Below are 72089 nucleotides of genomic sequence, written 5' to 3' on the forward strand. Positions count from 1 at the left end.
ATGTATCAAATTATACACTTATATATTGTATTCCACTGCCAGTGGAAGACAATGTGCTCAGAAATTTGAAGTCTGATCTTCACTGTATCATTGAATCAGAATGTAGTGTCAGGTAAATCAGATTCACCCAAATTACTCCATGCATAAAATGGAAGTCACTTTCATGTCAGAGAGGATAAATTAGTAAATAATTGATAACCAGTTTGATAATTAGTTGATAATCAAATGTGCTTCGAATCAAAAAATGCAAAATATTATTATCAGCATTAAACTCTCCAGTAGGATATGACTCAGCCTAATGTCTAACAGTTCATGTCACCATATTTGATTTCAATATTTTAATATAATTTTCATTCTGATTTTATTAGACAAATTCTAAAAGCCCTTTAGCAGCCATAATTTGGTCTAACAACAAAAATGTGTAAGTGACTTTGCACCAAACTTTAGAAATTAAAAAAAAAAATTCCCATTACAGTTTTAACATAAAGGCACTATAAATGCTTGAACACAGTATTAGAAATCCTAGCTGACTTTGCCTATTTCCATGCTAAGCATGCCATTCTAGGAATTAAGATATATTCTGGAAGTTTAACATATGTTGGTTTGCTTTTTAATCTTTTTTTTTCAGTCCACTATTCCTTCATTTATGCTTCCCCACTATGTTTTTAAGTGCATACCAGAATCTCCACATAAAATTACAAACTTTTTTTTTTTTTGCAAACTGGACACTGATTTTGTGACAGTTTCTCAAGCACATTTTAGCCAGACTGCTCTATCTTTCCCCCTGCATCACTTTGGATATCTTTATATATGGGTGACAGGATAGGAAAGTATGAACATTTTAAATGGTACTACAAATGATGCTACAGTATAGCTGCCAACATGGCCTTTCACTCTATATTTATGAAATTTACTGCATTTCATAAAAATGGTTCCTGTAATTCTGTCCTGCAAAAAGAATGAACACATGGTACTATTAAATAAGTTATAAAGATAAGTTATTAGAAAGAGACACACATAAAAAAGTACATTTATTTATTTTTTAATATCACAATTTGTAGCCTCACCTCAAGGTTTGATTCAGATTTTGCAAAATGTTGGGATTGGTAGGGCTAAATTAAGAAACATGATACCAACTTCTGCTTAAACAGCATTTACCATAAAAGCCTCACAGTAGCTATTGCTGATACATGTTTGTGCAGAAACCACACTGATGAGAAAACTCTCACTGATTAACTGAATGCACATATGGAAGGATTCTTACAACTATTTTTGATGGGAATAAAACTGCACAGGAACTGATGATACGTCAGAGAGACCTGCTGAATGTCCAGGGACACAGGGAACTTTTAAGAAGAATGAAATACAATATCATGTGCTGTTTTTAGAGCAAGGTATGACACAGACTAGGTACAAGGTCATGCACAGTGTATCTAACATCAAGGAATAAAAACAGCCTCAACATTTTTATTACTTAGATTCTTATGATTTGGGGAGAAACTATCTTATTATTTTTGGACGCCTGAGTTCTGCAATTGCATGAAATAAATTGCACAGTAAACCAGCTCCTGATAAAATTTTAATTGGTATAATCTGTTTTTCTGACTGCTTTTACAGATCTCAAAGTAGCTTAGCTGGGAAGGGAGCTGGTGTGCTATAAAAGCAGTTATTACTTTAAATAAAACATTCTAGTCAAACAAACTGACTAAATTCCTTAGGATGTATGATCTTGGCAAAAGATGATTCTCCTTTTTTTGATGTTTATCTTTGTTACTCTATAATAATGTTTCTGGAAAAGAATGGCTAGGGAACCCCTTTCTGACTGAAATTCAGAATGAAAGAGTTAATTAAGCAAAATCATGTATTGAGCACAAATGCAACCATGATTAAAAAGGCAATTATATCTATTTACCTTGCTCACATATATGGAAATTATACCAACAGCCCTATCTATGTACAAATCTATCCCATACCTCCATAAGCAAAGGACATTGCACAATCCAAAATGTAGAGGGTTTTTTGGGGTTTTTCTCAGCCCTAGCTCACGAAGCACCAGACAAACACATCCTCAGTCATGAGAAAGCCATGGGGCAGCATGTGCATTTTGCACAGAAGGCTGCATTCCATTCATGCACTGAAATTAAAGCTAAATAGAAACCGGAGTTCCTCCAGGCAAGAACCATAACTTCTAATTACCAAAGGTAAAAGATAAACTGAAAAAAACAAACATTCTTTCAGATACTGCTAAAATTATGATGTGAGTCTTGGAAATATTTATCTTTCCATCCATGAGTGAACATTCTTCTGGTAACATGGAGTTTTTCTTGGAATCTTGTTACTGTTTCACAATCATCTAAGGCTTTATTTGTAGTCTTAGTGGTGCTTATATAATTACATAAATCTAAAAAAAATAGAATGGCTGATTATTCTAAATTCCAGTTAAAATAAGTCAATTGAAAAAGGAACTATACCTCAGTGTTTCAGCTACATTTCAGAGGGTCATATATTCATGTGCTCAGCAGGCCACAGAATGAACGATCTTGTCACAGGAGATCACCAGGATTTCTGGGAGATCTCAAATATAACTAAACGTCTAATGTGGATTCACAATAAGCCACAAAAGGCAACAGTGTCTACATCTCTGGTAGTGCTGAAAAAATCTTAGAGCTTAGCTGCATCAAGTGAGAAATGAGACTATCTCCAGTGAAAGCTTGTCTTTGAGAAAGCACTCAAGAAATCAAGTCTAAGTAACTGGAAGTACAGTATCAAAGTTGATTAACTGTGCAGCTGAGGATAGGACCAGGTGAACTCTGCCACAGATGCTTTATCTCTATGTGGCACCAACATACATAGCTTTGGGGTTTCCCAGACCTACTGCCTCCCCACAAAGCCCAGTAATTAAAGTAATTCTTCCTGTAAGTGTCAAACTGATTGCACAGTTTGTGGGGTATATCCCATGCTTGCCAAACCAGCAGGCATTGGGTGAGTGAGGTATAGATCCACACTGTGTGTCCACACACAGTACAGAAGTCTTTGATCTCTGTACAGAAGCCAGGTCCAAAAGTATCAGCTCACATGTCAGTTCAGGGCATATGCAAAACACCATCTGACCTTTCACCATGAATCTCTAGGAAGGCTGAAAATCAAATATAGAAAGTAATATGAAGAGAAATATAGAAAGTAATAAAAATTTGCCCAGGCAAGGTTTCCAGGTAGAAAGAAAGAGGGCACATGTTTGGAAACAGGAAGCAAACAACAAAAAAGGGAATGTGCTAAGAGTGGCAGTTTTGCTGGATCATTCACAACTGTTAATGCATGCTATTGCTGTTGGAAATTAATAAAATTTTCAAAAGTCCTCCTGCAGAAGCATGTCCTGCTAATGGCTACTTGTCACAAATGAGTGTTTTAGGTCATGTAAGGAATCATGTTAACAAATCATGTAATCAAAAGTCTGTGTTGTATATGAATGGACAGAGCAGGATTAAACTCAATTTAGATTCATTGCATATTTTCACATGATGACAGTCACCTTCTTCTGTTGATCAGGTCAGAAAGGTCTTAAAGGCATTAAACTGTATTAAAGGCATACCACTGTAATTTCTTTTGTTTGGGATTAAAGAAAACCTGAGGAGGAATGGCATAAAATATGCTGAGAAATTCTCTAAGTAGTTGTTCATAATGAAAGCCAAACTCTTACAATATATATCATAAAAAGTACAAATGATTGTAAAAATGTATTGTGTTTAAAAGTAGAAATCATATTCAATCTTTTTGGAGTAGTGGTGGTACCAGTAGGGCAAACTGAATTTTGTAGGCAGAATCCTTTACAGAGCACAACAGATCTGACTCCACTTTTTCAGATTACAAACTGAGTAACAATAGCTCACATCTTTTGCACATGCTTTCTGCTGTGCTCCACAACCAACTCTTGTAGGTGAGAAGTCCCTGGTCTTTTGGCTGGCTTCCAGTCCCAGGATGTTCACTTTCCCTTTCAGTGTAGACTTGAGGCAAAAATGGCAAAAAAAAAAAAAATGTGTAGGAAAACATTCAAGGAATCTCTTGGTACTGGGTCCTGCTCACTAGTGTGTTATTGTGTTTGGACTGCTAAAAAAAGAAACCAAGGCACAAAGTCAAAGCGGGTCAGAAATCACTGTATTTCCATGCCATAATATGCACTATATGCTGCCATGGCTAGTTTAGCTACCATGCCCTTCTCCTTTAGAGAAAACATTCTCCATTTAGTAAGAATTTGCTGCATGTTGAGTGCCTCCCCACTACTTTTGAATATCTGGGCCAAGAAATGTGCACCTGCAGATCCCAATACACAGCTGGAGCAACATTCCAGCAGGCTCCTGCAATGACTCCTCAGCTCTGATCCTGCTCACCGCTCCAATTAATGAAAAAAAAATAATAGCTGCGAAGTCCAGTTTTAAGCCTTTTATCCAGAACCACTTGGCCACAGCTAAACAATTAGTTATTTCCTCTGATATACATGGAGATTCAAATGTTTTAAAGAGAACACTTTAAAAGTAGATTAATCTTCACTTAAAAGTTGATTTTCATGTCAGTGCCTTAGTTTAGTGTGCTACAATAAGGACTTGCTTTTAAAGTACAATGTTATCTACTTAGTGCAGACTCTTTCATTTCCTTTTTTATTCATTACTTTGTGCAATTGTCCAAATATAAGGTAGATTAATATAAGGAAGGAAAAAAAATATATATGTAAAAGAAAACAGGAATTAAGTGATCACCATCAGTCTGAGATTTCGGTCTGCACCTTCTTCTTCAAACTAAACTGAAATAGGGCAGACACAAACACTGTTTCTTATAAATATCTACAATCCTGATATTATCACTGATGTTTTTTATTTCAGCTCCCTTGAAGCCTGTGGAGTTTTCTTCTAATTTGCACTATGCTTAATGAAAGCAGAATCAGCCCTTTAAAAGATCATAATTAAATCAGAATTTGGCCTGTCCCTACACTTACTCCTTTTCTCCTTAACCTAATAGTAACAAAGAAGAGCTCTGGGTAGAGGCTTAAAGCACAAGATTTTTAATTTGAAGGATGGGAAATGGTAAATTATCTCAGCTTTTCCCTTCTATCAATTAAACAATACAAAATGCTGCATTATTTGATTATGCCATTTTCTTTATGAGACCTGTGTTGTGGAAATGAATTCTGATAGTCACATTTGATTGCTGACAAAAAGCATATTAGTGAAAGATACAGTTACTGTTGAAGTCTTGTCCCAGGAAATCACAGGAAATTATCTTTTCACTCTTCAAAACTTGGAAAAACAAACAGAGAAAACATAAGACATAGATGACCTGATAAAAGTTACACAATTATTGTGTAACTGCAGAGACATTTAAGAGGGAACACATAAATCTCTGCAGTCAGCCACAGATTTAATCCAGTCCCCGCTTCCCCTCTGAGGTGCCCACAGCAGAGCCCTGGTGGGGCCGATGCCAAACCTCCCCCTGATCACTGCAGCAGATCCCTCACTTCACTCCTGGCAGACCCTTAGCACATGGCATAGGGATGCCAGCACGTGAGGGGGACTCCTGTTCTGCTCCAAACCCCCAGGGTTGCACACCATCACTGCAAGGAGTCCTTGTGCAGCAATCAGGCAGTGCCCTGTTCCTACCCACCCAGAGTCCCAGTCTACCCCCAGTCACAGGCACAAGCTGCAGAGAGAGAGAAAGGCTGGTACTAGAGGGTCATTTCTGCTGGAAGCTCAAGAAACACCATAAGGATGCTGGAAAGAGCTTGGATGTCTTGAGAGAGATGCAAACAAGGGTGAGGTGTGGCTTGTGTTTTGAACCTACAGAGGGGTGACTCTCACTGTCAAACAGTTGTCATAGAACCAGCCTCAGGCCTGTCTGAACTGGTGGATCCAGAAACACTTCCAATCCCCTGGGTCAGGGCAGCCCAGGCATTTCCCAGCTGTGTATGGGAGATAAACTCGGTGTCTCCTCCCTGCCCTGGTTTCTGCTGGAAGCAACATGGAAAATGAGCAGAGAGCTGCCATGAGCTCAGGGCAAGATGACAGCACTGTGGGGAGAATCAGGATCCTCACTGGACACCAAAGCAGGCATCTGCTCTCAGCCTGGACACAGCCTAGATGTGTCAGATCATTTACCATGGATATTGTGTTCCACAGGGAATGGGAAAGATCCTTGAAAATCGGTGGGGTGAGGTTGGTTTATAGCAGCTTAGAGCCCAGGGTGACCTAATGGCGCTGCAATTTCACGTACTCACATTCCTCAATTCAAACACACCATGAGCTAATCGATGATCCATTTGTCTCCCCATTGGATAGCAAATAATAGGGGTTTAGATGCCAAATAGGAATGTGGCCCAACAGGGGAAATTTAAAGCTTCTATTTATTTGGGACTTCCCATATTGATATCAGCAGTGATAGGAGGACCAACTGAACAGGAAGGATATTATGGGCTGTTGCCTGCTTTTTGCAACCAATTCCTTTCAAATCTGTGCAGGATGTAGCCTTGTCATCCTGTTTGAAAACATTCTTCGCATGTTGGAGTTTTCAATGCTAAGAGAAAAGGTGGCCAAAGGGTTTCTTATAGCCACAGGGATCAGGATCACATATATTTGTGAGGATGAGCGTCACAGAGTAACACTTTATGTCATCCTGCTGGCTCACTGCACCTGTGCAGGCATTGTGTTTTTTAGGAAGTGTTTCAGTTTACAACATCCTGTCCTATGCTGCTGAAGCCACAGCTATTTACAGCACATGGAAATACTACAAGGGCTGGAATGTAGAAGTTCAGTGTTTCTCGATTCTTCCCTAGTGTAGATTGTCATGTCCGCACCCACAGAAATTACTCCTTAGCTGGAAGGTGATTCAGTTCAGATCAGTATTTATCTCTCTGGTCAATAATTTCCTTTCAGGTAATTCTTGCTGAGGAGCATAAAACTCTTATACCTTGCAGAAAAGGAATTCCCACAACAGCAATGCATGTATAATAATGCCATTGCTACTATGTTTTGGTAAGAGAATTTGATGCCCAGTCAGAACTTTCTGTTTAGAGCCCATTTTGCCAAATCTCAGCAGCAAAGTATCAGCACATTACACAGAAGTTAATAATGAACTATTAAGCCACTGCTTGCATGCTGCATCATTTTAGCAGCTTGGTTTTAATGACATTTTCCTTTCTACATTTTTATTTCTAGTTTACTTTGAAGAGACTGCATATTTCAAAATTTATTTCCCTAATTGTTAATACTGTTAATTTGTTGATATGATGGGTGTTTATTTATTGTAAATAACAGTGTAATTTAAAATTAGTTATAAAAAGCTTGCTAGACAATGTGCTTCAAATTTGTAAATCTTCTTAGATATATTGCCAGGCAGAGGGCTACATTAAATCATCAATTTTCCTTTGAGCTCAAGTGGGGCGTTAGATTGCCTCTCCCAGGCAAAATCTCTGGGACTGTTCCACAGAAGGGAGTGCTAGACCTGGTGACTGACTTTACAGACAAAAACTTTAATTTCAAAGTTTGCATTTTAAATATCCAACAGTTTTTCAGATAAAAATGACCCCTTATTTCTTGTTGGTCAGTGTGTGTGGAGGGATGGGCGCTGTGAGGCCTGAGAGCACCCACAAACATTCTGGAAGCCTTGTGGGGGGTAGACCCACACTCTGACAGGCTGCACATCACAACACAGGTCTTTGACAGAATTACATTAGAAGGATTTGTCAGCACTCGTTCTGTTTCACAGCTTGGAAGTGCAGTTCCACGCAGAGAGGGCATTACTACTCAGCACGCAATTTCTGCAGGATGTCATGAATCACAGGTTGCAGGACATCCTCCTGAAAGGCTCCATAAATTCTGACTCATTTTTAAAATAAACACAAGACAATAGCAAGCAAACCAAACAAAGGTAAATATGAAAGCACTGAAATGCAGAAATAGGATCCCACCATGTCTCCTCCCAGCTGATACCTTCCTCCCTTCTCCCAGCCACTGAGCTGCTGAGAGCTCCACACCCGTTCAGGAAGGATTGTCTCTGCACCTCCATGTGCACATCCAAGCAAAGTGGAGCCTGAGTAAATCTTTGCTCAGGACTTCAGGAACTGGTTGCCTGTGAGCAAACGCTGAGTAAGACCACTTCCTTTCTTGATGGAATTCACTAAGGAATTTATTGTAATCAGCTCTGGCATTTTTCTTCGATGATGCATTTTTTAAGCAGGACGTGTCATGAGAGAGTCATCACATGACATTTTTCCATGGTTCCAAGGTCTTGTTTTCCAAAACAGCATAAAATATACAACTGAGATTTGCACATCAGTTAGTAGTCCAGATAAAAATGGAATAGACTGAGTAGAAAAGTCATCTCTTCAAGGACAGAAATACAAGACAACCACGCATGGCTGGAAATCCAAAGCTGAGCACTAAAACCCTAGCTTTAAGTTGATGTATCTCAACCATTATCTGAAGATTAATGAATCTACTTGAAATATTTGTAAGAAACTCAAAATAATGGGAAATAAAGGCACTCCCACTTCTTAAAAATCAGATCAAACTTGAAGAGAATTAGGTACTGGAGGCAATTTCATTTTTTTTTCTGATTTGTAGCCTTAAACAGACACACAGAAGTCAAATACAATGATTCATGCAATAAATTTTATAAGTATTCAGAGAGACTGAATAAACAAATGGTTGCAGAGCAGTGTGGTTTTCTGTTCTCTATGGAGTGCTAGCTCAGATCTGGGAAGGTTCATTATATTTCATATTGGCTGCATTGTAGGGCTTGTAACAAACTTCTGCACTTTTAAAAAATTCATCAGACATTATCAATTCAAACCTATAACCTAGTTTGGGTTAATGCATACCTCTGTGTAGTAATCTGAGGGCTGTTTTTGGAGGTTTCAGAGCACTGGCAACTGCAAGTAATGAAAATTTTGTAACAAAAACACTCTGTGTGTTTCTAGTAAACTGGTAGATGTTACTAACTGATTATTTGTTCCATTCCCTAAGTTCTGACAGACAGAATTAAGTTTAATACACCTACAGTAAATGACATAGAGAGAAAAAAAAAAGGTCAACATTTAACATACCAGGTCCCAAATAAAAACCTCTAAGTGTTGTGGTTACTTAAGAAAAAAAACCTACATCATTCAGCAGAAAGATGTAGATTAAGGTTTGGTACACATCTTCTTCAATCAAATATGTATTCCAGTCATATCAGTTTTCTTCAGAGGTTACTCTTAAGAACCCAATAATTTAGCTAAAACAGAATGGGATTTAAAATATTAGCTAAGTGACAAAATTCCATTGAAACATAAGCAACTGATTCTGGACTAAGCTAGTGCAGACAAAATTCCTACCTGAATTAAGTGGGTGTTTTCTTATTACACTAACAATGCACCATTGGCATGTAGTTAATGGCCAGTTTGTAGGCTGTTTACACATTTAAAAAGATTAGTCCCTTTGCTTCCCAAATGATATTCCAGGATGGCAACATATTTATGTACGTGTGGGATGGCAAGGAAAGGAGAGAAAGAGTTAATGACAGTTAAATTCTTCAGATGAAAGGATTTTTGTCTGAGGATCAAAACCCAACACTATTTATCACCATCAAATGAATTTTTCCAGCACTGTCATATTTTTATCTGATTCCATTTGATCAGTGTTTTAATCACATATGGTAGGCACACTGTTTGTTTAGCCAGACGTCAGGGCATCTAATTATATAACAGAAGCATTGCAAAAAATATTACCATAACTGATGTGAAGATTATGAAAATTAAAACACACATACCAGTTATATTTATTATTAGGTTTCCAGACATTTTTCTGCAAATGTACTAGGTATCTTATGAAGTGAGGTACCTTTAGAAAAGATATTTCAGATTTTGCCATGCTAACAATTTTAAAGCTTTTTTTGTATTTTGATTCTACTCACACTTTTCAATCTAAAATAAATAATAAATCTTTGTGTGTAAGAAAAAAGTGTGTTCTGGCTTAGCTACTTCCATCTTTCTCAAATTGCAAACTCCTAAAAATTTTCCTGTGCAGATCCACACCTACTGACAATAAGCATTCTTTTCTTAATTATAATCATAAGACCCTCAGAATTGGACACCAGGGGCCTACATATAACAGTTTCAAAGGAAGTGCTTCAAAAGCAAGGTAGCAACTCACTTCTCTTCACCACTTTGGGGACACTGGAGAACAGGAAAAAAGTCAGATCTTTACAACCTTGCGGGTCTTGGTGGTTTCAGGCTTGGTTTGTGGATTGTGTAAATTGTGAATTAGAGAATATTTGTGGGACTGTGGAATAGGTAATTTTATCTTGCATTTTAAATGCAGATTTTTATATATACCTAATCCCATTTGTGAGGAGAAATAAGTAGAGGCATACTTGGTTCCAGTCTACAATGCAGGGGACAGGAGCTACACACCTATGGTAACATCAGGACATGCAGAAGTGCACACTGGAGTAAATACATAGAAAAGTCAACCTTATGAAATGCATTTCTTTAAGTGATAACTGCATATAATTTCACACCAGCATCGTGTCACTGATATTAACAGTTATTCTCAATTTACTGTAAAATCAACAGAGAATCAATTTCATAGTCCTTAAACAATGTGCAAAAGGCAACACAAGAAAACATGAATCATTCCTTGTTTCTGGTAGGAACAGGATCTCAAAAATATATTAATGGCAAACAAGATGGATAATTGTTGATTTTTAGTCAGTTCTAAGCACATGAACAGCAGAGCTCTGCCCAAGTGTATCCACTCTGGTACTGTATTCAGTTATGGGCAGACCATGATGTCTGAGGTTGTATTTACTGGTTTTAACTGCGTGCTCAATTGCACCATTCTGTAGTGTGCTGTGGGAAAACTGCTCTGGCCTTTGTGAGTACCTGTACAGATGAGACTTTGTCCCATAAACACAGTAAACTACTTTCAGCTTGGCATGCTGCAGTTTTCTCTCTGCAACCTCTGTTCCAATCAGTGGTAAGGCAGGAATCCAACTTGGAGCACTGATCTGTTCCAGCTGTTGGCATTAATGCAACCTTCATTTTGGAACCAAGAGGTAAATGCAAGACATGAGACATGTTTGAAGGCATTTTCTCAGTGACTTGTTGTTAGCCAGCAGCATGCCTGGCTAACAACATGCAGACACAGGGGCAGCTGATGCAGATTTTCATAGCTGTGAAACCCCATCCTGCTGATCAATGATGCTGTGGTAAGGCAGCAAGCAGAAAGCAATGAAACAACCCTGTGCTGCAGGCTAGAAAGGGTGTCAGAAGAATCAGCTTTACAAGAAGAGGAAGGTTCCATGAAGCTGTTGGAAGAGCTTTCCTCTTTACTTATCTAGTTAAGACGAAACTCCCTACCTCTCTCTGCAACCTCTTCCTTCCAGCACTATAAACCAGAGTAAAGCTCTACTTCTAATCCACGTGAAAATAAGGAATATAACCCAATTTGGGTTGTCCTGCTGGATTTGCAAAGTGTTTATAACAGAGTTTCATGGAAGTAAAACTTGGGGAGCAATTATTTAGCTTAGTAGGAAGGGTATGAGGAGTATGGGATGTGCACGTGATATCTGGATTTGAGACTGAAATCTACTGTTACCTTTGCTTTATCCTCTGTGAACTCTCATTTTCAGTAAGCGAAGGTCATGTAAAATGACTCTTTCCTAGCCCACATCCACACCCAGCCGACTTCAGCATTTCCTAATTAGGTTATATTCATTCTTTATAATGTGCTTGTAATAGATGTAGTACTGTAGTGTAATCTCAACTGATATTATTCACTTCCCAGGAATGTACAGCTGAAGCTGCTCTGCAGGCTCTGACTGAAAACAATGGGTGTGCAGCTGACAAATAGAAGTAGCTATTTTACATGCCCTGGTCTATTTGGATGCCATTGTTTAAGTGGTGTCTGCTGAACAGGTATTCACATTAGAAAAACAAGCACCATTACAATTTTCTGATGTGGCAGCTATTTTTGAAACTCATTAAAGCTTGCTAGAGCTTTTCCCATGCAATGACAAACTGGAATTGCCTGTTGTAATATTGGCTGGCAGTTATGAATGGCTTCAGCTCACATTTTATAATGAAGAAGTGAGCTCATGCTATATAATTGTGGGCTATCCCCAAGAATATTTTTATTCAGCGTTATTGTCAGACTAAATTAAAACCGCCAAAGAGCCCAATTTCTCAAGATGCCAGGTGCTCTCAACTCCCACAGCAGTTAATGGAAGACTACTCAGCAGTTTCAGAATTAGTTCCTAAATGCTGATAGTGATGCTCAGATTTTCATATTAAGCAAGATGATTTGCAGAGCTGATGTTCTTCTACTCTTCTTTTTCTTTGTGAGTATTCATTGCTAAAAGTATTGTTTATTCTATTTATTCTATACACTTATTACATTTATGTGAGCTACTGCCATATCCTTTCAAATGACTTGTGGTTTACTTTTCCCCTTGTAAGTTTAAAACAAGCATTAATGTCCTTTTATTGAAGGACTTAGTGAGGTATTTGAAGCTGCTGTTGATCAGAGGCAGTGGCACACGTCTGGCAGTAGACACTTGTTTGCATGCCCTCCTGCCAAACACAGCGGAATTTTTGTCCTCATCTCTCTGAGGTGTTCTGCAAGGAAAAGTGCTCTGAGCTTAGGGCTCCAAGAGAGCAGATGAAAAGAGAAAGGAAAAGCTCTTTGAGGCAATCAGTGAACTACCACCTTCTTTCACTGGCTGAATCACTCCATGCACTCCTCCAGGCATTACTGGGCAGCCTGGGAAGACTGGGGAGGTGGGGGAAGATTGCTACCTGCACACATCAATCCTTCCACTTGGCATTTTACAATGCAGTAGGAAAATGCAGACTAGGGAAGCCAAATCTTGTGCAGGGTTTGAATATCAAAAAGAGTTGAAAGTTAAACATCCATCACTAATGTTAGTGCAAGGTTAGGCAAAGCCCTTGCTCAAACTGTGGGTCAATTAGTCCTTCTTTTCTCCCCTGTGTTATCACCACAGAGGACAATGAGTTAAAGCCAAGTATGGTCCTCTGGAAATCAGAGGTCATGGAACAAGAGTTGAAAAAAAGGGTTCCAAATATTATAACTCTTTCAACACTGTTTTCTAGGTATTCTGTTAAATATCCCACTGGGAGGCTTCTTTTCGTCAAACTAAACCACATTTCTTTGGACTCTCTTCTCTGAGTGATTTCAAATATATAAAGAATTTAGATGAAAAACAGATCTGTATTTTTTCATTGTTTAAAGCATGGTAGTAAATGCTCACTTCTCAGAAGAGTGATAGTGATTTTATTTATAGAAATTCCCAAAGTGACAGTTACAGAAATAATCTGTGGCAAACAAGCTGCAGAAGACTTTTTCCCTCAGACTTTTTCCCTTGCTTTCCAATGCTGTGTAAGAATCTCCATGAAAAGAAGCTTTATTATGTAGCACTGATCATTGTTTTCACTTGGTAAGAGCAAACAGTGAACATAAAGTTGGGGAAAATAACAGCCTCCTAATAGGATTGTTATAAAGATCGTCACACTGTTCTCTGGGGTCATTGAGAGAAGAAATTAGACTGAATTGCAGCCAAGAAAGATGTAAGTTGTGTATCTGTTGGGAAAACAGAAAAAATACGGATAGTGAAAAAATGAGCCTATGGGTCTACCTCAGGAGGTTGTGGATTTTCTACCAGGGGATGAATTCAGGAACAGAGGATAAATGAAGATGTGTGGGAATATCCTGGGTATGTAGTTGACCAATTTGCCCACAGTGCCACAGGGATCTGGGAGAGGCTGTGAAAAGTGAGATTTGTATACAGTATGCAGCAGCCCATTTTAGGGAACTCTAAAGGGGCTGCATCTGCCCTGGAAAAGAGCATGGCAATAAGTGCTTGATCCTCCATCAGGGCACAATGTGGAGTAGATGACGCCAAAGTCCCTTCAGTTCTGACTCTACGGTTCTATAGTAGTCTATAGTATAGTCACTCTCTGAAGTAACTTATCAGAAATGTAGTATACTTGGATATGTGTGCATTGGTAATCCACATGAGTTACTAAAACAGAGCCAAATATTTAGACTATTCCTAGATAGTATTGCTAAATGCTATTTAGCAAGAGTGTTTCAGAATGGATTCTTCAGGAACCCTGGAAAATGGAGTTTTTGAAAAAGGTTTTAGTCACATTTTCTTGTTTGTGTTGGTAGTATGAAGTTTTTTACACTAAATAATTTAACTTATTAGCTTCCAGAGTTTATGTTAATCATGTGTACTTTAGAGATCATAAAACCTTTTAAACAGATAATTTCAAAGCAGAACAGACTGCTTAACAATCCTCACTAAACTCATGGTCTAGCTCTAGCTGAAAGAAGAGTAAAAGCATCACACACTTGGCATATATAAATAAGCCCAATATTATGATGAATAGAAGTTCTCCTGATTCAGCAGAGCACTTAAACAGATACTTACTTTAAACTCCAGTTTTAATTCCTAATAAAAGAGGTTTGAAATTTAAAGGAGAGAAGAATAAATCTGTGGTCAAAAGAGACTTAACAACAAAGGATCCCATCACACCTTTCCGGTGCTCAATTAAAAATTTGCATGTTTTTAATAATTTTGATACTTTAGCTGTTAAGAAGTTGAAGAAATTCGTAATTGAAGTTCTCCTAGGAACCTTGGTTCTGCCTCTGACCCCTACATGTGCTTCAGTGCTTCCCATAACATGCTTAGCTGCGAGACGGATTGGTGTTTTTTCTGCAGAGAAACTACAACTTCACTCTAAACCATTACTGCCTTAAAACACAAATGCTATTGATGTGTACACATATCACTTTCCTATTAATATGTCCTTTGCTCCTACCTAAGAGAACAAACCAGTATCATTGTAGCCTATGATGGCACACTTGGGTGCAGTGCAGAGGGGTGCCTGGCTTTGATGTCCTTGGGATGGTTAACATGGAATATAAAAAGGTAAGAGCAATGATACAAGACACCAGAAATGGCATGGCTGTGTCTTCAAATTGGCTTTTAGGGCTGGAGTAAAGCAGTGAAACGTGCATGAATCTCAGATGGGATAAAGACAAGCAGAAAAGAAGGAAGGAAGAATGAAAAGCTGGAACAGGTGCCACAGATCAGAGGTGCAAGACGTCACAACATGAAAGGGCACAAGAGAGAAACTTGAGTAAAATCAACTGTGGCACAGTATGGTGGCCCTCAGGTTTGAAACCCAGCTCTGGAAAGAAGAACCAAGGAAATATTCAGAAGAGGCAGGAATGTGTAACATGACTGGAACAAGCTTTTGACTGAGCTACTGTCAAGTGTTGCCAGCCTGTTATTATAGCAAATGAATCCATGTGTCTGTTTCTTTTGTCCTCAGAAACAGTTGTGTGGATTTTCTTCAGCTTCAGCACATGGTGCCACACACATGCATGCCCACACAGATGTCCTTTCTGAACTAAAAGGAAGTAAGAGCAATGTCCCCCCTTCAGTGTCCCTTTTAAAAAGTTTTAAACCACTTAAATTAGGTTCCTAAACGAGAACTTAGTCTCAAGCATAGAGTTGGTAGATGAAAGGTAGCATGGAGTGCATTCACATAGGATAAATAATTGAATAATTGCTAAGTTGGAAATGTACCCAAAGAAGCCAGGAATTATTACAGAATTCTTTCTTCTTTTGCTTACACAAACTTTATAATAGCTGTTTTCTCTGACTGTCCTTTTGTATAAACTGGGAGCAGCCTCTGGGCTGCTCTCAAATTTACTTTGGCTTCTGCAATAGCACTTAAGAATTACTGGAACTGTGCAGTCTCTGGCCATGGCTCCAGAACTGTCGGAGGCCAGGGCACAGAGCCATCCCAATCCCCTGGGCAGCAGCCTCCAACCACCTGCTGTGTCACTGCCTGCACCCACCTGGGAGGCCGTGCACTGGGCAGGACTCTGCACAAAGCCCTTGCTCCCATGGAGCAAGCAACTTCATCCTTGGCTGTTCAACGACATATGGAGGGCTTGAGGGGGTTTTTATCATTGTGATATGTAAATCAAATGGTTAAAAAGATTTTCACAGAATTGAAAATATTTCAGCAATGAGAAACTGTGAAAAATGTGAAAGGACACTACTTTCTTTGTAAGTTTCATTTCAGATAGCAGGATTGGGCCATGCATGGCATGATGCTTCCTGCCCAGAGACATCATCCTGTATGCATAAGGGCACGGCGGTCTGTGGGCATGCTGAATATTACAGTCTCAACACCTTGAAAGCAACATGTTCTCTGAATTTGGGTACTGTATTTACAAAAAAAAGAAAATGCAATTACCCTGTGGTAAAGTGCTTTAGGGTCAGAGTGCTGCAATGCAAAGAGAGCAAAGGGGAAAATTCTCTCACCCAGATGTGGGTATGTAAACATAATTTAAACTAAGTATACACGTTTACATACAATGCATCCACTGTTTACGTTGATTTCAAAACACCATATGTAATGAAAATTATGTAAATATTTAGAAAAATATCCAGGGTAAGGTATATACCACACTTAATATTTCAATAAGGGTACATGCAGTGCTTGTATGGCAGTGCCAAAAGTAACATTTTGAAAAATGGCCCTTCGGTAAAACTGTCAGGCACAAAGTGTTGAGTCCAGGTAGCCGCCAACAGAAACCTTTGGGAGGATGTCACTGCGAGAGGTGGACCAATGCCGGGTTCTCTATCTGGATTAACCAGAGAACTTGTAAAAAATTTAACATCAGCACAGTATTTATTTGGCTTCCTAGTCAGTAACCTGCTGGACTGCCAACAGCTATTTTGATCCCTTTCCCGTCTGGGCAAGGCAGTTTCACTTGTATAAAACAGACGGGCAGGTGCCCTTAAATCTGTCATTAAAGGGCTCTTGGCCGAGGCTGAGTGCTCCGCGCCCCGCGCAGTACCTCCGCGCCACTGCCCCGCTCCGGCCCCGCCGCTGGGCGGGAGGAGACGCCCCTGCGCCTCGCCGCTCTCGCAGTATTTGCCGGTTACCTGTAAATCACAGACCGCCGAATCCTGAAAGCCCGAGCGCTCCTTAACAACGCGTAAATAATGGAGGACGGGCAGCATGAATGAGTGCGGCGGGCGGAGAGCGGGCTGAGCTCTGACGGATCGAGGGTGCCAAAGAGGTGAGGGGCAAGAGGGTTTGGGTGAGAAATCATTAGCTTTAAAGCGCACCTCGGAGCTGACCGTGCTCGGGGGACAGGGGGAAGGAGGGTTGCCCACCCGAGGGCTTCATCGGGGCACTACCAGTGTGTAGGGGGGGCCTCCCGGACTGCCCGCAACGCCCCACACCCGCAAAACAGCAGAAAAAAACAAGAGCGGGGGGAACCTTTTATTGTAACTGTGGTTGTTCCCGGCGTCCCTGCCCGCCTCCCCGCCGGCGCTCCGCGGTGCCAGGATTTCCCTGCAGCCCGCCCTCCCCGCCCGCAGCGCCGCCGGCAGCGCCGCCTCCCGCGGCAGCCGCTCGCCGCCCGCGGCCCCGCGCCGCGCCCCCGGCACACGGGGCGCCGCCGCCCGCGCACTGACAGACGCTCGCAGGTGCCGCGCTCGGCCCGAGTCGCAGAGGGGCGGCCCCGCTGCCCTCCCGGCTCCGCAGCGGCGGGAGGGAGATAGCTCGGGAGGGAGGAGCGGCGCGGGAGCAGCGGCAGCGCCGTAAGTCGGGGAGCGGGGCGCGGAGCGGGAGGGCCGCCGCCGCCGGGCTGCGCGACCGGGACGCGGCGCTGCCTCTCCTGACCTGCGGGGCGGCGGCGGGGCCACTGCGCGCCCGCTCGGGGGCTGGGAGGGAGGCTATGCATTTCGGGGTGACCAGAGAAAGTACCCATTAATGATCGTGTTGGCTGAGCTCAGGAGGTTCATGCCCGAGCTATCGCTTAGAAGGACTCGGGGTGTTTCTACATCACTGAAATTCCGAGCTGAAATTCGCCCTTGTATCGGTTTAAATTTCCATCCCAGTGTATTTTGGCATACCTGATTTTATGCCCTTGCCTTGGAGGCAAGAAGGCATACCCAGCCTACACCCCCCCGAAACAGGCTGCGCCCCTTTTTGTGCGGTGTGTCCCCTTGCGCCGCGCCTTCCTGCGTGGGGCTGAGAACAACCGTGCGCTTGAGTGCGCTGCTCCCTGCCCGGCTGGGGCTGCACCAAGGGCAAGCTCTGCGCTGGGGCAAGTCGGTACCCGGTGTGATGCTGGTTGTCGAGCTAAGAGTTCAAGTCGGGAAGTCAAATTTGAGAATTTGGGTTGGGCTGCTGATGAAGAAATGCGGGCTGCAGATTAATAGAAAGGACTTGATTTATTTTCAGTTGAAATTTAAAAGAGACCAAAATAGAGGAAGCAATTAATTTAGGACTTGCGTCACTGTAGATTGTTGCTATGTTTTAAAAATAGGAAGAAGGCTTATTATGAAATGTTTAATGCAACAAATATGATCTTGATCTCTTACTTTCCTTTGAAAAATATCTGGGGGGGGAGGCAAGGACTCATGCATGGACCATTAATTTCAGTTATATATAGGTTGTAAGGATGTAACATTGTTCAGGAAAATGTAGATGAAAAAAATCAGAAGGTTTAAGGCATGAAAATCTAAAGCTGAACAATTCTTTAGATACACACTACCAGAAATCTTATAATCCATGTGCCATGGCTCAGATGTTTAGAGGAATGACAGAGATACCAAAAAAGGCATCATGATACTCAGCGCAATTCTAGAAGCAGAATTTTCTCGTTCCCTACAGAAAAGGAAAGCACATTTCTGGAAGCAAGAAGTGACAGATGTGGCATCTTGGCAGCTGGCTAAACATAAAAGCATGTATCAGCAGGTGATTACTGTTGCAAGGATTTATTTTTAAAGTGTCTTGTACTGAAAGGTTTCAGCCTGTTTTAGCATTAGCAGTAAGATTTAGTTGCACTCTGTGGTGTGTTACAAATAGCCTTTCAGCAGAAACATTCAGAAAAGCAAGAGAAAACTCCTATGTTCGAGGCACTCCTTGTTAAACATTTGTTTTGCATTAGAGCATGCGAAGGAGAGGAGGTGAGCAGGTTCTTTGGTCGGTATGATAGTACAGAAGGGAATGATTTTTCCTGGCCTCAGCATAAGCCAGCGGTATCTGGGAAGGAAACAATAGGGCCTATCTTCTCCTTAGATTAAAGGTAATCACAGTTACTGTTGTCTGGGCAGCACCTTGTACATCCACGGAGGTAAAAACCAGGCTGCAGAAACTACCTCTGCCCCTCTTCTCTGATTGGTAAAGCCAGCCTGAATCACCAGGAGATGGCCTGGGTGAATTTCAGAAAAGAAAGAGATGGATATCACCTAAGAGGCAGCCCTGAGCCACTCTTTCCCTGAGGCAGCGGCAGCGTGGGTCTGCAAGATCCCTGTTTGCCTGCTGTGGCTAGATGTCACATTGACTTAAAAGAGGCATCTAAAACTGATCCAAACCACTTGTATCAGCTTTACTGTAACCAACAAAAGCCACAGTTCATGGCAGAACATGCTCTGCTCTCAGTTTTTCATAATTAGGGAGGCTGCTTTGATTTATAGTCTTCTGACCTAGATGGTTTCTTCTAGAAGAAATTCTGGTCCTCTGCCCAAGTTTTGCCAAATAGTTAGGGGAAGAAAAGGGAACTTGCATTTTAAAAAATTTCTTTCTGCCATGCAGAATTTATTGTCAGTTTCTCCTTTACTTCTTGCCAGTGAGACCATGTATGTCCCAGGGGCTTAGCAATGCTCTCTGACCAGTTCTTCCTCTTCTTCCTCACCCTAGCTAACAGAATTGCTGTGGATCAGGTCACCTGATGCCTGTTTGGCCTTTCATAATGATGTAAACCACCACAGGCTTTTAGCCTCCTCCATGCAAATTTTACTTTTTGGAAACAAACAAATAAAACCATCTTTTTTTGGTGGTTTTTTTTTTTTCTTTTCCCCCTCTTATGATCACATCAGAGTAAATATATTTTCTCAAGACCTGAACCATCTCATGAAGAACTCTCCCTCCCCCAGTGATTAAACTGAACTAATTGGGTGGTCTGTACCTAAAAGCCACGGTATCTCCATGGGTGCAGTGCTGTAGGGAAGGCAGTTGGCTGAAGCTGTTGTTTGTTTGTGGGATAGCAAGATGAATTTCCCTAACAACCTGAAGTCTGAATTTAAACGAGGATGTGGGGAGAATTGTGTTCAGCTGTTGGGTAGAGGACATTTTTCAATGGTTTCCTCTTGCTAAGAAGCAGAGGGGTTAGTAGGCAGTGAAAGCGGCTCGGCTCGGGGGTGCTAAGGGATGTGTCTGGGTGGAGCAGTGATAACAGAGTTCTGGCTCTTCTGCCGAGTTCAGTACATCCTGTGTGAAGTGTGAAGCAGGATGACAGAAAAAGGTGCAACAACTCATGACTCAAGTAAAGCTTATGCTGAAGAAGAGACACGCTTCCAGTGCTGTGTTAAAATTTCTGGTTGACATTCATGCAGATAAGCATTGCTTACAATATTTTACAATGTTCTGTATTTACACTCATAATTGATATTCCTAATGTTACTGAGCAACGATGTTGATCCAGCTTGATGACTGCTGGGAAGGTGAGTCTGATGGGAGCAGCTGGAACTGGCTGACAAGACTAACTTCCTCATAGTTCAGGGGTTAAATCAAGACCCAGTAAAGCCTCAGAAAGCACACTGCCAAGATAAAATGGGATGATTACAAGAAGACAAAGTTGGCTAGGGTGACAAGATGTATTTATACCTTTACTTAGTTTCATTGATATTTGTGGAATAAATAGTCAAATATAGAAACAAATATTTGTCTTATGGTTTTACCGCTAGTCAAGTCTGCAGGAGCACAGCTAGTCAATAATCTTGGTAAGCAACTGAGATTTTTCTTTTGAGAGGCTAGTGAATGCTGAATGTATTTTACTCCTTTTTGTGCTGTGCTTTTGTTTTTTAAAGAGGAAAGGTAAGCCATTTGCAGGCCATTTACCGGCCGAGCCTACAGCCAAGTAGCACTTTTAGTGCCTAAAACTCTGAAAATGTGAGAGTCGTTTTTGAATGCTCATACTAAATTGTATCGTCATGATCTTGGTAGGTTTCAATGCAAGACCATTTTACTGAAATGTATATATAGCACAAGTAATTTGAATTACAGTTATTCTTATCTTTGAAATTAGCGAGTCTTGCAATACTCTTAAAACTTGATGACCTAGTATCTCATGAATGCCAGGGAGCCACATTAAGGTTTCAACCCCCACTATGTGTGGTAAAGCAACAACATACAACTTAACTATGTAAATGTTGTGTTCATGCTGTTTTTACTTGCACGGAATAATAGAGAAAAGCTCACCAAATCTGATACACTGCTTTGATTTCTATCAGAAAGGTCGACGGGGAGCATGTTAGATAAGAAATTAAATGGACTGATACTGTGAGTTTTTGTGCTGGGTCTCATTCTGAATGAGCTAAGTGAACTTTTCTATGATTACATGTAAACAGCAGCTGACCTTCTGTAGAGAGACAAGAGCTGATGACAAGCTGAGACTAGGTATGACTTGCTTAATCAGGTCTGCAAGCTTGTTTAGGTACATTTACATGGCAATTAATTTTTTTAAGGCATCTGTAAGAACTTTCTAAAAATAAATACTACTTCATATCTTTGCTTGGAAGATCTAAAATGTAGGGCTTGGTGTATTTTTTTTTCATCCCTTTGAAATACCAGGTGTTTCGAGTCCCTTTCTCACTATTTTGCTGTAGAAACTTTATATGTGTCTGAGGATTTGTGTTGTGCCTAAAACAAAGGAAACAGGTGTTGAGTCTTCATTCCAAATGTGGGGCTTTTTGCTTTATGAATATTAGCCACTAGCATAAAAATAGTAAATAAAAGCAAACTGATAGTCTGAAATTTCCTTTTTTCCCTCCCTGCTAAGAAATCTATACATTATAACATTCAAGTCAAGCAAACCCAAAACTCTAAAGCCTGTTTTTCTGGTAAAAGCAACTATCCATAAGTTGGCAAAAGCCTGTAGAAAATGGTGATGCATATATAAGTGCATTAAGGTCACGTTATTTTTCATAGTTCTCTTGCCTTACATAGTATGTGGGGTGAATTAGGTGAGACATAGGAAAAAAGGAAGATCTGTTTGAAATTCTGGGCTAAAGCTGAAGCCCCTGCTCTGTCATAGTTGTTTTGGGTGGTGCAGATGATGAAGGAATCCAATGATTCCACAAATAATACAATCTTGGGATTTTCTAACTTTGTGTTCTTTGAGTTTGTAACCTTAGTGCTCTACATATGGTATTTCTAATTATGGGGTTCATAATTCTCAGTGATACTCTGCAAGGAAGATCAAAGGTGCTTTGCTGCTACCACAGTCAGCATCTCTGAAGCCATTCTGCAGAGAGCTGGTGAAACCAGCTCCCTAGCCAGCAGAGCTCTCAGTCACCATCATCAGCAGGAGAAATCCTAATCCCTGTAAGAGTATGAATAATAAATCTTAATTAAGAAGAGGCTAATGTTTTCTTATTTTTTTTGTAGTTGTTTTTGGATTATTTGATAAACTGTCTCTTGGGAACTAAAGCATTTTTTCAGTTTGGTTAAAATATGTTTCCAGAGGATGGTTAGATTAGTATTCTCATGTTCAGATTTCAAATGATAGCCTAATCAGTTGGAGTTTTATGAGGTCCACGTGATTTGAAGCATTAATATGACTCATTGATTCTTTGAGAGTACATGTTTCTGTAACCACGAAGAATAAAAACAAAAGCATCCTTGAAACTGGAAGTTGCACATGCCACAGTGAGGGTGAAGAGAAAAGAAGGTGTAGATTCTGCCTTTTGTAATGCCATGTAAAGGCCAGCCATGCCATTTCTCCCCAGCACTGTGGTCCTTGCCAAGGCACTTTTCTTTGGCTTTTCCATGATTTGTCTCTATTCATCTGGAAGATGGTTTGTGGCTGTGTAGTCTTTGGTGTTTCCCTTTGAAGGATACATTGCTCCTAGAAATAATGTTAGGGGTTGGCCCAATTTAAGGAAGGTTTGAACAGTAGAAGAACTACATTGTGAGTGAAAGAGGGACAAGGAAGGAGTAGTGCCATGAATTGTCCTGCAGGTCAGATGCAGCTCAGTGTTTCTGCTCTGGATACCATAGATTACTGCTCTTGATCAAGTTTAGGCAGATTCTTTGCTTGCTCATGGCTCCTGTAGCAGATGACCTTGCAATAATAACCATGGTTCATAGGAGGGTAAGATGTAATGCATCTGGGGGTCTCTTCTGTTTGATTGTTTGCAAACCAGATGGGAATATAGAAGTGAAGAATGGAGTAGCATGTCCATGCATAGGCTGTATATATGGCATACAGGATTGTACTTTGCTTCAGTCCAAACAGTTGGAGTGGAAAGGTGAAATAGGAGGAAAGTGATGTTCACAGCAGCTACAGTTCTGTTGGTATTCCTTGCCCCAAAAGACACAACAGGTGAAGAACTGTCTTCTGTGAGATGTTATTGCTGTCATTTTATGTGTGTGTAATTCTTAATATACTACATACCTGGCTTGTGGTTAGGGGTGTGATGCTGCACTAGTACAAATTTGTAGTAATTCACTTCTCACTTTGGTCATGCTGCCTAGAAGGCAGGAGTGGCATCTAGTCAGTTTGATGAAAGACTTAAATGCAAAGGTTTGCTCATTACTGTTAGCATTTCTGCTTAACCTGTTTCTTATTAGTAACAGCAAAATAATCAGTGGCACACAGAAATCCTCAAGACTGAATGGAAAATCTGTTGTTGGGAACAAAGATAGTGGACTGAGCAGACCAGTAATTTGTATGGCTGCTGCTCTGTTTTGCATGTCCCTCCCCACTTGCCTACTGTGATTTTGGTGGAAAGAGAGGCTGCTGTTTCTTCTGGTTTTCTCTTCGTGTACCTTCAGGCAGTATGAATACCCATCTCAGCCTCTGGAGTCTTTCAGATAAGATCCCCTGAGGTCAGCAGCAAGTACAACAAAGTAATCCATTTGATAGCACTGGACTGTACAGCTCTCTTAAAAATGCATGCTTCTGGTCCTCAAGAAAAAAAGTTATAATAGCAAGAGTCCAAGAAGGTTATTAATATGTAGGAGTTCCTAAAGGAATTTGTGAGGACAAAAATAAAACCTGCCTCTCCAAATGGAAGTGCTGAACAATTATGCAATTTATGCTGTGGGCGGTTTTCACGTTTTTGTCTGAGAATTAATTTCACTGTTAGTTGCAGTAGTTATTTTGCCTTGAGAGTACAACCTGCCTCTACCTTGGCAGAGAAATAAAAATTGTAAATAAGGTATTTTGTGGCATGGTATAACATTTTGATTACTGGGAGATGCTCTGACAGCTGTATAGGAGGAAGTGACAGAATTGTTATCTAATGAAGCAACAACAGAGAAATTGGTGGTTTTTTGACATTGCCTTTGGTATGAACAGTATATCCATTCAAGTGTACATCTTTAAGTGTATCCAAATAATCTCTGAAAATACAAATATATAATCTGCATATAACTGAAAAAATCTGCAAGGAAAGAAGCAGGCTTCAATCGCAGATGAGCAGTCTAAACATGCAAATTACTCCTGTTGCTGAATTCCAACCAATTTTCCTGCATCAAGCCTGTCTAAATGTCTTCCTTGCATCTGTGAATAAACCTTAATTCCTTCCCCACATCCACTGTCCTCCATCTCCTGGTTCCACATCCCTGGTTTTTATGCAGAGGTTCCATCACTGATCTGAATTTGGGTTGATGGCTATTCCTGCCAGCTGAGTTGTTTGTGGGGATGGAGCAATGTAAGCAATGAGGGCTAATATTTTCAATAGACTGGATTTCAGAAGATTCTAGGTGTCAGACACTAAAGCTACTGAATCTTGTAAAAAATTATACACTTTAACACCTTGACATTGCCTGTCCTGCTAATTCAGAATGACAGGAAAAGACACATTTAAAAGTACAGAAGTGCCAGATCCTGTTAGCAATGTTGTGGATTTTGATGGTTTGTATCTGTAGAAGTAAGGGACCTTATGATACAGCTGGGGAGTAGAATTAGATCATTTTGTTTTATCTCATTAGAGAAACAGTTTAAAAACTTCGGTTAAAATTCTCCCACCTCCTATTCCTCCCAATAAACACATACAGATGGCTGCAGAAGAGGACAGAAAATGTTGAATGGCAGTGCCAGATATTGATAAACAACTCTGAAAATAAGCCTTAAAATGGAAGCTTTCAAGACAGCTGAAGTGTAGGTGGACGTGTTAAAAAGGCATCAGCTGAGAAATTGTGTGTATTCTTTCTGTAATAAAAGTGGTATCTGCAGAAGTAGGAGCAGCTGTCTGTGTGTCTGTGTACATTTAAGATCCATGACTGAAATGGTACCAGATGATTTTTCAGGTGTTCTGATTCAGTGTGTTCTTTCAATCCATCTGCTGAGGTAGCTGGTGGTAGTTATTGGGCTTTCCAAATTTCAAAGTTTGTCATTTTGGGATAAGTATCCTGAAAGTACAAATATGGTCCTAAAGTCAAGTTTTGCAGTAGTAACAATACATGGGAGATGTGACTTGAAAAGAAGTTAGAGTTGTACTTTCAAATTCAAGAACTGTGTGATTTTTTTTTTTTTTGAGTAAAAGTGAATGAAGCCACATAGAATATTTTTAGTTGTGTTTTTCTTCAAAACTGGGTATCTGTAGTTGGACATGGATTCCACTTGATCATGGATCTTAGATACCCCGCTTGGACATTGTACTTCAAAACAAACAGGAAAAACTTAACATTTTAAAGAGGCCTAAGTTGCTGTGAAACGGGTGCCCTTCTGCTTGCACAGTGTCAAAGGAGGAACAGCTTTTAAAGCTTGCAAGATCTCAAACTGTGGATGGCAATTTGACAGGATAGAATTTATTTGGTTCTCCATGCACGATTTGAAGTAATGTCCAAAACAGCGATCTACTAATTGTTTTTTGGTTTTTTTTTTCTATTTTGTGCTGAAAGATGAGAACTTTACAAACACAACAGTTCTGATGAGAGGTCTATTCTGATAACTACCAGATTTGTCCTTTCAACCTTCATAATCATCTTGATGGCCAAAGAAACAAAATCTGTGGGCAGAAATGCTCTAAAAATTTAGTGTGGCGTTACTGAGATAAAAATACTGTTCCAAATACTTGATTCTTAAGAAAAATGCCATGAATTTAGGGAAGAATACTGTTCATATCTTGAATGATAAAAGTCAGACCAGACCACTGGGAACTTGATTATGACAAGCTGTAGGCCTTTCCTGAATTATTATCCAGTTCTTTGTCAGTATGACTCCTGGCTCTCCCTGAATTGTTTGAATTAAACAATAGTAATTTCTTAAAAAAAAAAAAAAAACAAACAAAAAATTAACAAATATTCAAATAACAGAGAATCTACCATAAGCCTGAGTAAATTGTTCTTGCTGTTCCAAAAATGTATGTTTCTTTTGTAATTGCTTTGACTAGCTTCAGTCTAGCAAACTGAAGCTAAATAGTTGGACTTTATGATCTTAAAGGTCTTTTCCAACCTTAATGTTTCTATCCTTCTATGAAATGTAAGTGATAATGTCAGTCTTGTGGCTCTCCTGGACCTTTTTTTTGTTTCATGAATCCTCTTGGAATTGTGGCTACAGGAACTGGACATGATGATAGCCAAATACAGAAATACTGGATCTTTCCTTTCAGTGCTCTCGCATGCAGCAGGGAATTGCACTAGCCCCTTATGACTACAGTTCAAGAGGATGAGGTTCAGCCTGGTTAACTCTTCTGACCTCTTATTTCTGTTTCTGAGCACAGTCTTCCTTCCTGAAACTGTGGCCTTTGTGATTTAGTCTTCCATTTTAAACTTGAGTGCATGACTTGGGCTGCTGTTAAAACTCAACTGGCTTGCTGGGATTCAGATACCAGCTTGAGGTGGTTTAACCTGACAGGAAACACAAGGGATGCACAGAGCAATTGCTCACCACCTGCTGACCAATGCCCAGCCAATTCCTGAGCAGTGGCCTGTGGCCACCTTTCCCCCTGGTTTGTATCCTGACCATGATACCATATGCTGTGGGACATCCCTTTGGACAGTGGGGGTCAGCTGTCCTGGCCATGTCACCTCTCAGCTTCTCCCCAGCCTACTCACTGCTGGGGTGGAGTGAGAAGCTGAAAAGGCAGTGACTTTGTGTAAGCACTGCTTAGAAACATCTGAACCATCAGCGTGTTATCAACATTATTCTCACCCTAAATCTAAAACACAGCACAACACTGTACCAGCTACCAGGATAAAAATTAACTCTATCCTAGCTGAAATCATGACATAGTTGATCAAGGCCACTCTATCCCTCAATTTCATTATCTACCTGTTGATTTTTCCCTTTGATTCTAAGTGTTCCAGTACAGATCATCTTAGGGTAGTTTTCAAACTGAAATGGATCAATTCAAGGCAAAGAGTTTAAAGAGCACTCACTGGTTATGCAGGCTTCAAGTCCTGCTGAGCAGAAAGCCCACACGACTCCAAATGCCCTTAGGAAAAAAGCTACAATTTTTCTTTTTTATCATTAGTCTGAGTTGGGAGTGGCAGTACCTTTTAGGGCCTGCAAATGGAGAGAAACTCCTATGACATCAGGCATGTTAAGCTGCTGTGTAAGAACTCATAATTGATCTAAGATCCTGTGACAGCATAAAAAAGAATATTTGTCGTTTTCAGTGGATGTACTGGGCTAAAAGAAGAGCTGTGTATATATTCCAAGTTGTCCTTCCACTGAGATGTGCCAGTTTTGTATCTTGTAATCTATTTAGTAAAGCAAGAGTTTTGATTCTGATCTAGTTTGCAGTATAGCCTCCAATAATTACACTGATTCAATTACTGTTGAAGGAGAAAAGATGTAAACTAGTGACTCAAAAAGTTATCTTAGTTGTTTTCAAAGCTATCAGCAAAGTGTTTGACCCAGGAGCACATGGCTATTTCTGGGTACATAGGAAATTACAGAATTTCAGTGGAAAGCTCAAGAAGAATATTTTGGTGTCTGATAAAACAAGTGAAAAATTTTCTGTATCTTCTGGATAAGAAAGGTAACTAGCAAGAGGTATTAAGGGAGTTTTATTATTTATTAGCCTTAATCAAGTTCTAAAACAGCACTCAGTTTGTCTGTTGGATAATAAGTCACTGGGAACATAAAAGTCCAAATGCAAGTCAGGTTAAGAGTCTCTGGATTTTTCAGGTATTCATGATTTTTTGCTTTTAAAGTTGAGATTTTGCTTTAAGAAGTAATGCTTTTTCAGCCTCTTGGCGCCCTGAGTGAAATTGCCTGACTTGTTTCAGACAATTTGAAACACTCACTTTGGGAGGTGTGAACTCAATCACAGCCATTAATCTGGGAACCTGGTGACTATAAAAAGTTAACTGCTTTCCTGCAAGCTGCTAATGTGTTGTACTTGGAGAGTTTTAGTTTACTGACTAGGTGCAGATTTTTTTCTTTCATTGTTGTTTGTGCCTTTTTCCTTTCCCATGCTAAATTGTCTCTTCCCATTTTTGTTCTTTCAAGTGAATGGGTTAGGTCTTTCCAGGAATAGAAGAAGTTTAACAGCAGTATATCCGTGGCTGGATTTTTATTTAAGAAGATACATATTTAATTTTAATTATTGTGGGATGAACCCTATTTCGTGCTGTGTTCTGAGGGAACAAACAAAAGAACAACAAAATCCCATTTTACTCAAGGATGTGGTTTAACTTAGGAAGCCTATGACTATAGCAACAGGGGTGTTGCTGAACTACTTTTTACATTGGTCTAAGTAGCTGTTGGTGAACTATTTAATACTTTCCTCCAGTAAGGACTTCCTTGGGCTCCAAGGAAGAAGCCCAGGTATGCTGCCCACTGCTTCAGCAGCCAGAAGGAGCATACCTCTGGTGAATCCAGGTTAGCAGGCATGTGCACAGGGAAAGAAAGAATGCCCCTTGGGTGATATCTTCCTTTTAGAAGTTACTGTACATGCCTTTTGATGGAACTGTGTTTGAGTCTTTTGCTTATGGTTTTTCTCTTCCTTTCCAAGGGAGCTATATCCAGAGAGCCTGTGGAACAGGCCCTACGTTATCCAATAATTTCTTCTGGTCCAGTACTGAAGCAGCAACACTGAGATGTTGATGCCCTACTTGAATGCAAGTTCCCTCTTAAACTTCTCAAGTACAGTGTCTCTGCTGTTGTGTAATTCAGGGAGTTATAGTTTGTTCCTTGCCTTTGTTTCCACAGATGCTATCTCTGTTAAAAGAACCATATGGACAAGAGAAGAGAGGCCCACACTGTGCCTTAAATGAATGCAATCCTAATGCATTGTTACACTATTATATGTTGTGGGGGTTTTTTGCTGGGTATGGTTTGGATGTGAGCCCAGGACGAGGAAATTGACTTCAGTTTTTCTTCCTTTGCCTGCAGTAAGAAAATCAGGAATACCTGTCCACTTATTTAGGTGGCTTGGTTTCTGACCATCTTTACACTGCTTTTGTTTTCTGAGTTGGTGTTGCAGTGTTTCTTTTGTTATTGTTGTGTTTTATTTTGCTTGATTTCCCTTCTCCCCCAGCAGAAGTTTTTGTCAGCACAGTAGCTGTGTTGCCCTGGACTCTAAAACATGTCATCTTTTCTTAAATTTTTGAAGATGGTAAACCACACTAAGTAATGTAGTGCTTCTCCCATGTCTTGAATTTTGATTCCCTGGAGCTTGAAAGAACCATTAGAAATTTGCTTTAAATAGCCGGCAGTAAAGGTAGCATTTCATCTTACCTACTTATTAGAGGATTAAGTAAATAAATATGCCCTTTACATGGGAAAGTAGGTCCCAGAATTATGTTCCTTTACTTTTCTGCCTACACACCACTGCTTTCCATACCAGTTGTATGTATTGGTACATTAAGGACTTGCAGCATGTGGTAACAGCTTGTTCTTGGTCAATACCGAGGTGCATCCATGCCCAAAGGGATTGCTACACCTCATTTCTGTGCTGCTAGAGTCATATGAACAAGATGAACAGAGTTTTAACAGTCCAGCAGCAAGTGTCACAATGCAATATAAAGCCCTGGTACATGTGTGAGTGCTCCATTTCAGAACCAGCTTCTCTCAATTCTGAAGTAATTACTGCAACCTGGATAAAGTATAGACTCAGTACACTTAGCTGGTATTGGTTTAGTCAGACCTAAACATAACTTTTGCCTTGTGCAACACTGCTTCTCCCATCTCTGTTTAATGTGAGGGGCAAAAGGGTAAGATTGCTAAACCGTGAGCTGAGGCATTGCTTAGTTGTTAAATTTGGGTTGAATTTGGCTGTCAGATACCTGGTAGAGGTCTGTTCAGTATCCTGAGAGTGGAATGCCACTGCTGATCAGTCTTAAATCTATGAACAGTGATTTTGACAATGGATTATGTATGTAATGTTCACCTTCAGAATCTCTCTCCCCTTTGATCTCCCTTGTTGGAAGTACCATAAGGAACACAGTAACTGATGCTGAGGAGCATGTTTAGCACTTACTTGGCATTTGTAAAGGAGTGAAAGGGGCCTGCAAACATGGGCTCCTAGCTCTGCTTCTGAGGTAGGAGGAAGGGAAAGGAGTTGTCTGGTTAACTTGATGATCTTAAAGGTCTTTTCCAGCCTGAATGATTCTATGATTCTATCTGGCCTGTGAGGACTGCAGAGAGGTGCAGCTGGGTGTTGGTATCTGTTACTTAATGTCTAGCCTAGTTTCTGTTGAAATATCTGATTAATTTGGGGGTTTTCATTAATGTGGGTTTTGGAACAAATTAAATGTGACCGAGGTCCCAACAAGGATCTGAAATCTGTTTTCTGCTGAAGAAGTCTATATACAAATGAAGAGCAATTTGCATCATTAAGCATACGCTTCACTCAGGATGCTCAACAGGGGAGCACTGAGACAGAAATTGCCTCGTGCAGTGCTTTCCTTATAAGGTGGGAGACACTTCAACCCAATTCGTGCTTTGTCCCATCTGTATGTTCTTTTACAGCCTTTTTGGAGAGGTTGTAGGTGTTTTACGGCAGTCTGAGTTCGGTGTGATCCTCTCTCCAAAAGGTCCTTGCATTTTGCATTTCTTTAGATACTAACTAGAGACTAGACATTCTCCTCCTCTCCCCAGGCATCCTCCCAAGGATTTACAGTATTTTAAAGGTGTGCGAGAGGGTTGGTTCGGGTAGGAGAGCTCATCATAAAAGTTGTAACTTGTTTCTTGCAACAAAGACAAGTTGCTTTGCTCAGTGTTGCGCCACTGTGTTTGTCAGTGTCGATTTATGTCAGGCTTTAAATAGGATGCTCTGCAATGAGTTTGTTTTCTGGTAGTTTGTAATCCTTTCAGGCCAGCTAACATTAACGAGCGGCAGCATTGCTGTGGCTGGCTTTCTTTTGATCATGCACAGCCCTAGTCAGGAAATGGGTGAGGAGCATGAGTCATGATTACATTACCCTAATATGACTGCCCACTAGAAGTTTTCCTTTTGCCGCCAATACGCCTTCCCTTGACACTACTTCTGAAAACAAAACGTCCATTTTGGAGCACTTTGAAATATTGACCTTTGAACAGAGAGATTTATGTTCTCTTGCAGTCTCAAGGCAAAGCTCTAAGCAGGAGCCCCTGCAGAGAGCTGAGAGAAAACGAATGTCTGCAAAACACTTTTCCAGAAGTTTGCAAAGACAGGACTTAACTTGCAGTACACTGGGTCTGCTTGGATCCCACATGCTTCCCTGACCCATTTACTTATCCTCTTATGTTGCCTGCACATGCACGCTCCAAGTCCAGTCTGTACAAGGGCTGTCATCTCATTCACCATTTGGCTTAAGCTTTGTCTTAGATTTGTACTTATCTTTTGAAATATGGCTACAATAATGGGAAGATAGGTGCTGAGTGCTGGCTGATGTAAACCCTGAGTGTTGAGAAGGTGGCTTTAGTGGGATTTGAGACAACAATATTTTGGACAGTTTAATTAACTACGTGGGATTTAGAGTTTGAAAGAAATATCAGCTGCTAATCAGTAAACTAGCTTTACCACCAAATTGCCACTGTGCACTCTGGATATTCACACAGTACACCTCTGTACTAGTGCTGGGTATATTAATTTCTTTCAAATTAGAGTCATTTGCTCTGACCGGTTTTAAGAGCAGTATGTGCAATACAACTATTGGCACAAAGTGTGAATTCACCCTGATACTACTTGATATATTCCAGAAAAAAGGATGTCTGATCAGTTGAGCAAAGCAACTCAAGGCAGAGAACCAAATGTCTTGAGAGAAAGTGGGGACCCCTTCACTGCTGTCCAGTGTGGTGCATCCCTGTGAGTTGGGGCACGTTGCAGGTGTCACTGACATGCTGCAGAGCAGCACCAGAATATGACATGTCTTCCAGTTGTCACTTATTCTTCCAGATTCTTACCTCTGCTCAAATGGTGCCTTCAAATAGTGGAGTTGTTTTGTTAGAAGTAGAGTATAAACTCACTGTGAAGATGTAATTTCTGTGTTTTCCCTTTTGTTTCATATAAGGGTGATAAACCTTAGCTGTACTAACAATATACTTGAAACTGCATGTAGATAATAAAATTTTAGAAGCCCTATTTGCTGTGTGATTTCAGCCCCATTTTTTAAAGGGGGCATGAGTTGGACCAAAAAAGTAATTCAGTGAGGATTTTTTTAATCTATTGAAGCATTTCCTTTTTCCCATCTACCCCAATGCCATCAACTTAGCTCTCATCTTGATGATCATTCAACTCTCTGAAGGAGGCAGAACTGCAACAGAGCACAAGATTCATCCTTCTTTTGCATAATTAAAAAAATAAGTCTGTGCAACTTTAGATTTTTCTGTATCTATATATCTCGACCTCATTGTTAGTCTTTGCTTATAGAGGGCTCTCTGGCTTTCAAGTTTGTTTTAAAACTAGTTTATCAGCCACTTAAAGATGGTCAATACTTATTTAAACACTCTGAAAAATGAATAATAGAACTGGTGATTGTGATATGCCTGTGTCACTTCTATGTTTTAAGGAGATGATAAGGAGTATTTGACTTAGAGATGAAGCATATTTGAGAATTGGAGGTCAGGAGTTCAGAGTAGGGTTTTGTGGGTTTGGTGGTTGGGTTGTTGTTTTTTTTTTTTCTTGAAACCTTGCAGGATACTTATATTTTAGATTGCCTTTTGTCAGTAGCTTAGCAATTACGGAAATTTTAAACTAAGGGTCTTTTCCAAAAATAGTACGAATATATTAAATAAAGTTAGAAAAACTTAATTTCAGTATGACAGCAGCCTTGGGAACCCTAAGGCAGAAACAAGTGGAGCTACAAAGCCATTTTTGCATCAGGAGTGCATAAAGTCTAGATGTAATTCCTTGGACGCTTTTCCTTGCAGGAGAGATGGTTAAGGATTCCTCAGCCCTTCTGCCACAACTCCTTGCTTTCTAAGAGTGGTGTCTCAAGAGATAGCTTAGCTAATGAAAGGACTTTTACAGCAGAGAGGAGCAGTCTCCCACCAAGCCTAGTGATTTTAGACTTCTTTCCTAGTTAGTTTTCACCTTGTTGTGTGCTGAACTGGCCTGTAAGGGGTCAAGTGTGTACACACGGTAGGGGGAAGGAGAGAATGCCTTTCTGACAGCAAGTTATATTGGGCTTGAACTCTCTTGAAGCACTGCCATCGGGCAGCTGCAGCTGTTGCTAAGCCCGTCCTGTAAAGTGAGTCAGTGGACAGGACTGCGGCTGTGACCAGTTTGAAGTGTGACTGGTAGATCCGTCTGCCTGTGAAGGGTACAAGGAACTGCGGTGCAGAGCCAGGAACCAGCAATGAGCAGTGAGGAATCCAAGGTGGGAACTTCTTAAACCGGCTTTGAGAGCAGAGTTGGGCTGAGGAACTACACCCTCTGTGTCAAAAGAGAAAGCCATCTATGCTAACCTGCTCAGAATCACAAAGGGTGTGGAGTGTGGATTCCTAATCCACTTAAACTGATCTGAGTGCTGGCTGACATGGCAGGGGACAGTTGAGGTTTCAACCAGAGCAGTTTGCCAGCTTTTAGGTGGCACATCGGCTAGGGTTGTAGGGGTCATTCTTTTGTCCCATTTCATGTTTTTCCCTGTAGCTGAAGAGAACTGATGGACAAGTTTTTAAGCCTGTCCATCTGGTGGCTTATGGGTTTATGGTACCCAGCTATTTGCTCATCTGGTGTGTGACTCTGTAGGAGGAGATGTGTGACAGTGCTTCAGCGTGCAGTCTGTTTGACATAGCACAACCTCACCATGGCTAGCTGCATTATTAACGTGCTCTGCTGCACCTTGTACTGACATGCACCTCTGCCTAAATCTGCATGGGCTTGTGTTCATCCAGTTTTTGGAAGCCAATGAAATACATGGTATTAAATCTGTATGTATGAATGTACCAGCCAGCAAAGCTAAGGAGAAGGTAGTGAAAAGGGACCTGTTTCCATCCATGAAGCTGAACAACAGAATACAGTGAGCTCATTAAATCCTTTTCTCTGGAGACAAGGAGAAAAGAAAAGAAGGTTTTTATTGTTCTAGAAAAGATGCTAACTTTTCAAAGCTGAAAGTAAGCTGTGATTCAAACCTGCCAAAAAGTAAAAAAAAAAAAAAAAACTTGATAAAAAAGAGTTATTAATTAATATTCTAATGAGTGGTTGTAAGCACAGTTGCAAAAACAGACTGTGTAAGGCATTTATTTTCTTATTGCATCACAACCAGATTTTAAAAATATTAGTCCTCTACAGTGTTAACAAAGCATGTATTAAAAATATTTAGAATCTCAGAGTAAATGTCAAAAATAAGTCAACATCAAAGAGGGGAGTATTGCTACTGATACAATACAGAGATTTATTTATATGGTATGGGTTGCATAGTATTTTTATGAGCATCTTGCAAATAAGTACAAAATTGTTGTAGTACAAATTTGCAGGTGATGGATATTGGTGAGGGAGACAGAGAAAGCTCAACTGATTTATTGATTTGCAGCTTGAGCACATTGAAATAAAATGTTTCTCTTTCTGAAGTATGGCATTGCTTTTTATCCTGTAGAATGTAAATCCAGTTTATTTGCTGGAGAATGATAATTTGGAAAGCTTTTTAGCTTTTCTCCCCCCAAGGAAAGGAGTAGAGTCTTACTGGACAAACAGTGTAATATGAGCGCTGCCACTGGCTGTTCTGCCAAAATTTGTTTATTAAATTAATATATTTGTATATTGATCCTAAAAAAAACTAAATTGAGATGCCCACTCTGAACTAATAAAAGGCAAGGATAACAAATTCTACTTTTTCCAGTATAGTTTATTCTGCCTGGAGAACTTGTTTTTATTATACCAGCACAAGAATTATTAAATGGTTTGTAATATAATTCTACCCTGTAAATACAGGAAAATTCCTGTTGTAAGAGGGTGAGAATAAGAGCAGAAGTATGATCTTGTTTATAAACAAGGCAGTGATGATGGAAAGAAGTGATTTTTATCTTCATATATGCTGTTAGGGAGAATTTTATTGAAATATTGTCATTAATTCTGATCCGCTTGGAAAACAATGTTGAAAAATTGGATGTGGTTCAAAAGAGAGAGGGAGAGACACCAGAAGGCTTAAAATTATTCCCCCACTATCACCACATGAGGAATTCCCCTGTTCACTTCGTTCAAAAATGATGACTGAGAAACAACTTGGTTAGTGTTCAAGTACCTTAACAAGGATGAAGGTTTCTGGTTGATAAAGGGCATTTGTTATCTCAGACTGATAAAGAACAAAATAATAACTGGAGACTGAGGCCAGTTGCTCAAATTAGACCTCTTTTTTTTTTTTTTCCTTCCCTCCAAATCAGCTTTGCTCTCCTTTGTTTCTTTTTCCTACAAGCTAAATACTTAAATAGATCAAATACTGCATTCATTTCCATATAATATATGAGTACTTTAATGGTTTAAAATTAGTTGAAAGTGTTCCCTGGTTTGGTTAACATGATTTACACAAGGTTGATCTGTTTGAAAGAGTAGGGTAGCAAGAGTTAAATGAGATATAATATACAATATAATAATATAATAATACAATAATTAAAAATCAAGAACTTGTTTTTCCTTTGTTTGTAAATCTAGGTTTTAGGGAGGAGGGGGAAAGAGGAAGCTGCTGGAGAAATGGAAGATATCTAGAGAGAAAGGCACTGTATGCAGCCTGTCCCTGTCTGTGCTTACACTTAGTGGCAATTAACCCTTCTTCGAGTGGACAGCTCACAGCTAGTGTCTGTTTATTTGTCTTTGATTTATGGGGAAAAAATTGTTTTGTGACAAGGGAAGTCAAATTATGTGCTTATGTGATTTTTTTTTTTTGCCTTTTAAAAAAAGTGGTTTTTTTTAATTTATCCACAGCTAAAATAGATAAAATAATTTATTCTATTAATCAGGACCCAGATTGGAACAGGGAATAATTTAGGTGCATATTCTCTGACAACTGACCTCTGTGAAGTAAATTAATGGATGTAGTCTGCATGTATGGGGAATTTTAAGAGAAGGGTGGACAAATACCTTCACAGCTGGCATATAGCATCTCTGTCTTTTTAGGGCAATGTAGAAATGAATCAACTGCAACATAGAGTCAGGTCTTCTCTTGACCTGTGCTTCTGTAGCTGTGGAAATTATTTGGGATTTTTTTCCTTCATTTTCTAAATAGTATATGTGATGGCACAATGAAATAGGTAAGACTTGATCCAGGAGAGTCAGTTGAGTGCAGTTGAGAAAATCAGTTGAACTGAAGTGTGTTTAGCCTGATTGTTTTTATAAAGTAATTAAATCTGTAGCTTTAATCAGGAAGGTGCCAATTCTTTGATGAAAGGAGAAGCAAAGGAGCCAAGGACTTCTAATCTGATCAAGGGAAGTTGACTTTAATACAGATGAATTCAAAGGCTCTGCCTCTTACAAACAATGTAAATTTAGATAAACAATCTGGAGGGAGAAGTGTTAGCACCTGATGTGGGTTAAGCTACTTTAGAAGGTAGTGGCTTTATAAGTGGAGAGCTGGTGGTCTGGTCTAGAAGTGGACAGACTTGTGGCCTCTTGTCTTCAGAGCCTGATAAGGTTGATAAGGACACCTGAGTCCCCAGAAACATAAAAGGTAAGCTCTGTGGTGCATCATCTGATGCTTTTCTTGTACCTGAGGACTTGGTTAACTGGGAGTGTATTTCACCAGCATTCAGGAATTGTGACTGCATTACTTCAGGCCCCTGTTATAAAACCAGTAAAAATGTCTTTTACACTTGATGCTGTTTTAGACATAGTGAAAGTAATTGACCAGGATGTTCTTAAGAGTTTGTTTGTACTGCTGAAAGCTGCTGATATGTAAAACCCAAAATGAAGCCCTAAAGTCTAATTCTTCTATGCTTGCAGATACTTCATCATGTAGAAAAGTTGCAACTGCTTGTTGCATAGTTTTGTCTGTCTTTGGTTATGTTGCTGTGCTTTCACTTGCCTATTTAGATGATGTACAGACTCAGTTTTCTCTTATTGACTTGCTCCACAAGGTAATTAATTTATATTTTAAATTATGCTTTGGAAAGGCCTTTCTCTGAGTTTCACATGCTTCTAGTCAGTGATGTGTAAGGCAGAGCCTTTGCAAGGGATTGCCCTGGAGAAAGCCCAGAAGCTTTCCAGCACACACAGTCACTTCTGGCTCTGCTCTGTGGAAATGTGATTTTCTTTCTCTAATTTCTTTGCTAAAGGATCTAGGTTTCTAGGGATGTGTGCACAAATAAAAGTTTGCACCTTGACCCTTAATTGTCTCTGGATTTGCAAGCTTAGCTGTTGAGATATTTGCTGATAGTCTGTTTTTTTTTTAAAATGGACCGTGTAATAAGCTAAGGCATCCATGGAAAACTTTGAGCTGTGTGGAAGGTGATGATTGCTAAGTGGACAGAAGGCAGATTGAGAAGCACCTCTTAAAATATTGGTCTTTGTTACCAAGCAAAATACTTATGAGAGTGTGAAGTGGTAGGAATGAAAATGAGCAAGTGCTACAGCCATACTAAAACTTTAATTTTCACTGGGCTGAAATTCCTCTGGTTTGGCTCATGCTTGGGTCTTGTTAGGAGAGGGGATATCTTTTCAACTGGAATGAAAACCCTTTCATGTTGTTTTTCTCTTAAATTAAGGTCTTCCACTGTAGGCTGGCAGTCCAGGATTGCAGACTTCTGGTTTTCTGGTAATTTCTCACTCAGCTTTCCAATTTAGCTATACAATCACTTGATTACTGAGCTGAAATTAGTCAAAACAAGAGACTTTTTTAGCAGTAAGATCTGAAAAAGGTCTCATTTTAAGACAAGGAGAAATTTATTGTGTAGCCTGATATCAAGACTGGGTTGTCTTGTGTCCCTTCCATTAGCCCATGTGCCCTTGAGATTCCATTAAATCTTGTTGAGTGCAGGTGTTGAGGTGTTAAGATTCTTGTGAAAATTTTGTGGACTGATTTTTGTCTTCTAGGATTTGAGCTGGAAGCTTAGTCTTGTTAGGTTTTTCTTCATTTGCCAAAGTCTGATTTTTAGATTTTTTTTTTTCTTACTAGAAGAACTACTATATATATATGTGTGTGTATAAATATGCTATATGTTAATTATTTATATGGATTATTCCTTATTTAATTGCAAATTAAGTATGAATAAAAATAGTATTGTAGATTTAGTGAATATATCCAGATTTATTTGTTTAAAGTATCTGAAAATCTGCACTCCTTTAGGTAGTAGTTGACAAAGAGGATAGGTATGCAGAAACAAAATAGAGTTGCTCTGAAGCTGTGTTATGTTGTACATGGAAGGCCTGTCCATTGAGAAGGGAGCCCTTTTCTTTTATTTAAAAGGTGTAGTTTGCAGATTTCCAGTACTGTGGGTACTGAAATCTGCAGTAAGAATAGCGTTTGTTTTCAGGAGAGAAAATGGTGCTTGCACAAAGCACGTAATTGTGAGCTTTCTTCTCTTCAAATGTAAAGCCTCTTGCACTGGCCAAATGGAAGGCAAGGCCTTCACAATTAAAGGGAGTGCTGTATAGAGAGGGTTTAGAATTCTTGATAGTGGAGTCTCTTGCAGCATCATCTCAGGTAGTGTGGTTTTACACTGCCCCTTACTGGGGTTGTCTCGTAGTGCAAGAACTAAAGGAGATTTGGATCTCCAAAGTTTGTGCTGCTTTCAGAGTTTTTGTATTTTTTCCCCCTGAGCTATGAGCTAAATAAAATATAGTGCTTTTCTTGTATGTTAAAATGGCCTATTTATACCTAGGAGTTATTTTACATTTTCTTTTTAATGTTTCCTGATGTTCAGATGTTTCATTGTGTCCTTCAAGTTTTTTTAAAACCTCCCTGTGGAATTTGGTGATAATGATTTTTGATACAGATCCTAAGTGGTGGGAGCCCTGAAAGCTTTGAATGAACTACCATTTATCTTTCATTTTTAAACTAGTGACCAACAGGCATGGCTTTGGACCACATTGTCATTACATTGTCATTAATTCAAATTAAAAGACCTTAAATAATGAGAAATTAAAATCAGAGGGAGTTTGGCCTGTTATTTCTAGGAAGTGAGATAGAGCTGAGACCCCTAGATAACTGTAAAACAACCTCACCATTCAGCTTTGATAATAGTCTTCTCTGTAGAGTTGAGGGCATTTTGTTTAGTTAAATGGGTTGCTTGGGCAGAGTGATAAATGGGGGGAAACAATGCAGTGAATTTTAGACCTTAAAACTGCAGGGTTGATTTGACTGATCAGTTCTGTTCCCATTCTAGGTGGCACATGCAGAGATCTTACTCAGGAATTACTTTTGTATCTTGCAGTACTGCCATGGAGTAATGTGAATCTCCTATTGTAGATCCTAATGAATTACCATTTTGTTGTGTAGGAGAAAGCTTTGAAGTGCTTTTAATTGATTGATGCAATCAATTGTATTTTCAAAATTGATCTTAAAAGTATAAAATGCCCTCATAAATTGAAGGCCGGGCAATCATATTTATAAGGCTTTCCTGTTTCATCTTCCCCAACATCAAATTATTGACCTTCTTTTGTATTTCAGCTTTAACATGTTTACATCTGATATATTTTGTGGGGGAGGGCTCTTCAACATTATCAAAGTGCAGTAGATACCTGGTGGGAATCAAAAAAACCAAAGCACTGACCTGGCTAGACTCCCAGCTTCCCTTGTGATGCACAGTTAAGTACCCAACTGTAGGAACTAATTACTGTGGTTAAAGGATTTGTTAAAATGCATAAATGCTACTTGACAACCTGGGTGTGTAGCCATACAGTGCTAAGTTTTAGACTGGTGATTTGTACTGGGCTTAATTTGGTGAAGGAAAGACCCTGCCAGGGCATAAGTAAAAGGCAGCAAAAGTAGCCCTTGTTACAGCCAGCTCCCTCCTCTTATGATATAGAACAGTCTTGCTGTGTAAAAGCTGTAATCTCCTTTGCACAGTGGGGGTGATGATGGAATAGGGTGACGGATTTGTAGCTGAGTGTTCTAATGAGAGAGAGGGATCTGTGGTGCGTGGACTTAATAGAAGAATGTATAAAAATGTCCAGGAGAAAAAATGTGTTAATTCTGAGAGTGTCCAAGAGTTAGGAACTGACACTATAAGGAAGAAATATGCCATTAAAGTATTAAAAAAGAGTGTTTTTCAATAGCTTTTTGACTTAATGGCCTGTTAGCCCTTGTTAGCTCTATCAGACCTTTCAAAGACCACATTCTAGTAGGACAACATGGTTTGCAGAGACTGTTAAAATTGGTTGCACAGAGCAACTCTAAATCACTGTGGCCTTGTGGTCTGCATAATTCATGAGCTAGTCTATAACTAGTTGCTATGAAGAATTCATGTAGCCTAAAGAGTATAGTCACAAGAATCAGTCTCCTTTAAAGCATGTGAGTTTGGATGTTCCCAACAAATTGTAAAGACCTGGAAGAGCTCTTTTTTCTAGTTCCTAAAGCTATCTATTTAAATGGGCACAATTACTGGAAACGTTACAGTTTGTGAGTGTTCCAGCACTAATTGGAAGTATCTGAATGGTGATCTGATTACCCAGTTATGTAAATCAAGGGCATCTACTCCGTATCTAAAACAGTTTTCTGAATGACTGTCAGTCTTCCTGGATCTACCAAAAACTTCATGTCGTTGAATGTTATAAATGTGTTTCTTCATGTGTTCTTAAAGGTCAGCATTTTGAGTGCCATAATAAGGAGAGGAAAGATTGAGATAGTGATATTTATCAAATGAATTGTGCTCAGCAACTGTGTCTAAAAAGTCTGACTTCAAAAAAAGCTAATGAAGTCAGAGAAAGGTTAGGTGGCCCTTGTTAATCTGAACTCTTTTATCCTGCCTAATGAAGGGAAGCAACATCATAAAGCAAATCTGTAGGCTGGAACTGTCAGTACCATTACTAATTTTGGGGTTTGGTTAAAAACAAGACGGAATGAACCATGAAAAGTTAATGATAACCTTATTTTGTATCCCATGCAGGTTTTCTCAAGTGGAAGAAGTAGCAGAGCATTTGGTTGGTACCTGACCCCAAAACCTGTGCTCCACCTTGCAAAGAGCTGATGTGGGAGACATTTACCTTCACATACTCCACAGTTCTCTCCATCAGAAGAATAAGAGTTTGTGTGCAAGGGTGGTTCAAGATGACGATGTAACATTGCTAACACTGAAGGTCTCCTGAGAAGAACTGGCTTTGTAAGAGGCTTCTCCTTTCCTTTTTTTTTTTTTTTTAACTACTTCTCTCAGAAACTACAAGCAAGATGCCAGCCAAGACACCCATCTACTTGAAAGCTGCTAACAATAAGAAAGGAAAGAAATTCAAACTAAGGGATATCTTATCTCCTGATATGATCAGTCCTCCACTTGGAGATTTTCGTCATACCATACACATTGGAAAAGAGGGACAGCATGATGTTTTCGGAGACATCTCATTTCTGCAGGGCAACTATGAGCTGTTGCCTGGAAATGAAGGTGAAACCAGAGTTAGCCAGTCTGGTATCCACAATGAATTCTTAAGGGCAAACAGCACTTCTGAATCCATGTTTACAGAAACTCCATCACCAGTGCTCAAAAATGCTATTTCCCTTCCTGCCATTGGGGGTTCTCAAGCCCTTACATTGCCTTTATTGTCACCAGTGACATTTAATTCAAAGCAAGAATCCATCAGGTCATCCAGAAATCCTAGGCTTAGCTGTGAGCCAGTAATAGAAGAAAAACTACAGGAGAAAGGTAAAGAGATGGAGGATGAAGAAACGTACAAAGATGACATATGGGGGCAAAATGGTTCTTCTTCACATTTTACCAACGGTAGCGACAGTCACTCATCCAGCTTTTCTGAACGGTGCACGGATTGGCAAACAGTGGATTTACTGGATGACAGTCGGCTTTCATGTGAACTAACCAAGACAAAGTCAGAAGAATCCCTTTCAGATCTTGCAGGCTCCCTTCTCTCATTACAACTTGACTTGGGGCCCTCACTTTTGGATGAGGTCCTCAATGTAATGGACAAGAATAAATCTTAGAACTGGTACTCCCTTGCTTCTTAATAAGTGATTCACTTAAAAAGACCACAGTTCAAAAGCAGATGCTTAAAAATCAGCTGTATTTGCAGTTGTAAGATGAGTTTTCTAAAAATATTCTTAAAATACTATTTTTTTACCTATTGTTTTTCATGATTTTTATTACACTAAATTCTCATATCAGGAAGGCAAATTTTAATAATCAGTTTCAGCAAATACAAAATGTTTTTAAGTACCAGTATTAATGATCAGAAACTTAAGAAACAGTGTTTGAGGATGATACTGATTGTGATATTTGCTTAGTTCACTTCTACAGGCTTCTGAACATGTGAGAATCTCTTAATGTCAGAAAGGAGACTTTTACTAATTATTCACTTTTATAAGTTATTACAATATCACTTTACGTGTAGGCCTCTTTCTAGAACCTTGTGTTTGAGGGTTTTATAGTGTTTTTCTTCATTTTCCATAGTACCATTTCTGTTATAAATTCACCATAACTACTTTCTTGGTCTTATACTACAGCTCTGAATTCAGTTGTGAACAGTTTGAAGGCTTTTTTGGCTTGAATAACCTGGTCCAGAGTCTCAGTTGCTTTAAATGAGTATGCACAAATTTACACATGTTGAGGCTTGGGTCTGACATTGTATATGAAATGTTATGTTGTAAACAGGTGACACATGCAAGATATTATGGTTAAATTATTTTAAAAGTTGAAATATATTTTCTGTGTGCATATTGGCTTTTTACTGCAGAGCCTACACATACAGTATCTCATCAAAATACTTGCTTGGCATTATTGGTGCTCTTCTGAAAATTGTGTATTTGTGTGTTTGAAGAGAAATATGTATTAATAGTCCTTGCTTTTTTCTTCATTTATTTCCACAACATGCTTAAACTTGCAAGTGGTTATTTTACTTTTTGAAGAAGGCACTGGTTATTCACAATGCTAGTGATGTGTGCAGCAGCAGCCAATGTTTGCAAAATGTGGATCCTTCAATACAGTACCTACATGGATTGCATAAATACCTTGTGCAATACAATAAAAACCCCTTTAAATTGCTATGTCTCTGTGATTCACTACACAGCCTCACTAAAACACAAAGTTTTGTTTTCTGCTATAAGGAAGCCAACTAGTTGCAGAAATATGAGACCAACGGGCAAATCAATTCTAACCTAATTCAGTTGATTTCTCCAGTTTAGTTCCTGAGGTTTTAAGGGCAAACTCCAAGCAGATAGGACTCTCTAGAATATATATATACTAATTTAAAGTAATGGGAGATAAGAGAGTAATACTTTGGGCCCAGTGAAGTTAGTGGCAGAGTTCCAGTAGCTTTCACTGAAGTCTTTAGGTAAAATCCCAACGCAGTTTGTAGACTGTTCTTCATTAGACAACTGTATTTATCTGTATCTTCCTATAAGAACATGTACCTCATGGATTATTTAGTATATATTATTTATCCTTAAAATTTCTAGGACATTAATGCCAAATAATAATGTTCCTTCAGCATGTTTTAGGAACACAACCTTAACCCCTGTTAAACACATCTGTTATTGTAGCTGCATGTCTCATTATCAATGCACATTCTCCCCCATATTATTCCTATAAGTGAGGAAATGAGATGTAGAATGCCCAGGAACTGTTTATTTTTAAGATAATGTTTAATTGCCTTTAACTTCATATTCTCTGTGTGTAAGCCCATATCGAATTTCCAATGTATTCATAATCCAAGATGAATGGTGATGATTGTGGTGCTTTTTCTGTTTTAGAAAGCAGGTTCAAAGCTCTGCTTGGCCACATTTCTTATGGGACCTGGGGATTTAGAACCTAAGGAGAATTTAGGCTAAAACGTTCACTGGAAAAATCTGTCACTCATTAACATAGGGGAAGTTTGGGTGAAATGGGAATGAGACATTTTCTGTGTAAACCAGCTTCAAATACCATGATTAGAACATTGAAGTATTTGCTGAATGGAAAGTCATTATCTTTTAGGGCTTTCCAAGAAAGTATTCTCTAGAAAGCAAAACCAGATTGTATTAGCAGCTGTTGCAGTCATGTAGTTTTTGCTCTGTCCTGTTTTATACTTTATTTCCTGGCTTAGGCTGCTGAAAAGTGTCCCACTATTACAGGATTTTTTGGTCTGTATTATCCTTTCTATGTCATTGCTCTTCTAAATTTGTAAATCCTTAAGTCTTGTGATGAGGGTGGGTGGTCTGAACTAAAATAATAGCCATTGCTCCAGGCAAAAAAACTGCGTTTTGGAGGAGAACCTTTCCTCATGTCAAGAACAGGACCTTTGTGCTGGCAAAGCAGATTGCATATTTCTTTAAAGCTTTCTTGTTACTTCCCTAAGAAGTTGGGTCCCTGAATTGTTCAGATCTCCTCAGTCTTACATGTCAAGACCTAGAAGATGAAAAGTCAAAATGTGCCCAGCTTCTGTTCTGACATGGTCTTCTCTGAAATACTGCTTTGTGTAATCTGATCTGGCATCTCATCTGTCAAAATCTAAATTTTTCAGATCAAAATCTAAATTCCAAAAAAAAATTAAGGGTTCTGCCCTCCTGAAGCCTCGATTCTGAAATTAGACTTTCAAGGAGGAGCTACATGTCAGTTTTCCCCTGCTGCAAATTGGCCTTGTGGTTATTGTATCAATTGGATATAAATATATATATTTATGTATCTATATATATATACAGGGAGAGAGAGAGATATCTCCAAGTTGCCTTGCTATTGCATCAATTTTCTGTGTCCATGAGAAAAGTGTGCTACCTGTACCACTGCACAGAAAGTTCCACAGATGCTTCACAAAGCCTTCTGTTATGTCAGAAAGCTCTTTCCCATCACTTCTAACTGCAGATGTACAGTGGAGGCCTAGAGATGTAACCTAAAGCTGCCAAAGAAGAAAGCAGAGGCATATGCCTGCTTCCTACCCAAGTTTCACATCTGTGTAGTTCTGCAAGCTGAGCTATACACAATACAATAGAAAAATGTGCCTGAAAGTCCAATAATCATTCAATTCAAGAACCTTGGAAGTCCTGTCCCTGTTCCCTAGCCAGCCTGAGGTGATCAGTATTGGGCTGAGGGTGTCAGTGGGAGGTAGAGAGCTGGTAAAATACTGGGAAGTACACAGCCCCACATGGATATCTGTCAGTTTCTAAGAAGGACCACATCCAGACACTGAGAAGCAAAACAAGTCTCAACTGAAGGATGGAAAGTGGTTTGACAAGGAGGCTAGCAGAAACCCTGCTGAACTTGAATTCATTCTCTTGAAACTTCAGTATACTGAAGGTGTCTATCTCATTTCACCTGCTTACCCACAACAGTATGGAGTGTGTACAAGACAGCACCATCTGGATTTGCTGCCAAATAGGTGTAAATAACTGTATGTTATGTTAACATGACAGAAAAGGGAAGAAAATCTAAAAAAATAAATCCAAAGGCTATCATAAACAAGTCAAAACCTTGTTTGAGGATGATTTTACTTTTTTGTTCTTTTTCCTTTTTGCATTTTTTGGTGTTAACAAGGAGGCTAGTTAAGAAGGTTAGAGCCTGAAGGATGTTACCTGATTTGTGTAGGAAATTCTCAACAACAGGAATAGACTATGGCCAAGTTTCAGGAAAGCATGGGAGATACTGGCTCTTTTTTTTTTTTTTCTTCTTGCTAAAATTAGTGGGAGAAGAGACAGTTAGGGTGTCTGCCTTTTTAAAGATGTCATTTATGACCAGAATCAGAAGCAGCTGAGATGTCTAATGTAAATAAGGCATTGTGAGACCAAATAAAGTTTGAATGATGCAAGAAGAAGCTAAGAGACACGGTGGACTTCATTCCCAGGAGAGAAAGAAATCGTTGCTATACATTTAATAAATTAGTGACCCAGCTGGCCTGCTTGCATCTATTTGCTTTTCCCTATGAATACAAAGTATGGCAATACATCTGTTTCCTATAACGCTTTCATTTTATGTGTTTTTAAAGAGGTTTCCTGGCTCCAAATATGAGACTGGATCCATCACTAACTGCTGCTCTCTAATGAGCATTTTACAAGTGCTAGAAAATCAAGGAAGTACCTAATGCTTTCTGTTTACTTTTGAATATTGTAAGTTATGTTCTCCCCTAAAACAGTTATAAATGGACTGATTGTCTCCTAGTATAAATTAACATTGCTCCAATAAAATCAGAGATCCAGATTTATACCAGGGTATTCCCAGAGAGAAATAAATTTCCCAGATTATTTACAGCAGAGATAATGTTCTTTTTCATGGGTATCTTGTAGTATGACCCTACATATTGTTCAAGCTATTTATCTTCCTCATTGTCTAAGATATTTCTAGTTTGTGCTCAGAGAAACTAGAACTTCAGGTTTCTAGATGTGTGACTTCTAGTCTATGCTGTTTCCTTTGCTTCTTGAGTTAATCACATATTTAGGAACTTTTCTTCTGTTAGAACCTCCTACAGGGTGAAACACGAGCCATGGCAGGGGTGGAGACCAGACACCAGTGGGGCAGGGACTGAGGGCCCTGGACTGAGATGAAATGGGCCTCCTGAGCCAGTGGATGGGTGGAATCTGACTTAAGAACCCTGACAACCTCTGGCAGAATTTTGTGGGTAATCCTTTTGATCTGGAGATGAAGTTTAATTTTATCTTCAGTGAGTCAGAGTCACAAAAGCCATCTGACACACGATTAGATTTTGGTTCAGTACAAATGAAAGAGCCTTGGGCCATTTGCTGTTTGCTATGTAGGATGGCCATCAGTCAAAAAGTCTTTTGAGCCTTTTGCTCACTTAGCAAATTGCCATTGCTATTCCAGAGCACTTAACTGCCCTACTAAAACTTTTAACAGACAACAGACAAACTGCTAGATGATTATACTACTCAAGAAGAAAGTTGCATCCACATATTGTAAAGGTAAAATTCACACCAACTTAGATACCATATGTCAGCACTTAGCCAAGTAGATTTTTTACCAGTCCCTTGTGGCATCATTTCAGCTCTAAGTGCTTTGAGGTCACAGTCCCCAGATATTCCCTAGATATTGTCACATTACACTATAAGATGGTCTCATGCACTTGTGAAAGGCAAGTGGGCCTGGGCCTTTCTTTGCTTTTTTTGCCAGACTTCTCCATATATACTGTCAGCTTGGTTGCATCTAGTGAAAGAAAGGCCCAGACCCAACCCAGAGCCACAACCAGCCATAGTGGGAACTGCTCACCATCATTTGGTCCTCAGGAGCTATCTGTTGGAACATCATCTGGAGTCAGCTAGATCAGTGGGGACTTGTGGGAAGAGACACCAGGAATGGGCCCATCATTAGGAATGGGAAGTGCAATGCCATCTAGTGTGCCAAGCACATATCCTGAGGATCTAGACCCAATAAGAGCCATGACAAGTCCTTCATGATTCACTCTCAGAAAAGTCACCTTTCTTGAGCTTGGAGGAGATGGTCCTTGAAAATAAAAACTCTCCCGTGGATGCCTCTTCTCTCCTAAATTGTATCCCTGGGGCTTCTTCTGAGCATATCCCTGACAGGTTAGAGTCTGCTCTTCTGAAGTTTAGGGTTGTGATCTTGCTTTTGCCTCTCCTCTCGAGATCCAGAATTTAACCATCTCTCTTTATGCACTACAACCAAGTCTGTCCCCTAATCTTGAAATCCCCAACAGGCCATGTTCCACATGGACTAAAAATGCATTCTCTATTATAGCATACGATGAGCTCTAGGTTACTCATTAGCTGCCTACAGATACAGTGCACAGCTAAAAAGAAAAATGTATGTTAAGAATGACGTTATGAAACGTGCTCACTGTCACTATGTTTAGACAGCTGGAAGGAAAAAACATTTCCAGAACTGAAAACATTTATGCCAGGCTCCTTAGAAACCTGTCTAAAAGCAGTATCAGAATAAAAGAAATTGTTTTAAATGCTTGGAGTCCCAACCAGATATCTCTAACATCTACTTTATAATGTAATAACTGGATGGTTTTTTTCCTAATATTTATTCTCTTTGTAGGAAACAGAGTGCCACCCAGTACTTTCAACTTCTGAGTGATACTGGAGCATGTTATCATTGCCTCTCAGGGCTTCCACCTATTTGGTTTTGCTGAAGCACTGTGCTGCAGTACAGAAGAATTTCTGGGGATATATTCACTGTTTCTTCACTGTTTCTCCCTAATTTCTACTACATTTCATGTGGTGGAAAAATTGTGGGAATATATTTAATCATAATGTTTCTATTTCCTCTCCTGGCAGATGCACATATCTGCAGTTCATGGTTCATGTACTTATGGTTAATCATCAAATATTTTCTAAATTTGGAAAAGCTTTACATCACCTGCTACAGTGTCCAAACTGCTCTCACTAGAAAAATGCAGATGGAGAGAGCAAATTAACAAACCAACTGTAGAGGTTGATCTTCTGCATCCACAGGGTTGTAAGAGCTGGAGTTGCATTTGACATATGAAATTATTTGAATGTAAGCCTCAAATATGCTACATTTCAGTTGAGGTTCTATAGTAAGTCCTATACTCTGTGGCAGAGTTGTGGAGGTCCCAGCCACACTAAAGAAGTGCATACTGAGGAACACTGTTTCTCATACTGACAGTAATGTGCTTTCCAGCACTTTTCCAACACACTGATGGTTGTGAGTGCACTGGCACAGTGAAGGGAATTTCCCCTGGCACTGCAGAGCAGTGGAAAGAGCAAAGGAAAAGAGGAAGATTTCCCTGACTACAGCATTAACCTGAACTTCTAGACTCTTTAGACTCTCTTGGCTCTAGCACAGACTTGGTCTGTGCCATGAATTTGGGCAAATGATGTCTCTCAGCTGAGACTGACATCACTAGAATAAGAACACTGTTCTTCTAACTGGGTGAAATTCTGTCACATTAGGTGAAAATATTTGCAGGTAAAATGTTTGGAGGGCAATGCTTAGCCTAAGAGCATTAGCTGGGGTAGCTAAGGAGTACTGCTATATGGAACTGCAGTGCTTTACTAGACTATATACAACATGGTATTATAAATACCTGTGTTTAAAAGACTGTGTAAGATTTCAATGATAAACACCTTAAATTCATATTCTCTCTAAACTCCCATGAAAAAATGTATCATTTAAAGAAAAAAAAATCTAGGCTTTGCTCTCAGTTGTAACAACAATCAACCACAAGGCAATATGATTACATAACTTGGGAAAGAGGGCAAAAAAAGATAGTGATGGCTTCAGTAAATCTAATAGTCAAGAATTAAAAGCAAGGCATTTAACTTAATTGTTTGACTATTATTGTTTGTCTTTTTGGAACTGTGGTGGGGAATTAGGACTATCCCATCCTATGTCTGGACAGCAGTTAGAATAACCTGGCTGTCATTACAGTTCAAGAAATAATACAACACATGGCCAGCAACAGAGAGGATATTCACTGCACCATGACACCTTAGCAGAGGTCAAATTTGTGCAGAATCAGTTAAGTGTGAACAGGTGTAATCAGACCACCATGAAATGGCTCTCTGGTTAAGTTGTTCTAAGTGAGGCATGGGACACTCTACCCTAATGGTATTTGTAATCCTAAAGTATCCTGGAGCTACAGAGTATCTGACACTATTCCTAAAACAAGCCAGCAAGAGAGAGACATCCTTCTTTACTGCTGCATCATGAAAAATATCTTGTCAGTATTGTTGCTTGCTCCCTGATGTGGGAGTAACCAGAAGGTATTTTCCTTTCCTACAGCTATTGAATGAAAAGAGGAAAACTGTAAGTAGTTTGCGTGTGGGGTGGCATCCTTTCACCAAATCATTTCATCAGGATGAGAGGCAGTCATATAGAAAGGCGATTACCTTGCACTTTATGCAACAAAGAATTGGATCTGACATAGCTGTCCTATAACCTGTAGGAGGCTGTGGCATTGCTAATGAAGTCCTAATGTCCTTAACCAACTTAAAACCCCGTAGGCTTTTCCACTAACTTTAGAAATTTGTTCAGACTCAGTAGGCATTGAGCAACAGAGACAGTGCACGTGGAAGTTAAGAGCCCTCAGTGGAACAGCATCACAACAAAGCTAAATCATGCCAAGCTCTCCTATGCCACATATGTTTGGTTTCTTCTACTGAAAACTGAGCATAGGAATGGAAGATGAATGTCAGCTCTGATTTCAAGCAGGATTCTGCCTGGGCATACCCCATAGACAGAAGCTCAAGAGCACAGCAGTTTGTGCACAGTCCTAAAGCTTTCCCCTGCTGGAATTGTGGGCTTTGCCTCTTTTGCTATGCACTTTGTGAAGTATTTCAGATGAAAGTGTGCCCACTGTGCCTTGCTTTCTGTGAAACTACACACTTTCCCATTCGTAGGCCTCCTCTTGTAGTTCTAAAAATGGAATATTAAATGGATTTTAAAATGTCCCCTCTTCACTGTGAACTTGTATTTACAAGGTGCCTTCAGAAAGCTTCCTTACTACAATAAATTGCAGCCATTTAGCCCTTGGTGTGTTGGAAGATGCATCATGCCAGTGGGCAGATCTGAGAAAAGATCATGAATTAGTGTCTGATCCCCTGGATAATGCAGCTTTTTCTGGTATAGAATAAAATCCAACCTGTAACATCATATTCATTTTAAGACATAAGTATACATTCTCATACAAATAAACCGACATTGCTAATGCTTTAGGGTTTCTAAGAGCTTTTATATTTTTGTTCCCAAAGAACAGAATCCTGTGTAGATTCTCTCATGTCTAAAAAGGGCTCCTTTTATAATACACCCTTTTCTGCATTGGGAGAGTATAGGCACACTGGAAGGGTCTCTCTCTGTTGTCTAGCTGCTTATTTTCACTCTGAATGAAACAAGCCAATGTTTCCAAAAGTGCTCCAGGATCCCATACATATATGAATCCATACTGAGATTTCAAAATTGCATTTCTTTAGAAAGTCAGGCTAATTGTGTACTGTGTTGCAACCCACACGAAAGTCTAGGAATTCAGGCAAAGTGAAAATTGATGCTGAACTTCACTTACTGTTTTGATATTCAGATGTGTGCTAAGTGCCAATAAATTAAAATACTACAGAGTCCAATTTTGGACTGTTTGTTCATTGTTTCTTAACACATCTTTTAATCTGCTGTGGACAATTCTACTCTTCCTTTTTAGGAAATGTCTCAAAGAGGTAATTTAAACTATCTCATAAAAAGTTCATCACTGTCAGGCAGAGATATGTGCAATTGGGCTTGTGCATGGCTACTTTTTGGATTCTGTGAACTATTTCCTTTTAGGGGTAAATCTATTGGCACGGCAAACTTCCACTAGTCTTCATTCAAGGGAGGTGAACATATACACTTATTGGCATTCTATACCTGCTTGTTCCATTATACTTTCTACCAGCATTACATTTATATTACAATTTTATTAATTGATAGGTCCCAGCTTTTCAGGTCAGCCAGCTTTGTTTGTTCATTTTTGTATGCAAAACATCTGCACATGAAGGAGTCAAAGTAGGGAAGACATCCAATCTGAAATTTTGAACTTAGGCATTTTCTTTATGAAACTCACCCAATAATCAATTCAATCACATCTCCTGATTAAATCTACATTTATTTTGAGTGTGCTTTCCTGTCCACTTAGGGGCTCCTAGTTACAAATGTGCATATGGTGTAGGAGAGTTAAAAAAGGTAAGAAGCTTTTTTCACATTTAGAAAGCTGTGTTACTGGGAAACATCCTTAGACATTCTAACTGAATAAAGCAAGAGTTCATAACTTAAGCTGCCAAAGAACACTTTGAAAAGCAAAATATGACATAATTTTGCTGGATTTCCTTCTCTCCACAATGTAAGATGTTGTTTTAAATAGCATTTCACATGCATTCTGTAAAACTCAGAGATGTCCAGACTTGATAAAGATAAGGAAAAAAAGAAACAATTAAATATATCAAATCCATCCATAAAGCTGCAAAAATTTACACTTGTGTCATATTCTCAGAGTACCGGTTAGGCTTGAGGAAATTAGGATTTCTCTACTGTATGTGAAAATGTTTGACAAACTGAAAACTGTAGACATGGCCTCAGGATAAGATGCGTCCACAGTGCTCTGTGAATTTTCTTTTGACTATCTGTGAACTCATTTTTACAGTGAAATTGCATTTACCTCCTGTGAAATGAAGGAAGAATTAACATTTCAATATAAGCCATATGAGCTTAACATTTCAATTATAAGCCATATGAGCTTATAATGCTCCAGTGATTCTGGGTTTACCCCCTTCCTTTCTCCTCCAGTTCCCTGTATCAAGGCCATAGTGAAGGACTAAGCATGTATTTCTTCTGGCCACCACCCTTTCAGCAGTCTAGAGCACAAGGAATGGTTGTAGAAATGAACACTGAGTTGAGAAATCTTCACAGAATTCACAGTTATATTTCCAGTAATACATAGGTGGCCTTTGAAGTTTCCCATTTGGCCCAGTTTAGACTATGCATCTGAAATTTAACCTTGACATGATCCTACTCTGGAGTAACATCATTCAGCATACCTCAGAAAGAATCAGGTATCTCTTGAATACATAGATAATCACCACTTGTTTTCTCTGGTAACTTATTCCTCATGTTTGTCTTGGGGAAATTTCAAGATGATCTCATAAGTCTTCTTAATCTCATCCATTTATAGGATTGTTTTCCCCTTCTCTTCTATGCACTGCTGGATCCAACTGGCCCAAATCCTTCCTACAGTAAGTGGTTTACACCAGAGATCATTTTTTAATTGTGTTGTATAAATAAATAGTTTAGATCTTTGGGTAAGATTACCCGTTAGCTGAATACACTGAAAGAGAATAACTGATATTTTTACTGTCGGCCTACAATCACTTACTGTACCAGATGAACAGTTTCTTTTTCTGATCAGACAAAATATAACAAGGAATTTAAAACCAGCAAATCTCAACCTGAACATAAAGAGATGTGGCTCTAATGCTTTGCTTCTCTGTGTTAAAAATTTGTGAAGAGCCAGTCATTTTAAGAAAAGCAACATATCCAAGCAAGGCCTCACTATGTTGCATGGAAATGTGGCAGACACCTCTGGATCAGCAACAGGACAGGACAAAGACACTATCTTTAAAGACCATTTTCATCTGTTCTAACTCAAGAGTTGGAAGGAATTTCATCAATAGCATGAGAATACTAGACCATGAGAGAAGCCTAAGATAGAGTCTCTGGGTGTAGAATAACAGAATGAGTATTCTAGGAACAGCCATGAGCCTGCTCATATATAAAGGCAAAGCCTTTTTGCCAATTTATTTATTAATACAGCACTGCAAAACAATGTAGCTTTGCAATTATTTTTCTATGTTCCAATGATGTCTAAGAACACATATCCTAGGAGAAACTGCTCTCAGGAAATGATGACAAATCCTTCATAAAAGGTAGGTACCTGCTTATGTTTCTCAAAAAAATTTTTTAAATTAACATTTTACAGCAGTTATGAGAACCCCAACTACACTTTCCCCCCTACTCTCTCTCTCATCAGTTGTAGAAATAACAAAAAGGTCATTAAAATCACAATCTGTCTTGTGTCTATAACTCTTAATGTAGGAAATCAAGGAAATGAGTTTTGTATTTAGTTATTAATGCAGAGAGATCTGAAGCTTTTCCTTAGTCCTACAAGTAACGAATTCCAAATGCAGTAAAGCCCAGTCCATTTTTCTGTTGCTCACAAGGGAGCCTCGACTCATTTCATTGTTCTTGTGGAATTCATCTGCTGTGTGAAGGTTCTGCTCACTGCTGGAGAGGCAGTGGTTGGAGTTACTTCAGTAAGTTTGTTTGTAGACTGGTCTTAAAAAGATAAAACAGCAATAAAGTAAAGTCCCATGTTATAGTCCCTTTCATAGCCAGGTCAAACCCCATCTTAAACCCTTTGTTTCCACTGCTGCTGTCATAGCTCCAGCATTTCACTCTTGTAGAAGCTTTCTGGTTTTTCTATTTTAAAATCATTAAGGGTCAGTTAGTACCCTTGTGCCAGTGCTGTCTTTTACCCTAAATAGCTTTTTCTCCTGGTGTTTACCCCTCTTTACCAGTGTATTTGTCATCAGTTTTCATCTTCTCCCTTGATCTCAGTCTTGGTAGACTAAACAAGCTGCTCTATTTCAATCTCTTAAAAGGCCTTTCATTCCCTAACGATCCTTCCAGCTCTTTTCTGCAAACATTCCGGTTTAAATTCATCCTTCCTGTACACAGATGACTATGCAATTTCCTAAAAGAGATTTCACCAGTGTTTCAGCTTCCCAATTTGCACTGGTAGAGCCTGCTGGAGCCTTGGAGCTTGCTATCCTGTATCTTGCAAGAAGTGAGAAGGCTCTATAGACTGCAAAGCAGTGAAGTGTGATGCTACTGCTGACTTTTGTTGCAAAATAGAAAGTGCGTCATGTAGTGAACCAGTTAGAGGCTACAATAACTGGTGTGGGGTTTTTTCCTACCTATTTGCTCCTGAACTCCTGAACTTGCAGATTTCTGTGATCTGACCTACTTCTGAAAGGGAAGTCAAGGCTCAGGCCTACAGAGACATTATGTGGAAACCTACTAGCACTGAAATGCTTGAAAGAACCGAAAAATTGCTGAGCATTTGTGTGAATTAGATTTGTTTCCACAGCACTTCCCTCTCTTTGCTACAAAGCCATGTTTGTGCACTCCTCTTTTCTAGCTGGCTGTTCCCAAAGCAGTGGTTGATTTTACTTTGATAGAAAGCTGGAGGGCAGTGCATTTGAAAGGAAGACCTTGTAGACCTGGCTACTATCCACCAGCTATTAGTACAGATGCTGCCCTGCTGCACGCCCTCCGGTACTATGACCCAGACTGAGAAGCAGCAGTTGCTTCTCTGCTTCTCCTGTTATGGAAGCTGTTGTCTCCTGTAAATCCTCACGAAGTAAAAGGATGAACTTGAGCTACATCCCACCTGCACATCCATGGGAGCATGAAATCTCAGAGAGTTTTTATGTAGTTTCCATCTCATCCTTTATTGATAAGGTGTTGTGAGATCTGGGAAGGCTGGAATCTGATACAGCTGAGCCACCACTAAATGGCCCTCCTCAGGACTGGGGGAACTGGAAATACATCAGAGATGAAGCCTCTCTGCAGTGGCTATGAACATATTGTGTGGGTATGATTCTCATTTTCTGAGAGATCTTAATTTCATGACAAAATTTCTCATTTCTCATGCTTTTGTGACGGGGGGGAAAAAGCCTGTCTTGAGTGTATCTAGGCAGATGAAGTTGCAAAATCTGGTGAAAATCACTGATATTTACAGTAATGGCCAAACTCCTTTTGATTTTCCTGGGGGTCAGATGATCTCAATGTTAACCATAAAGTATAATATCACAGCTTCTATTTTTAATCCTCTTTGGTAAAGCAAAAAATTCTGCACATGGTTTATTATAATGGATTTTAATAGCTACAATGCAAATATTATCACGGAGAAGGTGAATTATAGCAATATGCGACGACTGAGCAGGAGATCTTCAGCTGCTGAGAACTGCCATGGCTCAGTTGCAATACTGTTTTGTTAGCAAAGAATGTTCCCCACACATTTAGGATATATGAATAGTGAAGGTGCAAGGAACTTTAATGTGTGTGAAGCAACTTCATGACTCACTTTGGTTGAGACCTGAGAAGCCCCAGCTTCATGCATTGCAGAAGTTCTCCAGAGAAACTGTCAGAGAAACTGAACAACGTACTCAGGGTGTAAATCACATCAGCTTTGAAAGAATTGAAGCCCCTGTTGTATATAACTGACTACAAGCTCAGTCCCACAAGCAAAGTAATGCAGCAAAATTACTGGAAACTCCTATTTAAAACATGACACCTTCCAAAATAATTTCTATAGGCAGTAAGAATTCATGCACTGTGAACAAAGCAGTGTTTTCTCTATAAACCTTTAAAAAGGAAAAAAAGGTTCAGCACAAAAAGGCTGCAGTTAAATCTCTGATGATTTAGGCATTTTCTTTTTTAAGTGTTAATAATTTATCAAGAGTTAAAAGTGTTTTCAGAAGAATAACTCCATGCTCACTCATTTTGAAGCAACTTTGGGTTTTTCCTTTTGTTTTCAATTTGTTCTTGTTGCATTCTTTCTGAGTGGGAAAAATAAACCAAGTATTTCTAAGATATAAATAGTTGAGGATGAGATGAGTAATTACGTGAGAAGAAACCAGAGCTGGTTAGTGATAGATCTAAGTGACATTACAATGAAATCCATTCTTTCCTACAAGCTCAGCATCGAGGAGGTGATGATTTTATGAAACAATGCTCCATAAAAATACAATGCATTGCAGAACATTATTATATCTCCCCCCTCAAATAAAAAGTAACAACAACAACAACAAAATTACCTTTTATTTTACAAAAGACATGTAAATTCTGGCACATTAAGTGATTTCAAGAGTCTTTCCAGGTTTTCTTTCTTCAGCTTTTAACCACAGGAAAACAGCCAGAACCACACTACATAAGCCTTACTTTTTTCCATCTGTCACAAGCCCTCACTCACCTGCCTTCTTTGGAACCTACTCCTTCTCAGCAGTAGGAATAGTACTTCTACTGACACATTTTTCACAGTTTGACACCCTTCTTAGCATATCTTTAATATTTAGGTTTTCCTCCCTCCAAGCATAAAAGTACAAAGCAAAAGACCATCAAGGAACCAAACAGTTTATGTCTCCTGTGTAATTCAAAGGTTATAATGCTTATATTCTTCCAATATAATCAGTAAATATATGTAAAATGTAAATGTAAATACATGTAAAATGTATTAATACATGTAATATATATATATATGTATAATTTAATCAATTGGTTATTTAGATAAGTTTTGTTAATCTCTATTAAAAGAATTACAAATAGACAATTACTGAAATGAAACACATTGGGTCTATGTGGTCTTGCCATATTCCATTTCTATTTTTACTTCCCTGTAGACTGAGAATCAATGTATCTATTACGGTGAAATAAAAGAGCTTAAATGAACTGAAAAGAAATTATTAAGGCTCCTTAATCCTCTTTTGCCATCTGTCTGCTTCCCATGCTTACATTTTCCTTCAAATGTGAAAGATCTGTTCTATTCAAGTGTATCTTGTAAGCCACTTTATATTACTGATGGAGATAATATTTTAAAGGTTAAAACCAAGAAGTGTGTCCAAATTTAAAGGACCAAAGCCAAATGAAGGAAGTAACACACCATTGTCACTGGGGAAGGGAGTCTCACATCACCTGGTAGGAAAATGAAACTCATTGATAAAACCTGCATGCCCTTCCTCGATATTTTACAACTCTTTTGTAAAGTTAGGTTCAGGGAACAGGGGAAGGGCTGATGGTTTATTACTCCTAGAGGAGCCATAGATTGCTAGGGGAGCCTTATCTACTCTAGTTTTACTGCTACAAGCTTTGACAGAATTTCCTTAGTGCAGATGAACATGCTTATTCAAGTAGAATTTATTTGAGAAGCTGTGTTAGGTATCTCAGCATTTACATACAGACTGGGTGTCCACCCAACAGCCTTTCCTGCATCTGACTATTTTAGTGAAACAGTCCTCTCCTAATCAGAACAGTAAGAATAGTAAAACTTTTAAAAGGATATCAGATTATCAGATTTGAATGACCTTTTAATTCTCAATAGTGCTGCAGTGGAAACTCCTCTGTTTTCCTTTTTAGGAAATGTTCATCTAGATTAATTTATCTCATAGAAAGATCATCACAGGGAAAAAATAAATTGGACAATAGAGGTCCTGCAACCTCAGTCACACAACTGATGTGAATGTCAAATCTATTGATACAAATGTCAGCATGAAACAATAAAATCAAGACTGGGAATGCTGGAAGGTTAAATGTAAAAATAGAAAGTTTAAGCTCTAAACCAAGCCAAATATTTCTGCTACTTAAAAGCACTGTTGAAACTATTCAGTAAGACAGGAGCACTATCTGGGTGAAACAAGCTCATGTTCATTTACGCTACCTCCTGTCATTGTAAAAGCGTACTATTGATAGAGAGTATACAGATGGAACTAAGTTTGGAATGATTACCTGCTGAACTTGTAAAGGAAGGACTGTGCCTACCAAGAGAGCTGGCCCCTGGGAAAGTTTGTGCTTGCCTTGGATTTCTGCTGGTAGTAAGGTCTCACCTTGCCATTCACAACAACACTTTCCTTCTCATCTGAAATGAAGTTGACTGCAAAGAAAAGGAGACAAATAGTAAAGTTACCAATTTTTGTCAGTAGGAATAAGTACAGCAGTAAAAAAAAACTCTTGTAAGTGGCTTTCTGTCCTCTATCCCAATAAAGACTTCACAGCTTGTGCTTCTTTTTTTCTTAGTAGCAGAAATATTGCATATATGTCAACCAGTCCATCCCACAGCCTCGTTGAAGCAAAACTGGTCTCCTTAGCAACAACCTTGGAGACACAAAAAGGAAATTTCTCCATCTGTCTGACCTGGAGGCTGGAACCCTCCCTCTGGGGACCAGCTGCCCTCTTTTGTCTCTAGCTTCATTTGTAAAACATTTTAGCCTTGATCTGTGTTTATATTAACAAAAAGAATATGTATAAAATGAATGAGGAAAGCTCAGCTGTATAAACCTGCCAGCTGCCTCTGCAAGAGCCAGATGAAGACAGAAATCTTCATCATTTTCCTTTGATGTATAGAGACAAGTAAACTGGCGATATTGCTTGTCTTCAGGAGCTGTCATAAATGAGATGAAGTACGTACTTCCACATGGACAGACAGAAAAGGCCACTTACATTCTATCTTTGAAGACTTATAGTTTTATTGGACCTGGCTTCAAGACCGGTCCTGAAAATATTAACTATTGATACTAGGTGACATTTGTAAAACATTGCAAGATCAGGGTACCTAGCATATCTGCCTGTTACATCCACATCAGCCTACTGCAACATGAGGAACTAGGTCAATATGCCAGTTTTGGTACTGGCTTTCATGTGGAAAGATTTACTAGGTCATTGAATTTCCACCTTTTTTTTTTTTTTTTTTTTTTTTTTTTCAGCTGCAGTGTACAAAGAGCCTGGGAAAGCAAGTGTAAATCAAAATAGCCACACTGTCATGCTCTGGGAAAGCCTTTTAAGGAGCAGGGCTGAATCTCACCTGTATCTATTTAGCTAGCTTCCAGATGGTAAAAATAAGAAGTAGCACTAAAAGCAGTTGATGATGCTGCTCAAAGAAAAGCTCTAGTCCAAGGAATGCTGACAGGATTACAGTCCTGGCTGAGTGACCAAACAGGCTGAAGGTAGCTCCTAACAAGGTATCAGTAGAAGTTTAGAGGAGGGGGTCCATGCTGATGCCTTTTGCTAGGATTTCCCTCAATGTTGGAGTGTCTGCTGCTAATAAATGGTACTTCAGAAAAGAAATGGCACAAATGCTATCTCCAGTTTTGATGATGCATTGCACTGGCTGGTTTACATGGCAATGAGGAAGTCTGATCCAATGCCAGGCTTGATGGAAAGCTCTTGTGCATATAGATATTTATACTCTGGTTTGCTTTCTGCCCCACCAAGTGACTGAGGGAGCCAATGCCTAGGATCAAGTTTGTTTCCCTTGGTGGGAGCACAGCAGTAACATTCAATGTGCTTCTTGTCTCAATATGCTGTTGCTTCACAGCCTGAGAGGACCAACAGAGCAGTCTAGTTTATGGACCTGCTTTCACCTACATTTCTGCCTACACTGTTATTATTCATGAGGTGGGAACACAAGGCAGCTTACGCAAATCTTCCACTGTGTAAATCAGTCTGGCCCTAAAACTGCATGCTAAAATGTACCTTGTAAGTTAGAACGTCTAAAACTGATATTGAGGCAGAATCACTGCTCTGCACTAAAATGGTTTTGTTAAGAATGCTAACAAGCCAATATTGACTTGAGTAATTTTCATCTGTTACTTTATTTGAAGAAAAAGAAAACATGCTAATAGTGCTAACAAACATCAGAGCTAAGCAATTTCATAGAGTGATTATACAGCAGAGTTCTGGAAACCTTCTGTCTACTGCAGCTCCTAGATATTAACACAAGCAGCAGACTAAACATTTGCACCTTGTTTGTACTGCCAGCTGATAAATGAAGGTAATTAATGGGAAGCTATAAGGTGGAAGAGTCTGGAAAATAGCAAAACTTATAGTCCTGAAATACACAGTGCTGATGCCAGAATATTGATTTAATTCCATTACTGTTGCTAAGTGATCTGGTATAGTTTTACATTATATATTGATGTTTACAGCTTATTATATTTTCTTATTTCTGTTTTATCAAATTTTCCCTTTGAACATTTATTTCTAGCTCGACATTAGACAAAAAGAAATACCCCATATCAGGTGAAGCTATTCAAGTCAACTGGTAATACGACTTGACACTTGTCAGGTCTTTTTAATTTAGGTTTCAATTATCTTTTTTTGGGTAACATTGACTCTGACAGTGGATAATTACAATGAATAAACTTAATGAAATTAAAATCAATGTCATCTCTGTCCTTGCTCTTTGGGAAAATTGCCAACAGAGGCAAAAAATTATTTTCCAAATACTCTTTTGGAAGTGGCCAATACTAAATGAAACTGGAAAGCAAAATATTTATAACTATTACCACTTGCATTATTGTGGGCTGATTACTTTCTGCAAATCCATAGTCATGTAAGGTGAACTAAATGTATTTTGCCTCAGCTGCAGAACTTCTTCCAAATTCACAGTTTTCTGCAGGCTGCTTTGGGCCTTCTGCTCTTCAGTGGAATCAGGGAATGTACACTCCAGCTTCAGTTTTCAAGTCAGCTTGTTAGAAAACATATGGGTTTTCATAGTCATTCAAGGCAATCAGCCTATGGCTTGTTAGGTACAGAGGAGAGTTTGTGGTATAAAGGGATGGTTATAATGGTTTGGCCTGACTTGACCTCCTGCCTAACCTATCTGGCCATTTCCATGGTTACTCCAAAAACTTCATAAGAAAATATTTTTTAAGAAGACAACCAGCTGAAATTTAAGGAGTGCAAAACATGCTGAGTTTTACATGTCTGTGGTTAACTGCTCCAGTAGTTACATAACTCAGTGTTAAAAATGTATTTTATTTCCTGTTGTAAATTTGCTGCTTTAAACTTCAACCACTGCATTTTGCTATCCCTATGCCTTTATACTAGAAACTCGTCAATCTGCCTTTAGCACTGATAAAACCTGTTCTGTCTGTGGGGTGGGAAGAAGGATAAGAGCAATGCTAAAAGGCAATGTACTTGCTTTCTCCAATTTTCCAGGAAAGGCATAAAAAGATAGGCTGAATTAGTTGCTAAATTTTATCACACCCAAAAGAGCCTATGCCAATATGAACACTCTATTAGATTAATCCATATGCAGGTTATAATGCTTTCTCCTGCACAGCATTTCCCTGACGGTTTTTGAGTGATTTGAAAGAAAAATATTCACATTCTACATTAGAAAAGTTACTGACATATAAATCAGTGTGTTGCCTTGTACAGGGGAAGCTAACATTCCTCTCCAGAAGGATGTTTCTTAGAACAAAACCTTGGGGATGTACACATCTAGACACTGTGGCAGGTTCTAGTTTTCATTCACAAAAGAGGCTCAGGCTTCACTTAAGCTATTGTAGCATAATGGTAAAATCAGTTCCTAAATTTTATTAAAGCAATTCCTATCCTAGGAACTTTTTTTTTGTCTTATACAGGAGAAAGCTCATTGTTGGTATTCCTTGTGAGAAGGGAGAGGCACAGGGATGGATGCTTGAGCCAGGTTCCAAAATGCCAGCAGTACTTGGTTGGCACATAGTGGTGACTGAGGGGAAAGGCCTGACAGTGCCAGGCTAATATGGCAGAGTTTCAGAGTTAAAGTAGAACAAAGACTGAAATTCAATAAATAAACTGAGAGGAGACAATCTCTTCACCCTCTTCCCACGTGTCCTGTTGTTGGCTACACACCTCCTTTCTTACACCTGCTCTGGCACACTTTGGGCCCTGCTGTGATCTAATTTAATTCTAGAATGGCAGAGAAGTACTGAATTTTTCATTGTGTGTTTTTCTGGTGGGATTTTTTCGCCATTTTAGCTAATGGAGTTGGCACATAAGAAGAGCTCTGGCAATTGCCAGCACCAGCGTGTTGGTGAGGAGAGGGGAGGAAGCAGGTGAACACACACCCCGCCTTGGCAGCACTGAGCTACAGATCAACCAACTGTGCTTTTGAAACCATACTCTTCAGTTTTAATCAGAATGTAAAAAAGACATGTAATACCTTGAAAGGGAAGGACCTGTTATGATCCAGAAGGCAGCAGCATGGTGGGAGCCTGGAGAAGCCAGGGCTGTGCGAAGCGAGGAGACAGGGAGAGCTGAGGGTGTCCCTCAGGCTTCCCGCTCTTTCTGTGAGGGCCCGGCTGTAGCACTCACCTCTTCCCAAGCAAAGCAGAGGCAGCTCCAGAGCAGCCCCACACACAGTGGTAAGAATATTGTAATGGTTTGAGGATTTGGGGTATTTTTTACTTATTAATTTGAATTTCCATTCTTTCATTTGCTTTTGAGTGCTGTCTGCCCACACCTCACTGCATGGCTGACGAGCCACAGCTGCTAATGGCTCACGGGGCTGAAGCACCAGGTCCCACTGTGGCATCAGGGTGTCCTGGGGGGCTTGGGGGCTCTGGCATGGCCTGCATGGCACCAGGAGCTGTGGCATGGCCTGCATGGCGCCAGGAGCTGTGGCATGGCCTGTGGCCACCAGGAGCTGTGGTATGTCCTGTGTGCCACGAGGAGCTGTGGCATGGCCTGCATGGCACCGGCACCCCCTCAGCCCAGCTGCATGTGGGTGCATGTGGGAGCAGCCCCAGGGCCTGGCTGAGCTGTGCCAGCAGTGGGAAGCTGTAATTTACTGCGTGATAAAAAGTCAAAATTCCTGTGCACAGGCACATCAGGTCTGTGAAAGGACATGTGAGACATGAAGCGTGCTCTGGCCTCATGGGTGGTAAAGCTGGCAGCCCTAACATCACACAGGATCTGAGGGACTTGGGCAGTGGGTCTGGATTTAATGATAGATTCCAGCCACATGTAAAGAAACTTTGGGAATTGATTCAGACTTTAGGTGGCTATTTTTATCTTATATTTATCATGTTGACCTGCTGGGTAAAAAAATAGGAGTTAGTACAAGAAACACATAGTTGTATAATATAAGTGATTCCAAAACCATCCCATGCTATACATGTAGCTGTTACAGAAAGACTGTTGGATTGGACATTGAAAATAGAAAATATTTACACAAATTGCAGTGTGGCATTCTGTGGATCTTCTTGCTTTTGTTCTGCTGCTGTTGTATGCTTAAATGGAAGATGTACATTCCTGGACATTTTACATTTATTCCCTACTCTTTTTTTTGTGCTACTACTTATTTTTTGTCAGTCTGTTGTTTTCACAAACTTGATGATTTTGAGGCAAAAAACCTATCTTATCATTCACTATCACTTGATATTTTCATAAATCACTGGGCATATTTAAAACTGTCTATTAACACAGTTTTGTTTCAGCAGAGGAAAAATCCTAATTATAATATCCTACATAGATACTTTGATACAGTACAGTAGCTCTAAGTCATGTGTAAAATGGCTGCTATTCAGCTCTGTGGGTCTGGTGGTGAAACAAACCATGAAAATAAAGCTGACTAAAACCAGAAATGAGAGACAATAGAGTTCTCATGCCAGCTGAGATGAGAAAAAGATAGGGTGTTATTTATGGACTGAAGTTTTTACCCTTCCTTGGATCCTAATGTACTCAGTGCCCTTTGCTGCAGAGCACTGCTGCTCTCACAGTGCATGTTCCACTAGTATTTACAAACCACCTCCATATGTTTTGTAATGATTTTTAAAAGTATAAATACCAGACCATCATACTTGAAATCCAAATCTATCTCTGTTAAATGAAAAATGAGCATTATAAACCCAGGAGCAGCTGGTGAGCAAACAGAGATTAGCTAACATTTATTTTAAATGGTATTTCAAAGCAATTTTTTATTTTTCTAAATTGAAGAGTGAGAACATGACTACTTTAGGGCATTTTCTGTTTTCCAAGTAGTGACAGCACCCTTGTCTGGACAGACTGTGAAGAAAAAGACCAGGTTAATGGAGAGTCAGAGCTCTCTGAGGTATTGACAGGCCTGCCTGAACAAGGCTCATGCAAACTGGATTGGGTTGGTAATCATGGGGGCTAGAAATTGGTAATTATTTTCATTTGTGAAGTTCTCAGACTTTAGTGTATGTGTTTTCAAGATTTTCTCTGCAGTCATAACAGACATAAACATATGGGAAAGGAAGGTAAAAGTGCAGTTAATACAATATAGGAAATTACTCTGGGACTTAGGGCTGGAAGCACCCTTCATATTTGGAAGGTCTTACAACAAAAGTTATGAGAGTTGGCAGTGCTGGTGAATGGTTTGTTGAATTCCAAATCCTTTGCAGGAAATGCTGTGCAGGTAGTGCTCTTTACCTGGCTCGAGTTCTCAGCTGCTATTGCTATCACCAAGTAGGTAATGTCTATGGTGGGGAAAAGGATTCTAAAGAAATGCAGGTTGTAAATGGCTGCTGTTTCTACCTAATGTTACTGCAAGAGCAGGACCTGTGCACAAAGTCCTATACATACTTCACTTTATGGGCAGGGGCACAACCATTTGCTGTGTGTATCCTTAGCCATGTTTTTGTAGGCTTTTCCATGTACTGAGTATGTCTCTAGGAAACTTCATCTTTTGCAGCCTGACATGAGTCTTAATTTACTTGATCTAGTTATTTGGAACCTAGATGGTGTCTTCAATATAGATGTTTTAATGCTATGTACTTTATATTAATTTTGTGGCTTTAAAAGGCTAAGTAAATTATTTGCACCTTTTGAATAGCCTCTGATTCCCATCTTAGATTTGTGTTTGCTTTTTCTTACATGAGGGCAGGTTGTAACCAAACACAGAGACTGTGATTTGTCATTAATAGAGTAAGTAAAGGATAAAATTATTTTCAATCTCACTTACACACCTGCATTTAAAAACACAGACACCTCTTTTAGTCAAGATAGTTTCTCAGTTGCAGCTTGAAGGAAGCTGGGGAGGGAAGAAGAAAAGAGTAAAGTAGGGCATTTATCATGTCATGCTTTTCCTGTTTGTGTGTTCTTCTGTAGGAGTCTACTACCCTGTGCTGGCAGAGATGGCTTTCTGTGCTTAGGAGACAGTGGATCTGACCCAAAATGTCCATTCTTGAGCTTAAAGATTGAGGGCACTCTGGCCCTTGATTAGACATTTTTTAATACCAGAAAAAATACTGACTTCACAGTTAAAGTGAAAGAGTTAAGTATAATTTATCTTCTTTTACAAACTGCTTTTAAAAGGTTTTTCTGTTTGCTCATCTCCAGTGGATCTTAAACAGAGACATTTTGTTGCTACGGAAAATAGTAAGCAAGCAATAACAAATGCTTCCTCACACAGAAGCAAAGCACCCTGTTAACCATCAGCCATACAGATATGACTGAGAGTGGAAAAGAAAACATGGGGGAAAATATGAAACCAGTTCCAGCTTTCATTCTGTCCTTAAGTAAAACATAACCTCACTTCCTTCTTTCAGCACGGCACGGTGGCATTCCTGAGATCTTGGAAGAGAGGGTCATGATAGCAGTTTCAGTGTTTAAGGATACCTGCCACAGTCATGAGTATCTGTCTGAAACAAGAGATTTTGAAAAGCCTCACCAGAGTTACACTTCACATATGCACATTTTACACTAAGCCAAAAAGTATAAGGGATTTTTCTTCTATGATCTTAGTTCCAAGAAAATTTCTTCATGAGACATATGTGGGAAAAATAATACCTTAAATCCAGTCAGACTTCATCTTGCCTCCAGACTCTGAAAGGATTGGAGAGATATAAATTAGAAAAATTTGACATTTGCCTTGATCTCTGCTTTGCCACCTAAGATGCTTTCCAGGGTCAGCCTTGAAATTCAACACAACACCATTCTGTCAGAATAAAGCAAAAATTGCACAGTAGAGCTATTTTAGTCGTTAAAGTATTACAGTTACAGCTTTTTAAAAATAGTCACGTAGGACCCAACCTATTTTTAAATAACTGAATCTTTTCATTCCTAAGTCTCTTATTTTTTTCCATCTGTGTGGAATTTTCTTTTTATAATGTTCTTGACTAAGCAGAGTTACAGTCAATACTAATTCATACAGCATACTGAAGCTGACAGTGTAGATCTTTGTTTCAAGGGCCATTTGTGTTGTGACAGGCAAAGAACAGACCAGTTGCACTGTTGTTTTTACTGAAGACAGGCAAAACTAGACCAAACCCTGCAGCACACACTCAAGCAAAACTCCAAGAGAAACTTTTCCTCAATTCATCTAAGAATAATCAGAAATGGACTTTAGCAGTTCCATATTTTTCACAGTGTACTCTGAAAAGCTCAAATAATCCTTTTTGCAGCTGTTGCTCATTCATGATTCAAAAATGTCTGATTCATTATAAATGCAAAAACTCAGCAAAAAGAATACATCAGAAATTCTTTCAATATAAAGCTCCAACTATATGTGAGATGAAACCTAGTAAACTTCAACTTCCCCACTAGCTGAAATTAAGGTAATTTTCGTTAACAATTAATAGTAAATAAGATGGTCTGAAAAGTGCTCAGTGCCTTGTGAACTTAATCTGCAGCAGCAGTTGCACCACACCAGTCTCTCTGAATCAGAAACATATCTATTTATCAAAAGAATTAAATAATAAAATCTGGAATCTTCTGTTGTGTGTGCTTCCTCCGTGTTTTTCTAGTTCTGCATGGTCATGTACATGAGTAGCTAATTTCATTAATATCTTTCTTCTGTCAGGAGACATCATTATATTGTAAGGAATGCAATAATCCACCCACATGCATAAATTACCTTTTGTAATACATCCCCGTTTCATCCACGTTTTTCAAGGACTTTTACTTATTGTAAGTACACTTGGGTGGTACATGGGACTCAGCACCCACAATGCATTTTTCCTTCCCTAATTTCTAGGTAAGGAAAGCTGCATTGCCTGAAGCTGAGGAGGTCTTGGGATATTCCCATGATTCTGGTTTGAGTCGGTATATGAAACACCAGATTAATAAGAGACTTTTACCAACTTAGTCACTACTCTGTATGCAAACAGAAACATTTTCCAGTGAGTGATTTAGACTAAGCTCAAGTTTATAAGCTTGATTCCTTTAATTCAGTTTCCTGAAACAGAAATATCAATTACTCATCATTACTTACCAGGAAGGAAGTGTACCTGCAACATAGCAAGATGATCCTGTATAGAAAGTAAATGTAGACTTCTTTGGACATTGAAAACATGCAATAATATTTTACTTCTCCCTTGGTAGGGAATCAAAGACAGCCTTGGGTACTCCAGTTCAAACCACATCACAGTTGAAGTGTCCAAAGAGAATCTAAAATTTCAGATTCAGCCACTGCTATGTAAAACAATGCCACAGGAACATTCCCATGTCAAAACCACAATCTTTATAGCCAGCTGAATAGCTCTTTCAGGCAATGAGCAATCAGTTCAAATATATACCTTATTCCAACTAAAACAGAGATCCACTGTATTATCTGTTCATGGAGAATACTTAGCCTAGACTCTAATCTCTAGAAATTGGCATAATTTGAAGGCACTTGAGAGAACAAACACTCAAATTACAGACTGTTAAAATAGGAAATATGAATGGATTTCTGGCACACTTTGTTGAACACTCCTGCAGTTATGCTGCAGCCCAAATAGAAAAGCTTTCTGTATTAGCTTGAGAGGCATTAAGGGCTGTGTGTTCTATAGATGAACTGAGATGAGGGCTGAAGATCTAACTTGTAAAAGCAAAGAGGAGGGGAGGCCTTGAGAGTAGGCTTCCTAATCATGTGTACAGAAGGCTCTTCTGTGGGTGTACCACGATGGCTGTAGAGACTACATGGGGCTCTACATGGGGCAGGGATAGAGGCTGTCTTCTGTGGATGTCTTGAGCAGGGCTCTTACCTGGGGAAGTCTAGTTTCTTGCTAGTAAATGTGGTCACATTCTTCAGTACTGTGTTGGGTTTAAAAGACTTTTTCTAACTGTCTCTTACAGTTTCCAAGGGCTGATTTCACTGTGGGTGAGCACACAACAGCAGAACTATCTTAGGAAATGACACCCTATGTTTAGATATCCAAATGCTTTAAAATGAAGCTGTTCTGAATAGAGATAGCAAAAGATGTAAATTTATGCACTTAAGCAAAAAGCTGAAGAATCATCTCCCATCTAAAAATCCGTTATTTTCTCAAACCTTACTTGCTTTTGCCACCAGGACATATAAGAACTCAAGTTTTAACTTGTCATGCTATCCTTTGCAAGACTGAAAACAAAAGATACGGCTAAAAAAGATATCAACTCTTCTAAAAGCTTCAGGAAAATGTGATCTTGACAGTGCAAAGGGATCCAAATCCCTGAACTGAAGGACAGACAGCAATAACTTGGCTCTTTAGCCGTTCTTTTGGTTTTTGTTTTTGTTTTCTTTACAGAGAGTGAAATTTAGAGCACCTTTTCAGGTAGCTGTTCTCAAAATAAATAATACATTAGAAATTGGAAAAAATTATGTGTTCAGAAGGCATAAGTTTTGTTTACATCACTTTAAATTCACTTCTCAAGCTGTACAGAAGAAATACCTTTCTTTTGTAGATAGGATCTCTGAATGTAAATATCATGCAATATTTTTAAAATACTTTATTTTTAAAACCTGACAGTTTGGGGAAATCTTGCTTAAAATTTTGGAAGGCCTTGAACTTCTCTGAACTTCACCAGCACTGTCTGTAGTTTCTGGTGGAATTCCCATGGAAGGAAATAAAAGTGTCCATGTTCTTTGGTTACCAGGGAGGAATTCAGGGGCTGAATTTCCTTCAATTAAAGCTGTGGTCCAATTCCTCATACCAAAACATCTACTGATAGAAAAAAGCTGTTTGAATGGTGTTTCAGTAACTTTGAATAATTCAGGCTTCCACATTCTGGACTCCAGAGTGATTTGAGGTTTGAAACTGGGACATTAAAGCTAAAGTAATATAAATGGAATGACACATGTTCTTTCCAAGATCTGGAAGCCTGCTGCCCTCCAGGTCTCTAGCTTATTCAGGAAATGACCATTTTTTATAATGTTGACATTCCCATATACAAATGAAAATCCATAGTGTTTCCCAGACCTGATACTGAAACACACACAAAAGGGAGAAGCGGGCTCAGAATGAAATAAAGTGTTAAAGGAAACAAGAATAATAATCTTGAACTTCATTTATTGTGCTTCTTTAAATCTTTGTTTGGCAATCTTTCTGTGGAAAGATTGAAGTTAAATTTTTCACATGTTTAACAACTGGTTAAACACTGTGTAAACCCATGGCAGTGGCCAAATACACCTCATTAAGGAAAACTTGAGACTACTGTCCTAATGAAGGTACATATTTTTCTATGCACTATCATGGATTGATTCTTTAGAAGCTTTTTCAATAAGACATCTGTCCTCATTTCGTGTGCCCAGATAAAATGAAATACATTTTATTGAATAACCACCTCTGGCTGTGATTCTTTGTATCATTTGAAAATGTGTTTTTAATATTGCTGTTTGTAGGACAGCAGTGGGCAAATGTTTTTACAAAGTAAACCTTTTTCGGTATTGACACTGAAAAAGAGAATTCTTCTTGACACCTGTCAGTATTTGGTCCTGTGGCTCACATATCCCTCCCTTTTTTTGACTTGCTTTGTGTACTATCACCAGCATCTTGGAGATATCCTGGCTTCATATCTGCTGCAAACAGCCAAGTATCTTTTACCTCCCTGCTATCACTCCCAGAGGTCAAAAGTTCATTTGGAGCATTGAAGCAGCCTGCTTCTTTAACAACTGGTGAAACAAGATTATGTTAAAGAAAGCAGTGTTGATTTTATTAGAAACTAGAGAGAAGAATGAAATGAAACTAAAGTTGAACATAAGAAACTTTCCTGAATCTGGCAGCTGCACAAAGTCTAGCTCGCCAGGTTACAATCTCATGGTTATTACTGATACATTCAAGCACATAGAAAAATGTATCAGTGCTTATTTGGCCTTTCTTCTCATAATACGCTTCACAGATCTGATACAACAGCAACTTCAGCCAGCAGCAGCTTCAGGGAAGAACAGTTCTGGCAGTCATAAGCATCATGAGCAGCAGGGAAATGCTTCACCTTTTGAAGCGCCCTTCAGCTGAGAAAATTTTCCCTTGTTAAGATAACTGAAATCCAAGTTTTTTTCCAGTGGCAGGTTGTGTTAAATTTATTCAAAGGACACAGAACCCAAGCAACTGTTTCTCTAACGCAGTTTGTGGCTAATTCCACTCAGTGATGACAGCGTTTCCAAGCCTTTGTGTGAACATTCCAGCTTTTTGCTAGATGTGTTGGAATATGTTGTCCTTATGAACTGATAAAAGGAAATTTTCAGCTTAGCCCACACACATACACACACTCTTGCACTTCTCTTTATGGAAGCTCCACTGATCTGTCACTGGGGAAATACCTTATTCAAAGAAGAGAAACAGAATTATTCTCTCCATACTGTTATTCAGAATAAGGTATATTGTATTTAAGTATATTGAAGATTGCCACTGCCATAAGGCAGGAAAACACACAGGCTGAGGCTGGTGATCAGAGCAGAATTTGATGTACATGTTGCTACATTGTAGTCTTTAATATAAAATGAAGATATATAAATCTCTGCCATCAGATTGTCATTGCTTTTAAAATTGGATTGTGATGCTTCACCAAGGGTTCAACATTCCTTGAATTTCTTTAGTTAGTGACTGCAAGAAAAAAAATTGGTTGTCAGAATTAAGAGTGTAAAACTTGGTCTCATTCTAGAAATCTGTCAACTTCAGGTTCAAAAGCTTGAAGAAAAATCAGACACGCAGAAGCACAAATTATGGATGGGAGGTATGAGGGCAGCCATTGCAGTGTTTCAGCACACACAAGGCTCAAACCTGCCTGAAATTTTGTAGGATTGGAGTTAAGTTGGTAGACTAGGAAGCTCTTTAATATTGACACATGAATGAAACTGTTCAGGACAAAGAGAACCACCTCTAAGACAGGGATGTGTTCATGGGATGTGCTCATATTCATCTCATTAAATCAAACTGTCACATCTAGCACCACTCTTACCTATTGAAAGAGCTGTGCTGTCTTTCCAGTGCCTGGTCTCAGAACTGAATGGCAGCAGTCTCTTCAAAATATCTCATTTGCCACATTGTGCCAATTGTGAAAACACACAATACCTAAGCAGAACTGACAGGAGATGGCAGCCATGCAGAGAAAAGCGTGACACGCAGAGTTTTGAAAGAGGAATGGGGGGCCAGAAGAGACAGTGAGGAAGAGCAGGGAAGAGAAGGTATGACAGCCTTAAGACACATCAAAAGAAGGGAGGAAAGCCATGGAAACAATGATGTCAGGCAAGGAGTAGGAAACTGAAAACAGGGAATAGAAGCTATTCACCCTGTTTAGGATTTGAAGGAGGGATTCACAGATAGTAGAACCTGGAAAAAAAAAGACATAGGGGAGTGAGAG

At 39.3% G+C, this 72089-nt stretch overlaps 1 protein-coding gene across 2 annotated transcripts; it reads left to right on the forward strand.

The window, feature by feature from the left end:
• Window positions 1-16994: 16994 nt before the first annotated feature.
• On the forward strand, window positions 16995-43600 carry CDC42EP3 (CDC42 effector protein 3). Of its 2 annotated transcripts, none has more exons than XM_071429842.1 (2): window positions 16995-17150; window positions 41502-43600. In XM_071429842.1, the coding sequence occupies exon 2, from the start codon at window positions 41780-41782 to the stop codon at window positions 42539-42541; it is 762 nt and encodes a 253-aa protein (XP_071285943.1). In that variant the 5' UTR covers window positions 16995-17150; window positions 41502-41779; the 3' UTR covers window positions 42542-43600. The 2 variants fall into 2 exon arrangements, with proteins under 2 accessions (XP_071285943.1, XP_071285933.1); XM_071429832.1 differs by lacking the exon at window positions 16995-17150 and adding an exon at window positions 17458-17676.
• Window positions 43601-72089: the final 28489 nt, after the last annotated feature.

The sequence above is a fragment of the Agelaius tricolor genome, unplaced genomic scaffold (assembly GCF_023055355.1).
Source record: "Agelaius tricolor isolate 1412-34295 unplaced genomic scaffold, bAgeTri1.0.p SCAF_1, whole genome shotgun sequence".
NCBI lineage: Eukaryota > Metazoa > Chordata > Aves > Passeriformes > Icteridae > Agelaius > Agelaius tricolor.

Bases quoted from the DNA above. Each gene is read 5' to 3' on its own strand.
- CDC42EP3 (XM_071429842.1), top strand. From the start codon at position 41,780: ATGCCAGCCAAGACACCCATCTACTTGAAAGCTGCTAACAATAAGAAA.